This window comes from Haliaeetus leucocephalus, unplaced genomic scaffold (genome assembly GCF_000737465.1).
Source record: "Haliaeetus leucocephalus isolate CR32 unplaced genomic scaffold, Haliaeetus_leucocephalus-4.0 Scaffold656, whole genome shotgun sequence".
Lineage (NCBI taxonomy): Eukaryota > Metazoa > Chordata > Aves > Accipitriformes > Accipitridae > Haliaeetus > Haliaeetus leucocephalus.
The window spans coordinates 19496994-19568390 of record NW_010973092.1 but is presented as its reverse complement, the minus strand read 5'-3'; positions in this window follow the sequence as shown (position 1 = coordinate 19568390).

Genomic DNA, 71397 nt, shown 5'->3' with positions numbered 1-71397 from the left:
ATAGGGAGAAGGGAGGCCTGGAAATTTGTGATCAGAGTCTAAAAGAAGGCATCATGCCCCAAGCATCCCCCCAGGCCTGTCATGCAGTGCTAACCCCAGCTCTGCTCTCTGCTCTGACCCTTCCCACGTGGGGAGCAGATGATGGTTGCGATCCACAGCCAAGCCTTTCATTTGTCCCCTTCGCTCTTGATAGGACCCTCCAGACATCCCTGGAGGCCACAGAACACTGAGGATGCTCATGACACCTGTGACTGCCTCCAGATCTAACTGCTTTCAGCCCAAATCACTGCAGTCAGGAGCCGAGCTCTCAGTCCTTGAGTTCAGACTGTCAGATCTCATTCCCCACCAAAAAAAGGGTACCAAAAGGGCAGCCCTCCCCTCCTGGGCATTGCCTGACTTATTTACTTTGCACCTGAGCTCTGCTCTCAGGCCCAGCTGGGTTCCATGGCAGGTATTGGGGGTCTCGGGGCTGCCTGGGTGCAAGCATGCTAGGTGTGTGCTGGAAGGGCTGCCCCAACCACAGCTTGATCTCGGGGTGCACAAAGGGCATTCTGCTTTCCCTGTTACATTTAATCCCTCTTGGTCCAATAGATGCATTTGTTGATTTGTCTGGCTTCATCCTCCCATGCTCTCTGCCTCCTTTCTGTGCTCTGGGTACTCTGAAAGGTGCTGCATGAATTATTTCAATATAGTCATGATATTTGTGCAGCACTTGTGTTATGTGGATGGCAGAGGGCTGGATCTGGGACCTTTCCACAAAGCCTGCAAAGGTACCAAACTCACCTAGTTTGGGATCTTCTTAACATCAGCTCCAGCATGGAAGCAGGATGGTGCCTGCCACATCTCTGCCGTGGGTGCTGCTTGCTCCCAGCTGAACTCAAGAGGGGAAACACCTGTAACATGGTGGCAGATGCTGTCACCATGCTGGGCCTTTCCATGATGTCAGCCACCGTGTTAGTCATAGTCATGGAAACAAGGAGCTGGTGGTAAACAGCAGGAACCATACCCGAAAAGCACCCTGCCATGCAGGTCTCTGCAGCGGGATGGGACGCCTGGGGGGAGATGACTCGGGGTAACGTTGGACCTAGACAGAAAACAGCTCAGCAGCTTCCCTCAAAGTAAATTCCTGGCACAGCTGAGGGATAAGCAAAGAAAGATGGGGACCTCAATGGGTCACCTCACTGTGTGACAGGTCACCTGGGCATGAGGCCAGGGGAGCCACCAGTGAAACCCCAAGACCACCTCATCCCTCCGCACTGGGTCCAGCCCAGCTTGTTGACCAAAGAAGGGGCCCCGAGCCGGTTTTGGCCAAGATGTGCAGCAAGCGATGCCATGCACCATGAGAAAATGGTAAATGATCCCCCTGCAGCAGCTGTACCATGTGCTGCAGGTCTCACTCCCAGAGCCACTGTACAGGGATGTGCCTGGGTGCGTGTCCCTACAGCCACCAGCCAGTCCCAGGAGTCTGCTGTGCCACCAACCATGTGGCCAAAATAAAGCCTCAACAGTGGGGCAAGGTGCATGCAAAATCCAACCTCTTTGGGTCATCTGCAGCCTCTGGGACGTGAAGCCCCGTAAAACCTGCTTCAAGCATAAAGGGCCACTTTGTGCCATGGGTGGGTGGAGGGGGGCCAGCAATGCCCTCTCCTGTGTGCAGCCCGAGGCTGCGGGTCCCCATCAGGGTGTCACAGGCAGGGTCACGCAGGGATGTGTAGGATATCGCCAAGACCTAGCCAGGCTGCACTTGTAATGGGGAAAGCAATGCTTGGCAAGAACCAATTTTTGCCTTTGAGTATGTTTTGCCTTGATTTAGCAAGTGGAGATGGAGTGAGGGAAACCACCCGACACTGGGCAGAAAGGGCCAATGAGGGTGGTGTCACCATCACAGCAAACCACCTCCATCAGAGATTTCGCACCATGTCTTGTTTTCAACATTTCAGAAACCTCCTGGTTTCCTGATGCCTTCCACAGGGTTTTGGGGTGGAAAGGAAGGATATCTTCTCTGTCAGGCACCCAGACTGTGCTGCACCATGGCCAAGAGCTATTGATGTCCACACTATGTCCCCAGGCTTCGTGTCCATGAGCCCCCCAGTCTGGTGCAAGGAAAGGTTTCTTTCATAAAGCCTTTTTCCATGTCAATTTTTAGTATTTGTTCTTTCACTAAGACCCCAAATCTCCTGCTTGCCCCTCTTAACTTCTCTTACTGAGTTTCTTTGTGTCGTAATTTCAGAGGCAGTTTCAAGGTTAGAGCAAACTCCTCACGCTGCAGTGACTGCAGCTCTCTAGGGGAAGGTTAAAGGATGCAAATTGTTGACAGAGGGCTTTTCAATTTAGCATGCAAAGATCTGATGGTTGAAAGGTGAAGCCAGACAAATCCAGGGTAACAGGATGGGTGATCAGCAATTGGAACAATTTGCCAAGGCTTGTGATGGATTCTCCTTCACCAGTGATTTTAAAATTAAGATTGGATGCTTTTCTAAATGATGTGGTCACGTTCAAAAAGCATTAATTTGAGGAAATGCTTCAGAAGAGTTTGGACTGGTCCCACCTGTGAAGCCATGATTCCTGCATCCCTCAGGCTTTTCCATATCTCCTCTTTTTCAGCCTTGATCATATAATTGCATGGTCCGTGGGGCTGCCACAGGACAGAGACTTGTTAACCTCCTCAGATGCTTGCGGGGTGGCCCAGAGCGGCCCCACCAGCTCCTTCAGCCCCCGACCCTCCCTCCCACCACCTCCACTGGTGGCCGTAGTGGCTGCAGCAGCGCAGGCAGCAGAGCAGCCGCGGAGCTGCTCCCATCGTGGAGGTTCACCCAGCTCCCTCCTGCCTCACCGATGCCCTTCACCACCAAAGCCTCCGGGAAAGCTGGCTCTCCTGGGCAGGGTGAGAGCTTTGGGAAGCCACTGTGCTTATCAGCCGCTTCTCACCTCTGCTCAGAGGTGCCCCCAGCCATCCCTCCAGTTTCAAATGATGGATGGCATCTCTGCCTTGGTCCCTTTCATGGTCTGATCCCGCTTTTCGTTAAGTACAACTGCCAGCAGCACATACCCACTTTTCCCCCTGTGAATATTACTGTACGGGAGCGTGGTACAGAACATTTCAGCTTAGCGGCACCAGTGCACGTACCCAGCAGTCAGCTCCTCCCTGCTCACTGATACTCGATACTACAAGGAAACCAGGGAGTTTTTACCTTATTTTTATTGCTTAATGTTTTCAGCGCATGGTCTCCAGAATGACTGTCCCCTTCCCTGCTCTGTAACTCAGATGTGCCTCTTGGGTTCATTTAAACTGTTTGCCTTGCTCTTTCATTTCTTTTTTTTTTTTTACTGGAATTTAGTGCCCAGCTGACAGATCTTGAAAACACCACCCAGTCCTCCATCCTTCCAACAGTGCACATACTGCTGCCTCCAGCCTCACAGCATGCCGGGCAGCCCTGCCCAGGCCAGGGCCTCCTTCCCAGGGGGTAAATGTGTTCCGCCTGGTTTCTCACTTGTATTTTTGGCTTTTCTACCATAATGAGTGCCTGGTGATATCCCTGGGTTCTTAGCAGTGGTAAGCACTAGTTCTCCATGCTTGAAAATCAGTGGGGCAACCAGCATCTAGTTACCATTAAGTGTTGTTGTAATTTATTAGCAATGATTGCGGTTGTGCTCATCATACTTTTTTATTACTTGGGTACAATATGGGCATCAGCTTCCAGCTGTACACTGAGACTGCAAAGCAGTTCAGCCTCTCCTGCAAGCGTGCCCCAGTTGAGCACTGCCAAACTATCTCATGTGAAATGCAACAGCCAGGGAGTGAGAGTCTCTATACATTTTCATCATTCTCTTGCTTTTCATTTAATTTAGAGATGTGTCCCTCATAATGTTCAAACAAACCACTGTGTAGCCTTCTTGGGCATTCAGATCTAAGAATCCTTGTTTTGCTCCATGTGTATGGAAAGAAAGTAATAAATGTCTCTGGCTTAATGGTCTTAAAAGTCTTTCTTGCTGTGCAAAAAAATGCAGCATCCCCAAATCCATTTTCATTTATAACATTATGAGTAATTCTAGTTGCAGCAGTTTTTCCTTCCCATATATATTTATCAGAGGGAGAAATTCCCCATCCTAAAATAATGTTCTTGCTTGGTTCAAATAGTTTTCAAACTCTGACTCCTGCTTAACTGTTTCATTGCTTCCCATGTGCTGTTTTATCACACACCGTGCCAGGTGGAGTGCTCTTCTTGGAAAAGATGACACCTGGGAATGCAGAAAGCAGCCTCAGCAGATGACTGGGAAGCAGACAGAGGCAGTGCTCAGAAAACGAAATCAGAGCAGCTTCAGAATGAGCTGTGCCATTTTTGCGAGAGCAGGAAGGCCCAGGCGCTAGCACCCCTCTCCCCAAAAAGCAGAGATCTTCTGCCCATGCTCCTCAACTAATGACCGTGAAGTTGTAATTAGGGTATTGCCATCTGCACACAGACACCCTGAGCTCAGCTGGGCTGCTGGGGGATGTGGGTGGGTGTCCCAGCCCAGCTAAGGGGACTCTGTGGGATGGGCTGAAGGTATCTCTGAGATTTTATGGACCTCAGCGTCCAATTGCGCAATGGTTCGTAGCTTCTTCTCAGTATGGCGGTAATCACGCAGCGGTTCACAGCTCCTAAAAGACTAAGTCACGTGTGGAGGGACCACCTCCCAGCTAAGCTTGAAGGTAAGGGGCCTTGAGAGGAGGGGATCCCTGCCTGTTTTCTGATAAAATATTCCTGTGGCATCTGTTTCTGGTAATGCGGGAAGGAGAGGGAGAGAAATGGGTGCTGCCTGGGAGGAGGAGGCCACCACGGACGCGGCTAGAGACCTCAGAAATCTTGGTCCACTCCAACTGTTTGTTGGTGATTGGGGGCACTGTCTCCTGATGAGCAGGGTATTTTTCATCATGTCGGTGACAAATGGCTCTCGGTTGAGTAGAAAAATGGTTTATTGATTAGCTAGCAGAGGTGCACGCGGGGATTGTGCCGCTAACGAACTGTGCCTGTTCTGCCAGCTGCTCTCTGCGGGGGCTGCTGGGGAGACGTGGGGGGACTTGGCCAAACGTGGCCCCTTCCCCCTGTGGCCATGGGTCCTGCAAAACAGAGAATGGGGTGCAGCGGAGCTTAGGGGAGCCTCGTCCTCCTTCTTTCTCCGGCTCCCTTTTGGGGCTTGCTAAGCAGGGACATGTCACTGTCCCCAAGGCAGGGGGCCACCTGGCTTCGAGCGACTATTGGTGACAGTCACTGATATGTGGCAGGGCCACCTTTGCAGGTTATCTCTCGGCAGTCAGTCCCTCTGCTTTCCCACATCTCTCCTTTCCATGTCCCCCCAGTCTAAACCCAGCTCTAGCAAGGGACTCTAACGCTCAGTTTTAAGCAGGCAGCAGTCCTGCTGAATTTGGCTGGTCTATTCAAACCAGACGTGTTTGGATGCTGTAGGGTAGGAAGCCACACTAGTTATCTGAACTGCCTGGGAAGACTGCAGTTTTGAAGGATTTCTCCCTGCTCAGAGCTTCATTGCTGGAAAAAAACAGCCCAGTTATTTTGTTTCCCCCTTTTTTTTTTTTCATCTTTAGCCTCTGTGTGTCTACCCACAGCACACCTTGAGCAAGTTGAGCATAATTAATCACAGTTTGCTTCCCTGTGTTCACATGGGATTCCTAATCCGCAGTAAATCCTTTGGGGAACAGATGCAATTATGAAAGAAACGCTTATTAAAAAGAACTATATGTGCCATAAAAAAATGTCAGGACAATTGTCCTTTAGTTGTTTGTAATGTCGCCAGCTGTAATATACGATCCTAGTGCTACATCCCAGCTGTCTACGTCCCCTGGTACAGTGTGCTTCAGTGATAGCTTGTGCTGGATTTCATGTACAGCTGCACAAAGCCCCCAGATTTCAGCTGTTCTTCCTTCTCTCTCCATCCTGCGAGCACCTATTCTTAACTCATCAAGCAAAAGCCTGTCACAGCCACGAACCTCCTGTAGCAAACACTATATTTGATCTCTCCTGACTAAAATGGATGATGAGCTGCTTGGAATTAATACCTTCTGCATGTGTCAATGTGACCAGCCACTGGAAGAAGATATATTTGACAGTGATTTGTTGGTTTGACTGGCTTGGCAGAAGAAAGACCACAGCAACTGAGCTGCAAATGTGTACCGCACTTCTCCATCTTTTTCTGTTTTCTTGCCAGTAAGGAGTGAAGAAAGAGATTACAACCAAAATCCATGTGTTGGGGCCTTGTTCAAGACTCCTGAGGTGGCATTAACCATCTGAGGACAGTGAGTCTAAAGAAACGAGAATTCTGGGGTTGTGCCCGGATTTGGCCAATCACTTTTTCAGTCAGTGGCTTAGCTTTTCACCCATAGGACTGGCGAAGTGATGCCAGTCCACTTCTGTAGAGACTTTGAAGGAGAAGCCAAACAAATACAGACAAAGAGATCTCCAGGAGAGTTCTTTAATAGCACAGTTGGGTAGCCCGTGGCTGAGGCCAAATAATTCTTGTGTATGGGATGGTGTCAGAACGGGGAGCAACGTGTCTTGGAAGAAGAAACAGAAGAAAAGGGAGATGGTTTTGCTATGTGTATTAAAGATGTGCATGCTTGTTGCAAGCGCTAGAGAATAAGGGGATGTAAGACCTACTGAAAAACTATGAGTGATTAGTAAATATGGTCGCATATTGTGAGGCTGCTTATCTGTGTGTCTTAAGGTGAAGCAATTCTTTTTGTGGACAGATAGGAAAACCTTCCAAAGCCTAGGAAACAGAAGGACAGGAGATGTAGCAGGGGCTGTCTCAGTTCAGCTCTAGCTCACCACTGACCTTTGGGAGAGGAGGAAAGACTCCAAGGACTAAAAGCCAGGTCCTGTTCTTAACGGCAAGTTGGGTGGCATGAGCAGGCAGGGACAAAACCGGGCAGCTCAGGGTGCGAAATGCTGTGCAATCAGCAGGAACTGTAAAGGATAATAAGGATCGGTTGAAGATAAGTAAAGCGTTTTCAAACTGACCAAAGCCAGAACTTTATCCATGGTTAGTCAAGGAACGAGCAGAAGCCATATCAGGGCTGTTACAGTGCTCCAGGACATTGGCAGAGGCAAAGGTAAAATTGTTATTTACAGAGGGGTAAAAGGATGCATGGAGAATTGTTATTAGCATTGTAATCTAACTGGTTTAAATTCAGTTCCCAGAAAAATACCATTACTAAGTACTAAAAAAACCCAGAATCCGCTCCAAAAGAAAACACATGCATGTCAAGCCAATCTGATTTCCCTATGTGATGAGATTAAATATTTTGGATTGAGAAGAAGTCAGAGATGCCAGATGTCTTGGCTTTGCTAGGATTTTGCTGTGTTTCACATGATATTCCTTTTAACAATGTTGGTAAGCAGGTCTCCATAAAACTACTGTGGGAGATGTGCAAAACATGGTTGGAAACCAGACAAGAGAAGTCAATGATTTGCTGTCAAACGAAAGGATGGATTGAGTGACTTTCTGCAGGAATCCATCCTTGATCTAATAGAAGTCAGTATTTTCCCTAATGATCTAAATGATGGAATATTCTCTGTTCAACCTGCAGAGGTTCAAAATGGGAAATAGTGCTGCAATTGCAGAGAAGGAGATTTCTAATCTTGTAACAGTAAGGACAATTAAGCGCCGGGATGTTTTGCCTGGGGAGGCTATGGAGTTTCTATCATTAGAAGTGTTTGAGAAGAGTTTGGGGAAAAATCTCTCAGGAATACAGAGCTAACCCTACCCTGAGGCAGGGCCAATGCTTGAGGTCTATTCCAGCCCTGTTTTCTGTGATTCTGCATCATTCCAAAAGCAGTGTTGCATCTCCTATGACTTTTAGGGAAAAGTACAAAAAATACCACAAAAAGCTGAAAATATGTGATGAGTTTAGAAATAAAGCCTCATGCTTTTATTTACCAAAATCTTAATACATTAAGCCAGTTCTCCAAACAAGTGGCAGAAATTGAGTAGCCTGGCTTTTAAGCCTTGTTGTCTGCAGAGCTGCCGGAGCTCTTGCTGGCTTCCTCCACCCTGCATTTGGAAAGCCTGGGTGGTAAGGTCTTACAGCTCTGGAAAAGCATTGGATTTCTAAAGCTGAAATATGAACAAGGGTATTTGTATGAAATGGGAATGAAAAAAAAAATTTCCATCAAATCCTCTGGCAAAGACAGCTGGGCATTTGGAGCGATGGTGTTTGAAATGCAAAATGCACCTCATTGGAGAGTTGTTTCGTGCAATTCATCTTCAGAGTACACTCTTACTGCTTGTTTGCAATGTGCAGCTATAAACCATGCTTTCTGAAAGTACTCCGGCTGGCTCAGTGGTAAGGAAGAGGGGAAGGATGGTAATATCAGACATTTCAATCCCCACTGCAGCCTACATTGCTCAAAGCAAGATGACTTGCAAACATCTAACACAAATGAGGAAGATGAATCGTATGCAAGGTCAGGCGCAATGCCAGGAAACCGATAGAGGCAAAAGCAGTTAATTGCTTTAGATTCCAACAACCCCAAAACGTGCCCTGTGTACAGACATCAGTTCCTTGCACAGCGGTGGACCTCACTGTCCAAACCAGCAAATAAAATAGGCAATAGAGGTGCTCGTCATGATTTTTAATGTCAAAATTAGATTCACTGTTGCCTTATGGTCTCTGTAATTACTACACATCACTCATCATTTTTCCCAGCTCAAGGGATACTCTGTTATTGACCTCACTGGGAAGATATAAATACATTACTGAATAGAAATATCACCATTTACTATTGTGGAAAGGTCTACCTCATAGCTCAAAGGACTCTGAAATCTTTATCTCAGTGTACCTACAGCAGAGGAGAATGCCTGATACTGTTGATATGATGGCAAACTGCTGCTACTAAGGTCTTATCTTAGAGGAGAAAAACCTATTACAGGTTATTAAAGGAGAGCAACAATAGCAAACCACAAGCTTGAAGGAACTTGCTACAGTCAAACAGCTAAAAATACCATGCCAGGCTAGCCTCAGTAGTCCCAAGCTGGTGGGGCCACAGAATCTCTTGGGAGTGTGGCAGGACCGCAATGAGCCACAGAAGATAAAAGAATGTTATTTCCCCTGGACGTGATGAGCACCAAAAGCAGGGAGAGGCCAGCAAGATGCTCTCGTGAAGCCTGGCGTAGAGCACTGTGGTGGCGAGGTGCTCTTGTGAAGCTGTGCATGGAGCATCACGGTGGACGTTCAGCTCTGTAGTTCACCCCCGAGGCTGCCTGGAGAGGCGAGTCGCTCACCGACTTGTGTTTGTCACTCCAGAGCCTGCGATGGGGACACTCTGCGGGTGGCAGCCCTGTGAGACATCCCGTGAGTCTGGCATGAACTTCAGTGCTGCCTGAACTGGGCCTCCCTCCTGTCTGCTAGGACCAGGTGTCCATCCCCTGGGGACCATCTCCTTCTTGAGGAATGAGGTCATTGCAAAGGCGGTGTGTGCCAGGAGGTGCCAGCTCTTGCCCAGGAGGCTGCCTGTGCTCCCTGGGACCTGCCTGTTACTGCTGGGTGAGTGGCATTGCCTACTCCAAGCTGCCAGTGCCCTGGAGCTGGGAAGCATCTCTGAGACACAAAAAAAAGGGATTTTTCGGTAGAGACCTTTGGAGGGGATCAGCTGTCCTCATCTGTGGGAGCCATGCGCCCTTGCTTTCTGGGTCTTTGGGCAGCCACAGAGCAAATGTCTATGCAGGCAGGGCACGCACTCAGCAAGGGACACCTTCTTCCATGTAATCTGCATCACCCTTTAAATGAGAAATCATGACCCATGATGCTCAAGCTGAGAATCCACAGGGCTTTGGTTTAGCCCCCAAGACCGCTACCCCCATCGTCCCCCCGCATCCCTGCCCGGCGCAGCCCCGGCGAGGGTGGGGGGAAGACGTCCCTCGGAGGGGTCTCACTCTCCTGCCTGCGTAGCTCAGCTTTCTGCCCGAGTGCATCTCTGACGAGAGGGAGGGCTCCTCTGCGCCCCAGCAGTTCGTGCTGATCCGCAGGAGCCCTGCTCCGGCGCCGTACCTTCAGCGCGGTACTGCCGGGGGCTGGCAGGAGCCAGCTGCCCGCCCTGCGTGACGGCTCACGCTTTCAGGAGCTGGAGGGCTGTTAGCGAAGGTTCGCCGGGACAGGGCTGGCAGAGCTCCTTTATGATTTCCAGGCTTTTTAAGAGGCCCCATAAAAGAGCCCCATCCATTTTGAATGGGAAGTGGCTGTTTGCAGGCAGGCAGGGCGGTGATAAAGCAGGAATCAGATCCGCAGACCCTTCCAGAGACTCAGCAGCCATTAGGTTGCTGCTGTTTTTTCAGAGATTCATAGATTTCATCCAGGAAGGACCAGTAGCTCAACACATGTGGCTGAAGTAGGTCCTGGCTGACAAGGACACTGGGACTTGATGGAAAATAAAGAGACGGTGAATCCCACCCCCACCATCTCATTCGTTTTTAAAACGGTGTGTCACACAAATCTGTTGGCCGCTTTGGAAAATTCCTGCCTGTACTCTTAACCTCCCACGGAAGCCTCCATGCACGAAAAGCCGCACACCTCCAAGAGCTGCTTTAGGCACTGGAGGGAGATTGGACCCGGTGCCTGGCAAGCTGGAGCCCTTCCCAGGGTGACAGCCGCGGCGGGGATGCTCGCCGCGCAGGGAGCCATGTCACTAAACCTCTTGGTGCGGCATTGCTGATGGGGTCAACAAACTGTGCCCGCAGCGTCCTGCTGTCCCTCCGTGCTGCTCCCCGCACCGCCGGCACCCCGGGGCAGAGGTGCCTGGCGGTCCTGGAGAGCGCGGGGGACGGTGACCCGGAGCAGGGACCCTGCTTACCGTGGGGCAGGGAGTGAGGGGGCTGCTGGTACGGGGAGGAGGTGGAGGAGGAGCGCTGGGCTTCGAGGACATGGCAGGATGGGGGGAAGGAGAAGGGATGTGCATGCAGGCACTTGTTTCGCCTGGATTTGGTTTTGAGGGTTTTTTGGTGCCTAAAGAAACAACCATGACTGAGCCCTCTGCAAAGGCTGCGCTATGAGTGAGTGTCTCTGGTGTGGGGAGCTGTAAATCAGATGTGCCCTCGGCTTTGGGCAGGGACACGTGTGGCGGAGGAGACCCCCGGGGATGCGGCGGGGCTCAGCCCTGCCTTCTAGCACAGCCCTGGGCAGGGACCAGCCTCCAGCCTGCAGCATCAGTGGGGAGAGGAGCAGGACAGCCGGAGAGACCCACTTTGGGGCCGGGCCCCCCTTTTCCCATCCTTCATGGACCGCAATGAAGGGAAGCCAGCCGGAGCCCGGCCGAGCCTGCATCCCACAGGGAGAGCTGGCCCTGCAAATTACAGTTTCTCTGCCTGCAAGTGCTTATTATAGTTTATTGAGCTAGGGAGGTTTCTCTGCTTTCTATTTTGGGCCAAGCTCCCCTTGTATTTATTTACAATCAGCAGAGCAGCTTGTAGCCATTGGAGTTGAAGAAAATTGCTGTGAAAAGCAGGAAATTGGCTTCTCACCTTACAAGAGTGGGAGTGGGCTGCGTGCCCGGGGGCTGCGTCTCCCTCCCGAGGGACCCCAGCCCTGCACTCACTGCAGCACGGGCACGCTGCACCGCGGGGTGGCCTTCACCCCCAAACCCATGGCATCAGCGTCTTCTCTTGGTCTACGTCGCCGTGAGTTCAGGTCTCGCAGGCATGCCTGAGGTAACCTCCAACGCTGGCTCGAGGCTGTGCAGCGGCGTGTGCTCGGCACCGGCTGCAAAACCTGCCTTAGGTGGTCAGTGCTGCATCTCATATCAAGACGCAAGTCAGCAACCTTAGTGTCAGCTCGTATGTGTCTTCGAAAGGTACCTGAAGCCTTTCGGCGGTGCAGTTGTCCTCAGGGATATATCCTGGGAGGGTGAAGGAGTGGTGAAAGCCTCCGCAGAGGTCTCTGGGGTGCATAGCACCGTGCAGCCCCATGTTCTGTGGGGTTCTGGGCTCTCCTGTGCTGCAAACTGGCCTCGCCAGCAGCGCTTCACACCCACCCAGGCATCGCTGCTCCTAAAGTCATGATGGTTTCCAAGCTGAGATGAGAAAGCTGCTGGGTGCTGGGGTGACTGCCCCCAGAAAACCCTGCAGTCCCTCTGGTTTAGGCAACAGCTTACCTGTCCAGCTTCACTGTGCCAGCGATGCTGAGCACGCAGCCCTCCAGCAAACCCCGGCTCTGAAAGCAGAGGGGCTCAGTGCGGCTCTGGATGTCCTCAGCCGAATCAGGTCCCTTGGAAGAGCGTGCAAGTGCCTGCGCAGCATCTCTCTCTGGACCTGTTGTAAATGTCATGGCCGTGTCTATAAGTGGCCTAACATATTAAAGATCAGGCAGCAAGGGGAGGGAAGATGACCTTTTGCATTTTGCCCAGAGCAGGCAAGGGTAATGTAATTATAATTCCATGTAATTCATCTCCTGACACTGTGTAATAGTTGAACTTCACTTGGCCAAGCCAGCGATGGAGCGGATAAAGACGGGAGGAGGGGAGCACCTCAGCCCCCAGCTGGGACAGCCTCCCCCGGGCAGAGCCCCCCACCCTCGCACGGCTCATCTGCTGCCGCAAGGGTCCTCGCTCTGGCTGGGGTGCAGATGGAGCCTCTCCTCCTCGCAGGAGGCTGCCAGCGCTGTTAGCTCAAAGCTGCTGTGTTCGGAGGCCAGCAGCTAAAACGCTTCCCAGCCCGCGGGAGCATCTGGCGTGGCCGGGGCCGCTTGCTCCGCCAGCCTCAATCTGCTCCTGTATGTGGTTTAAGCTCTCCTCCTTCCCTTCTCGATATCATTTTCTGGGGTTGTGCTTTTTGAATCGCGCCAAGCACAAAACGCCTCTCTGGCGGCAGGGGGAGGCGAGGGGCTGTGCCCCCCCCCAGTCCCAGTGCTGAGGACGGAGCAAACCCACCCCCAACAAAAACCAGCCCCACTGGTTTTACCCTTAAATAAGGCTTTTTTTCTTGTCCAAGCATGCTATACCTAAAGCCCGCATAGTGCCAGACGACAGTTAATTAGTTCCTTGTTAATTTGGTCTGCTGTCCCTGGGCTGGACCGCTTCGCTGAGGTCTGCTCTGGCTTGTCTATAGGGAATGGAGTGAGGGACCAGAGCACTCGCAACCTCTCTGGGCTGGTAACGGGGGATGCTGTGCCCACTGCGCATGGTGCAGGCTTGGGCAGGTTGTGTCTGTAGGATGGTTTATTAGCAGAGCAGATATCATGTTTTCAGAAGGAAAGTTACACCTATTTAAAAGCTGCCGCCACCTGAAATTTATTTTTCATCACTAACTGATTAAATTCTGCTAGTCGAAGATTTTATCCTGGAGAAATCCTTCAGGAAGCTCTAATAGCAGAGTCAATCTTTATAACATTGGGAACAATAAAACAACAGAGCTCATTTTGCTGCAGGTTTTATCTGTGGGTGTGTGGGTCCATATGCCTGCCAGCCCCATTATCATCCCAGCACCCAATAGGAGTCGTTAAATATTTATTTGAAAGGTTTTCATTCCTGAATGGTGAAATAGAAACCGGCAATGATTAAATGGTTTTGTTAAGATAAACAATTTGGAGGAAAGAGCACTGCACTGCATGGCTCAGGGGACTGGGCAGTGGGATGCAGCGGCTGGGTCTGGATGCTGTGTGCTCCTGCACTGCTCTGGGGAGGACCCTGATGCAGCGTTGGATAAATTAACCACGGGGTTTTGTTATGGGATGAATTCAGTGTTTGGTGATGGTAAGCCCAGGGGAGCTGTGAGATCTCCATGAGCTGACATGGGGACCTGGCACCCAGCACTTGCAGCGTGACGGCCATGGTTTGCCATGGCGGTTTGTCACGGGAGGAAGAGATAGTGGTTAGGGGATTTTATCATCAAATCTGCTGCACTCTGGACTCTGAAAGCCCAGAAAAATGCCCCAGTCCAGCTACTGCAAAAGAAATGCCTTCATCAGCATTGGGCTGCATGGGCAGCACTGCTCTCCGTTAAAAGCTCCAGCAGTGGAAACAATCTCATCAATATCAGCCTCTAATTCATCTCCCCCGCCTTGCCCTGCGTGCCTCCTGTGGATCCATCAGAGTAGTCATCTTGAAGCCCTCAGTAAATGTATTTTTTCTTATTAAAAATTATCCTGACCTCAGCTAGATGAGAGAGATTTGCCGGCATTTCCCACTCTGCATGTTCTCTGTGTTTGCCTTCCTGCTGGCAGGGCAGGACATTCCCATCTTACAAGTTCTCCATTCCCCACATTAAAAAGTCTTTCATGGTTTCTCTACCTCTTAAAAAAAAAGATACTTATGGGCTCCCCTCCTTCTCCAGCTTTCCTGTAACAGCAGCTCTGACGGGCAGCAGACCCGCATGGATGAAATGGGTTGTGCCTCAGCATTGGAATTTGGCACCTTTGGTGCTGTTGAAGGAATTGGGTTTCCACCAGGAGGTTGGAAAGTGGGCACCGCATCCTTTCTGCTAGGAGGAGCTTCTGAGTTATATCCTAGTCCTTATTAACATGAAGAAAAGGAGGCTGGTGTTAGGGTGGGGGACACCAGCAACTTCAGCACTAGCGAGGCAGGAGCCAGCCCCACGCTGTTTGCATCCCCTGAGCCCTTTTAAATGCAGAAGGAAAAACTCCTATTTTCCACCTTGCTGCTGACAGTTGAACTGATTTGCCTTTACAAATCTATATCAACATCTAAGGCCTTTATCGGGATTTTTTTTTTTTTTGAGCAGGCTAAAGGCAAAAGCATAGCGGTTGAAACAACACGGCACCTCCCATCTATGGACTGAATATAATACTTACAGTATTATTTTATAACATTAAAAATGAAAGAGTCCTACTTATTTTTGAAGCATAGATTTTTCTGTGTGATGAATGGGCAGGAGTTTTTTTGGTCAATGCAATTTAATTATGCTACAAAGCATTGAAGAGTTGAGCTGCCATCCCTGGCCTCCCACCACCCTCAACTCGCTGGGGAGGACGGGGAAACACCGGCCAGTTTGGCATCATCCTACAAACTTCTCTCCCCTTGCTTGGATTCCTCCAATTTTCTTCCTTGTTGCATTTTAGATGACGGTTTGCCAAATGCCCTTGATCTGCCCCGAATCAAGAGCCTCCACCTCACATGGAGATGATCTGGTTCCCTGCGGGCGTTCGATCTTTGCCACGGCCACCGCAGCCACGGCAAGTGGGGTGGCTCAGTCCCATGAAGGTGGGACTCCCCAGCTCCCTCCCGAGCTGATCCAAACATTTGTCCGATGTATGAGCCTGGCCCCCTTGTCCCAGCAAGTCGGTCCCAGCTGGCCTGGACCATGAAGTCCCCAAAGCCCATTTAACCTCTGGCAGGACTGGCAGCGCTGGCACGAGCAATGCGCGCACTGAAATCAAAGGGTGCTTTGAATGCTGCAGAGCATTTACATTCAAAAGTCTTCGAAAGGTTTGGGATTTATCTCCATCCTGTGAGGGAGCCTTATTAGTGGCTTTTGGGTACACCGCTCCTGAATAATGAGGACAATCCTGTCTTGGGAAGATAAATCCCAATATAATGATGCCATTGTCTTTTCTTATTGTAACTCTCTGTCAGCCCCTCATTTAACTGCTGTTTTACCCAAAGATTTTGACAGCCTGTTTTAGCACAGGAAGGATAATACAATGCTTTTTAATTGCCACCCAATCTAAAATTAGCCCTTTCTTCTTTGGCTAATGAGCCACCGCACAGTCCTTTGGGGACAATGGTTTGAGCGTGGCCAGTTACGTCTCCTCATCCTCATGGCTGGGCTGGATCTTCCACTGCTTTTCCACATGCTGCTGGGTCCGGCACATCACCTGACCCCCCCAGCAGTGGATGGTCTCTGCTCGAATCCCTCCTTTCCTATGCCTGCCCACTTTGCACGGGAAGAGCAATCAACAGGGAAAATGTTTTTGCAGCTTTGCAAATTGTCCTACAATTATTGCATGAAAGAGGGTGGCTGAGAGAAACAACCTCGGTACAGATATACTGCTTGGAAATAAATTTGTGAGAATATATTTCTGCCGTGGCAGCTATGGGGAGCACCAGAGCTGGACTAAGCAGGCAGGCGGCTCATAGGTCATTATGAGTTCGAATCAGTTACCAGGGGGATGCAAAGGGAGACGGAGATGGATGTATTGTAAGAAGGTTTTCTGGAGAGGATTTGAGCAATTTCAACTAGCTGCCATGGCTGGGATCAGCTTGAAAGTTTCCTAATGAATTTCTTTGTCAGGAGGAAATTGGCCTGTTGAGTGGAGGAACGTGCAGAATAGAAAAGCAGGCTCTTTCTGTTGAACATCCACCAGTGAAAAATCCAAATAAAGCTAGAATTCCTTAATCTTTTGGTGTGGATCCCCTGGGAGCTGTAGCGTGCCATCTTTGTGTCCGTAATTCTCCTCGGGTGCTCGAGGCAGCGGCGGGTGCATCCCTGCTCTGCAGAGTAGCGGTGGAGCGCGCAGGCAGAGACCTGTCCCAGCTCAGTGCAGCTGCATGGAAGGAGTTGGGTCCAGAAACCACTGCCATGCCGGGATGTGCAGGAGCACAGCCTGCGCTTTCCCTCACATGGGGCATCCCCAAGACCATCATCCCTGGGCTAACAGGTCCGTGACACACACACACAGGCAGCAGTATCACTGAATCGAGAGCTCTTGGCTCCCAAGTGCTACACTGCAGCGCTCAGCTCGCTGCTGAAAAGCCACGCGTTCCCGAGGAAATTTTGGAGAGCAATTTCTGGGTATAAATTTTCCAGCGGTTTGCAATCAGCGGTAGGCAGAAGCCTCTGCCCTGCACACTGTCTCCGTGGGGCCGGTGGGGAGGAGCACTCACACATGCTGGACTGGTATCTGGAAAGGGTATGAGTGCTGGGGTGCACGCCTGTTTTCCTCTACTCTAATTTGCGGTGCTGATGTAATTTTGTTTTTTCCCCAGAGATTGGTCTCCCAGTGGTGGAAATTTGGAGCAGCCTTGCAGGGATTTGCATTGTTGCCAGGTTCCTGTCTTGGACTCATCAACAAGGTACATCCCCCAAAACCAAACGCTAGTAGCGCTGAGGTTCTCTCTGTTACATGTGTAAACTTCCCAGTCTGGCAGGAAGAAAAGGTCCTCAGCCATTACCTGGCTTCTTGGTGTTGGGGTCCAGAACCTGCTGAACCTTTGGCAAGGGTTGTATGGGCTTTGTGTGCTTTGGACCGAGACGGTAGTTGGTTAAAGGAAGATCCCTCAGGAGTCTAAGCTGCCTTTTGCATTTATTGCAGCTCTAGTGCTTTTGAATCACTTCAAAGGTCTAATTTTCCTGCTTGTGTCTTCACAATCCAAATTTAGGAGGGATGGGGTGATCAGCAAATAGCTGCGAGAGATGCCACTTGCCTAGTGATGGCTTTGCTGTGTAGATGCTCACAGGATAGGTGTTTGTGGCACCTCACTGGTATGAAGGACCCATAAATCAGCTTAAGCAGTGAGATAATCTCTGTAGCTTGGTGCAGAAGATAACTGAGCAAATGGTGAATCCGGACCCCTGCCCAGCCGGGGATGCTGTTAGGGGGTGTGAGATTCACTGCTGCTATGGGAAGGTTGAGGTAGATCCTGTTATTGTGTGTCTGGCTCTGTTTGCATCCATTTTGCCCCATCTGTACCGCAAGCGCTGACCCCGCTGTCCTCTGCCATGAGCGGGTGTGATGCCTTCAATATCAGCTAGTGTCTGGACATAAAGGACAACACTTCTGTCAAAATGGACTGCCCGTGTCCTCCTCACCCCGGAGTCTTTCAAAGTTAGAGCAGAGTAACTCGTGCTGAAGCCACTGGTGGCTGTGGCATTACCCAGAGCTGGACGCTGCAGTGCTCCCTCTCTCAATTAGCACACCCATTAAATCCAAGGTGGGCCGGTGCAGCCACCTATGAGCCCACAGAGCAGTGGGACGTACAGTGGGATGTGTGGCAACAGTGGGGGTTTGGCTGGTGGGGCTGCAGCCAGCAAAGAGGGTTTCCAAAGGAGCTGGATACCGCGGCTCTGCGGGCCCGTGGTGGTCCTGCCAGGGCTGGGTCCACCAGCAAGCACTGGGGGACACGTTGTGCCTGTTCCTACACAAGTTCCATGACAGGCCACCCCATCACTGGGGCGAGCAGGATGCAGTAGCTATGTGGTTCTCCCAATCCCTGGTAACCTGCAGGTGGGGATGCTGGTACCAGGGGTCCACTTTTCACGTTGCCCCTCCATTGAAGGAGCCATTACCTGTGACTCTCATGACCCCACGGTTGCATTGATTTGCCACCAGTTTCCACTGGATCGGGTGCATGGCGCTGCTGGATATCTCTGTTCATGGTAACGGGCTGGGGGGATGCTGCAGGAGGGTGAGGGGCTGCCACATACCCGCAGGCACGACCTCGTCTCCCTGTCCTGCTTGCTGGCTGCAGGTGCAGACTGAAGGACTAAAGCAAAGCGTAGTTTTGCACGGAGCTGCCCTGCTGCAAGCGTAGGCAGGGTGGGCTCGTGTTAAGGAGCCAGCAGCTTGGAGGAGTTTGTCCTTAGGATGCAGGGGCAGCCTGGAGGCTCCTCCTGACTCTTCCCCTGTAATGCGATGCTCTGTGAATATTGTAAGAATGAATAGAGTTATGCCCTGAAAAAAGAAAACTAATTTATTTATGAGGCTATTTGATTTCCTCTGAAATGCCTCATCTAGCAGCCCCCCTCCATTAGAAACTCTCTGAAGCTATGCAAGAAAAAGCCGTATCTTATTATTTAAATTAATAAAGCAGCTGCAAATTTTTGCTTCATTTTAAAATATGACTATAGAAAATATCCTTCCATGGACCATTTTTCCTGTGGTTTTCTTCCTGAATATTCCTAATTACAGCCATAATTAATTTTAACGAGTCACCCACCATCAATTCTACAGTAATTTGTAAGTGTCCTGCAGCTGACTTAAAAAAAAAATAAATTCAAAGTGATGCCCTCCTCTGGCTGCCTCTTTAATGAAACCTGGGATTACTTAAAGAATTGGCACTTGGCCCCAGCGAAGCAAAATTGCCTGGTCCTCAGTCAGAGCCGATGCTGTCCACCCGTTGATGGATGGCATCATTCAGAGCTTTTATAGGTACAGCAAAAGAGGCCAATCTGTCCAAACTGATAAATCTAAATCTTTTATAATATTTCATAGTTCTACCAGACATATGTATGAAGCCAACGTGATGCTTTATTTTTCCGGGGAAACAGCCCCTCCGAGGCCAATGGTCAACACCAAAGTCCTTGGACAAACTTTGACATCTAGGGAAGGAGGTTGGAAATGTCTGGGAAGGAGGTTGGGAATGTCTGGGAAGGAGGTTGGGAAGGTCTGGATGGATGAGGTGGATGGAGAAAGGAGGAACAGTAAGTGCTATGGAGTCTCATCTCCATCTTCCTTACTGCAATAACGTCAGATATCTCTACAAGAAGAGATTCCAGCTGCTTGTAGACACTCAAGAGTGTGGGAGCCCTCAGAGGGCACCTCAGACTAAACTTTACCATGTTATTCTCATAAGAGCGAGGAAATTAGATGAAATACCGAAGTCAACAGAATTTAAGAGCAGGGCTGGCAGGTGGGATGAAAGGGGAGGGAAGGAGGGACTGATCTGCAGAGCAGTCCTGCATCTTCGCGAGGATAGTTGCAGACGGAGAGCCCCCATTACGGCACCCACCGCCCCGGTGCCACTCTCTGCTGGGACTTGGGGTCACCGTTCGCTCGCCAGCAAGCACAGCATGGGCTGGGCAGCAGCATGCTGCCTTCAACCATTTGTTTTAATAAAGAGCATCGCTGATGTCCTCATTAAAGCCTCGCAGCCGAAAAGCAAGGGCTGGAGGCCAGCAAGCGGCTGCACAGTCATGGGGGCTTGCTGCTGACATTTCAGAGCTCATCAGGCCTGCCGCCGCTAGCCAGGGGTTTGACATGGAAAATAAAAAAACAGGTAGCGACAAGATCCTCTGTATTATGGCATGGCTGGTGGCCAGGTCTCTCCTTTAATTTCTGTACAAGTATATTGCTGGCTTTCCCCTCCTTTGATTTCCTTTGCCTTTGCAAGTATATCCAGAGCCGGTGCAGGTGGCCGTGGGGTTTGGGGTTGTGGAAGTAGAATTTGGGACGTGTTCATGTCTATTCCCACGAGTCCAAGCGTGGGCTATTGCTGCTGTATGCTGCTGCTGGGAAAATGAATTTTTCCTGCTGGGGTGTTGCTGTGATCCTCCTGCAGCACATCCCCTTGTTTAACTGCCCCAGCTAAGCTGGCGGTGACCCCAGGTCTGGCCGCAGAAGCAGGGCTGCGTCGGTAGAGCAGTGCTGTAGGAAAGTGGAGTTGGGAGGCGCATAGAAAATCCTGACCTCTTACGGCAGCTATGCCAACCATCCTTGTTACAGCCCCTGGAAAAGCACTTATCACTGGGTCTTAATCTGCAGTAGCTACAAGAGGGATAATATGTCTGTCGGGGGAGTGCTGGGAGGCTTATCAATGTTTATAAAGAGCAGCATGGAGAAGGACAGGGTTCAGAAACCCTGAGTCTGTCCCTGGTGTTCAAGGGACTGGCTTGAAAATTGTGAAAATACTGAAATATGATCTATTTTTTATCTCCTGGTCCTGCGCTGCTGACTGCACAGGTCACGTTTGCAGAGTGCTCTGCACAACCAAAGTGTTCCCGGCTGTTTCCGAATGAGGTGCTGAGGTTTCTCTCCACCCCGCAGCTGGTGTCCTGGGGAAACACCCATCTCTCCTCTGGGGCTTTGCATCTTATACAGGCACCTTGGGATGGCAACAGTCCCTGAAGGAGAAATACCCAGGTTAACATTAGGAAATCAGAAGTAAAAAGGGACCCAGAGCCATAATTTCATTTTAAATGCTTGATTTCCATTGCATTTGATGGGTGTCAGAGGTCCAAGCAGCCATCTCGGTGGCAGTGTGCCTGACTCCCCAGCACGAGGAAGCGCTCACATTAGCATCACGAGCAAGGAAAGCAGGGAAGGGAACATATTAAAAGCATTCAATTGACTGAAAAGCCCATGAGGACGTAAAAGACGCTCACTCTTTACATATGCAAGGTTTAGCGATGATAGCGTGAAACCGTGAAAAAAAGTTTCCTCTTTACTGCGACTTGAAATGGTGAAATACGGGCTGACCAGCAGCTACGGCAACCGTTTTATCCTCCAATTTACTGCTCCCACTTCCAGCCTGGCCCCGAGAGCCCAGCTCCCTTTGTACCGTTTTTCTATTAGTGGATTTTATTTGCAGCCAGGAGCTTTGTACTCACAGAGCAAAACCTGTCTTTGCTCCTAAACCATCCTGCCCGGGCACCACTCCAAGCCCCTGCACTGAGGCTGGGGAGAGCTGCTGTACCCAGCGGGGCAGTGCCAGATGGTGTGACCACTAGGGTTCTGCCAAATTATAGTGCCAGGAGCAGGGGTTGAGCCCAACCAGTTTATGTTGCACAGCCATACCAAGAACAGATCAAGGAGAGCAACCGGGTCCAGTGGTGCCTCAGTTTCCCCATCCTGTTCCCCCCCGGGGGGCATCGCAGGTTGGGGAGGGGTGCGAGAGGCTTGGAGACCCCATGCTCTTGCATGGGCACTCCGGAGGCACTCCGCCAGCCCAGGGGACTCCGGGGACACCTGGGGCTGCCCACCAGAGCAGGGAGCAGTCACGGCTTTCGGACAAGCTCAGTTTTCCAACAGACTCCGGTGAGATTTGCTGGAGGTGCCAAACCTACCTCTAAGCATCGTTTTCCAACCTCTGCCCAGCCGGGGTCTTCTGTGGCTTTCTCTGGCCTCATTCCCAGTCCTCCCAGTCCCCAAAGAACAAACTCAATTGAAGTTGCCTTGTGCTTGGCTGAAGGCATTTAATCTCTGTCTCAGCGTGATGGAAATATGAGCTACTCCTGTGCCAGTCAGGACACACTCTTCTTGCATGGACAAAGATGAGCAAGGAGCCATCCGAGCATGAAATAGTTGTCAGGCTTCCAGAGGGTCACAAGATATATGGATTATGAAGTAGAGACTCCCACAGATCTCAGATTCTCAAATATAAAGACTGCAGGAGAAGATTGCTTCAACGCGTTAGATCACAGGAGCACTGTCCTTAATTCAGAGCTGGGCTGAAGCACAAGCCCAAAGGCTGGCTGAGTCCACGGGACTCTTGCTCACAAGCTTTGGGTTTGCCCCAAATTCAGCCATCCCCGCAAAAAGCTTCTTGGTCGTCAGAATTATCTTGTGCCTGTTTCTGTCTCCAGCTCACAGGAACGGGCAGGTCTTAGGCACCGGTGTGCTATGTGGAGCAGAAGCCATCTAAAGGTTGAAGGACTGGAGATCGGGATTAAACAGGACACTTGAGGCAGGTTGAACAGAAACTAATAGGATTAGCAGCATTAGGTTTGACATGGGTGGGAGCTGTCTCATGCACGCTGATCAAGCGCCTTTGGAAGAAGAGGCAGTCACCGGGGGGAAGTCCCGCAGCATGATGGCAAACCCTGAGGGGCTGTCGGAGAGGGGAGCCCCTGCGTGCCTGAGATCCAAGGGGATGCTTTTGCTAGCGTGAGGACACTGCTCTGCCCTTGAGCCTCTTTCCTAAGCCCCAGAGATAACGAGAAGCAATGCCATCATGGGCGTCAGCCCTCAGAGGCTGAGGAGGGTTCGCTAGTATTTTGCCTGCGGTAGGTTTTCTCACTGCACTGGGCTCTGAGCTGCGATGTGTAACGGCCTCTCACAGGTGATCACTCCACCGTCCCCCTTTTCCAGGTTATAGCAGAGGCAGTTGAGGGTCACCTCCTTGTTCTTGGGTCTTGGTGCCCCATGTGCATCGCTGGCAGTTGGGAGCATGTCCCCGGCCAGGAAAGCTGTGGCTCGCTGGATCGCTTTCCACCAGGATGAGCTGAGCCACTAACACAGATAATGCCTGTGAGATGCCAGGGCTGCAAGAGCAGGTCATGGGCTTGATGACCCAGGAGGTCCCTTCCAGCCCCGGGTCCCTATGTCCCTGCCAGCCAAGTCCTGAGGTCACCCTCAGGCAGTCCCTGTTCCAGATTTAGGGGAAAGGGAGAAAAGGCTGGGTGTCAGCCAAGGAGCCAGCAGAGAGGTGAAGCATGCTTCCTTCTCTGTGTTTCTGCTCTGTCTGTGTCCCCTCTATTTCTCTAGCCCCCCCAGCTACCCCTAAAACTGGGGAGTCCCACTGATACATTCTAACAGGTCCTGAAAAAGACTGTTCATTAAATCCAGCCTTAATAGGGACCAGGGCTACACACCACCCTCCAGCTTGGTACACAACTGCTTATTCTTCACTTTTACTGCTGCCCACCAGTTATTCTTCCCCAAAGCCCAGGCTCAGCCCAATCTGAATTAATTGCAAGAGTCAGATGTCAGCTGCTTTTATGTAACGCTCCTCTGTAATTCCATCTACTTGTTTCTGCTCCCCCACTAATTTATTCACTACAGGTTTGTTTAAACCAGCCCAGCCTTTTTTTTTTTTAATTTCACAAGGTCTCTTTGTAAACTGTGTTCCTAATCCAAGGACTTGGCATTCCCCAGGTAGCCGGGGTGAGCGGGAGCAAGCCCCAGGGGACGAAAACAGCAGGGCGAGCGCCTTTGCGTGGGTTTCACTATGCCAAGCGCTGCTCGTGGCTTGCCTCCTTCCCTAATTACTTCTATTTCACTGTTTTCTTCTACTGCTTCAGCAAAGAGATAAGCTAGACTTTTGAAACAGACCCCCTTGCAGCATTAACATATATATTTTTTTATTTTTATTTTTTTCAAAGATGTGTTGCGAATTTTTGGAGAACGGTAAGATGAAAAATTATCCTATGTACTTATTGATCTCCAGGAGATCTAATACTTAGAAAAACAGTCCTGCCAGAGGAGTGGGAATTGCCCTTCATCTCCTCTCCCTGGCTCGGCACCACTGTGTGCCGAGAGGTGCCGGGACACACCGGCAGTGCAGGGCCATAGCCCCTGGATGCACGAGCTTGCTGGCAGAGCTGCAAAGCCTGCAGAGCACACTGACCCCGCTAATGAGCTGCTTGGCTCTGCACGCTGAGAAGGGCCTACCTCTCTCTTACAGCACTCCTTCAAATAGAAAATGGCTCTTCATTTAGCTCTTGTGTTGACAGGGCTTAAATTAAGAGGCAATTCAGGCAGCTCTCAGAGCAAGAGATGCACGCGAGTCCTTCTGAGCAGGCAGCAGGGCTTGTAGGGAATCCAGTATCCCAAATTCCTGCAGAACTTAGTGGATAATTACCTTGGGCTTCATCTTCACGTTATGGTTAACCCCATCTCGTACTCACGACAGTCCAACCCCACCTGCCAGCAAACATCCTGAGCAGAGTTAGACATGGGTTATCCATCACAACACTGTAAGAGTCTCAGAGTGGGTTTTGCAGTACCTGGGCCCTTCAAGAAGAGCTATGAAGGTATTAGGACAAAAAAAATCATCTTATTTGCTTATCGATTTCCAGTAAAGTCTAATAATTAGAAAAATAGTCCTGCCGGCTTGTGTGTGCCATGCTTACAAAGGAAGGAGGCAAAATCATTCAGAGGATGACAGTGCTTCGAGACTCATCCTGTAATTTCTCTGGCCAGACAGACAAGTCTCCCTGCAGGTGGTATTAGTCTGTGTCTCGAGGGAGAGAGCGGAGAGCATCAGCGTCGGGAGCCCCGGGCATCCCTGGGGCACATGCAGGGCCAGGAAAGGACTTCACAAAAGATAGGACTGCCATAGACAGGACCACGAGGCCAGCGCTGTGGTGTGGGTACCAGTCCCCTGGGCTAGCTGCGGTGACATTACAAGCCCATACATGATCTCGCCCCTGCCAGCATCACCCGCAGCTCCTGTTTGCACTGTCAGGGAGATGCTGCCATGAAAATAGCTGGTGCCATGTCTCTGAGCATGTAGGGCAAGGCTGGTCCTGCCACGAAAGGACCATCCCTGCGGCCGGTGCCGGCACAGTGGTGAAGGTGACGCAGCCGAGGATCAGATGTGCCTCCTGTGCGAATAAACAGAATATTTTGCTCTCCACTGATTCCTAATATAGTGCCTTCTACCATCTGTAAATAGCACACTTAAGCAGCAGTTTATCAAAAATAAGGCTCAGGAATTATCTGAATTCAGCCCATGTGATGAAAGGCGTGTGAGCTGGAGGGCCGCATCCTGCACAGGAGTCTGAGAGCTTGAAAATAACAGCAGCGTTGAAGTCAAAACACATTTGCTGCACTTTGCTGTTGTTCTGCCACCCAGACTCTGAGCAAAACACCCCTGACCCCTTGACATTACAGTGCTAGGCACAGTAATGGAGTAATGGCTGTAACCAAAGGCTTGCACACTTTGCACGTGATCGACAAAGTAATTGGGAGGCTTTTGCAAGCAAGCTGATATTTTACCTTTGGAAAATCAAACTTTGAAACATTCTCATCCCAAACAGCTCGTTCTTTGTTTTCTTTCTGCTTCCCAACCTTGCTTGCCCCTTCCTGCTGAACTGCACTACCTTTCCTCGTGGCTGCTCTGTTGCGCTTCCTTTGTTGACCTGTTTGCTCCTCTACATCTAAGAAAGCTAAAGAAGTGTTAATTGCTGGAGTGTATGGCACTTGCCAGAGATTTTGGGAATCTGCGGGAGCTTGGACCCCAGCACGGGCATGCAGAAAGTGCAGGGCTCCATGCAGCATGCGTTAGCCCAGGCAGGGCAGGCATCACCACTTCCAGCGCTGATGGGCACCATCCTTGGCCTTCAAAAACCATCCAACCTGTTTGGTAGGGAGGGCAAAGAGATAAAGCATGATGGCTAAATATCAGACAGATGGGTTCCCAGTCCCCGGCTGCTGACCATTCCCACGGTGGTTTCACGCTGCGGGACAAGGACCGCATCTCGTTCAGCACGTGTGCTGTGCTCAGCCCCGAGCAGCAGTCCCCGGCGTCTCAAGGCTTGCCTTGTGTCTTTGGTATTTATCAGAGGAGCAATAACTGGGGAAAGAACTGGGAGGAGGCTCTGCCCAGCAGCCAGGCGTGCTGCGGGGTAGGAGCAGAGTAATTTGTAGAGAGACAGGCTCTGCACACAGAAAACACCGGGGAAGGGAGGCTCCTCTCCTTTCGGCTCGAGTTAACTCTTGTGTGGGTCAGGAGCAATAACTTCATCTTGCCAAGTCTTGCCGATTAGCATTCTGCTCCAGTCTGGGTTTCATAAGCTGGTCTGACTTCGTAAGATAAAAAAGTAATAACACTGCCCTCTATTATTTATTAGCAGCCTTTATGTCTCCCGGCAAAAAAAGTCTTTCCTCCTCTCTGCCTTCCTTGCTGGGTTGCTCCGAACAAGGCGCGATGCTGTCGCTCCACAGGCCCCGTCACCCAGGCTTTCACAAGGCTCTAGAAAACTTGTCTCGTGGGTCAGGAGTTATATTCCAGACATGACAGGTGCTCGTTCGGCTCCTGTCCTGCCTTCCTGGATGCCCGGGGTGGCCTCATGCTCCAGCTGCAGGCAGCCTGGGACAATTCCCCGCACCCAGCGGGGGAAAGCACGGCAACTGGGGTACAGCTAGGTGGGGTCCCCATGAAAGCACTTGCCTTTTGCCCCGATTTCAGGGCTATTGAGCTCTTGGATTTAAAATTATTTTGCCTCCAAACTGTAAAATTGCTACTCCAAACAAAGCATGTGTTCGTTGTTCGACCTGGGCTGCATGGGTATCTCTGATGCAGCTGGCTGCTGGATTTGTGCTGAATCCTTTGGGGTCCTGTGGATGTTTTTTGAGTAGACAGGCATCCCTGGTGTGCTGGCCAAGTTTTTCTGGGGTGTTTGCCCCGCCTCGGAGCTGTGCACAGTGTCCCCTTCTCTGCGCTCAGCCCGGGTGCAGGGCACTCGAGCTGCCCGGCGTGGCGCCGGCGTCCCTGCGTTGCCCGTGGTTTGTGTTGACTGTATTGACTGAATTAATTACAGCTGAGGTTCAATATTGAAATTACTCAGAACTCTGGATAGCCAAGCTGAATCAATTAGTTTATTAGCGGGAGCCAAAGCCAGCCGAACAGCAAAGGGACATTGCACCCTCAGAGAGGAGGCAGAGCAGACACCCTTCATCAGAGATCGGCCTCACGATGCACATATAAAGAAATCTCTGTGGGTTTGCCTGACACCGTATCTTTGTTTTAGCCCTAATACCCCAAACATGGCAAGTACATAATTTAACCTCTGGTGTTTGCCGAGGCTGAGCTGGCTCCTCGGACAGCTCTGCAGGAGCACACAGCATCCTCACGTCTGGCGGTGCACTGGGGGTGCCGTGTAACCCAAACAGAAGGGAGGCCTTGCTGTCTGTGATGTCTGTGACTCACGTATATGATATTTCTAAGCCCCAAATATGGATCTGTATAATGGCAATAAAAAAATATCACTAACTAATATAAAGATGTGGGACTCAGGTTAACATATGGATATGCGCCATTGGCATGCTTCAACAAGGATCCTGGGATTTCCGTCAAGGAAACGCTCTCTCTAACATGCAGATGCTATATTCATTTTGCTTGCTGCAGCATACCCTGGCCATGACACTGGGAATGAAACAACTATTTCCAGTTCTCTTCAGCTCCAGGTATGTCTCTGCCAGGAGGTATCAGGTAGGAGTTTATCTCTGCTTCCAGTGTGCTTGGTGCACAGCCCATAGGTGTTTTAAAACTACAGGCTTTAAAATCCATCACCTTTTCATCATCTCTGCTCTAGCTTTACATATGCAAGTGTCTGGCTGGATATTCACTGGTTTTTTTGCCGGAGAAGCACCTGGAGGGCTGGCTTTGCTGGGGCGTAGCTGGCTCCTTGCAGGTGGCAGGGGGTGGCATTGCTATAGCAATTGTCACCTGGGAAACAGAGAGGTATAGAAATGCCAGAGCAGTGGTATTCTCTCCCATTTCTTGAGTAGGTTGGCTCAGTTTGGCATCCAGCCCTGGCATGGAAACCCCAAGTAGAGCCTAAAAGTAGACCCATCTCCATGCCCCATCCTTGCAGTTGGCCATGGGATGTGGATGGCACAAACCACCCTGTGGCAGATGGCCACCATGGCCCATCAGATGTCTCTTGTAGGCGTAGAAGAGGCTCAGGACCAAATGGGATGGGCTGTGCCCGAGGGAAAAAATCCCCAAATGGAAACGTCTGAGCCCCGCTGAGGTCAAGACTTCAGCTCCTTTCCAAGCAGAGCCTCCTGCTTTGGACCAAAAAACCTCTTTCCTCCTCCTGAAACCTCCGGGAGCAGAAATTTCCCAACCCTCACACGGCCTCCTAAGCTGCCAACATGTGTCTCACTTAAATAAGATCTTCACAGGGATGCTCTTTGGATCCTTGCAGTTTTATTTATTTAGTTGGTTTAGTTTAAGATTAATCAGAAATGGGGGAAGAGCCAGAGACACACAAAAGAGGCTCTAAATAATTCTGAGTGATTGAGAGCACCATGATTAATGGGATCTGCCGATGCCATTCGGGTGGAAGCAGCCTTCCGAAAAATAGATTTATGTTAAATGGAAAAATACAATAATGTCATTCACAACAGGAGAAAACATGCAGTGGAAGAACCTGCCTTGAACAGTCGTCACATATCATTCAGGCTTACAATGAACAAAACTTAACTTCTCTAAGCTCTGTGTGTCCTGATTCTAAATTCATTCATTATATTTGATTATCTTCAGTCCTCCCCAAGTGTAATATATTATTTCTTACAGAATTCACCATGCTTCATATCAGGCATGGTTTAATATTTCATACAGTTCATTAAATAACACATTCAGTTCAGCTCACGATGCCTTATTCATAATCCCATATACATCCCTGTGAAACCACAGAGAAACAAAAAAAATTGATGTATGGAGAAACGTAAGAGCAAAGTGAAATGGTTCTGTAAAAGGACCCTTTGCAACCCCAATATTTAAAGGAGCTTTGCAAAAGGAGAGGGAGAGAAGATGGTCCTGGGTCCCTGTCTGCTGCGTGGGCAGGAGAAGCAGCGATGGGAAGCGGGGCTGCAGGGCAGGACAGCTCAGAAGAGGACGTCTGTGTTTTCCTTTTCGTCTGGTCACGCTGAGCAGGCTTACTCTTCCTCCCTCCTTCTGCACTCCAGACATGAAACGGAGAGAGCTGCCTCTCGTCTCATGCTGACCTCGCAGATTTGATTAAACCAGTAAATACGTATTGCCCTCTCGCTGGAAGCAAGCTAAGAAGATGGTGAACTGATAGACAAGCTTGCTCTGGCGATGTGGACAACGAAGGCTTTTTACAGGCTCTGGGTGATTTTAGGTGCCTGATTTTATGTTCGAGGTATCTGACCAAACTGAACTGAGCGAGCCCTACCGCTGCAAGGCACTCTGTCTGCTTTCATCAATGCGCCGGGTTTGCATCCCACTTCCATGAACTTCAGCTGGAGAACAGCTCATCCACAGCTTCACGCTGGGAGCGTGTTATTGCACGGCACCCCCGAGCAATTCGGGGTGCACAGGCAGCCCCCACGGAGCAGGCGGGAGCGGGACCATCAGCTGGGCCGATGCAAGATTTTTCTTGGTAGTTTTGTCTCTAAAGCTCACGTGGACCAATCTGAAACAGCAAAGCAAAATTCAAAGACTTTCTCACAGGCTTCCACGCAGTGAGTAGCATCTTCTCCTAAAGGCCGGTTCCTTGATTTCAGGGCAGGACTTTGGCAGGAGGAGACCAAGGGGAAATAATTCACTCCAAGCACGAGAAACTTGTTTTGGCAGGAAGTTAGAAATATCCAGTAGTGGATGGGAATTCCTTCCCTGCTCCAGAACACAGCAAAATACTGCAAATATCTCCAAGGAGGGTGAATCTAGTCATTGCATCCGCAAGGATACTCTGTCTGATGGGCAAAGGCTAGCGTGCGGCAGAGTCAATTATTTCTTTATGTGATTAAAATTAATAATTTATACGGGGACAAAGTGACTTCCTTGTAATTTCTTGTGAGCTGCAATTCCTCCTTGGCAGCACGGGGATGCCGAAGGAGACCCGAGGAAGAAATAATGGGAATGGATGAAGATGCCCCTGTGAAGGGCAGAGCGAGCAGCCCTTGTCCTCCTGCTACAGGCGGCGTCTGCTGCCCCATGAATGTACGAGCTCTGTGCTGGGATCAGACAGTCACCCCAGCAATAAATATCCCTAGCTAAACCATGCATACCAAATGAAGATATACATTATACCCAACCCTCAAGAGCTGCAAATATCATCCACTGTTCCCTACCAGTATTGTTCTGTCCTTGTCAGGAGGACCCTGTGGAGTGCCTGAGCGTAGAAAGGAGGACGCGAGGGGATACATCATTCAAAGGTCAGGAAACAGCAGCGTGCCAGGCTAGGACTGTCCATGCCACTGATGGGTGTATATTTTGGGGCATGTCTCTACTCCTGTGTCTCATTTTTTTCCTCCAAGACCTGCTTTCCCTATTTATGCACAAGCTGTCAAGGTGAGGACAGTCTCCTTCATGGTGTCACACCCAGCAGAAGAGGAGCCTGACTCTGTGGGGGCCTCTGGTTCCCACTCCCCTGCAATCCTTCCCGATGGTAACATGCCAACCTGCCAGCAGCAGATAAACTGAATCCTGCAAAAATGCTGGTTTTGAGCTGTTTGCTTATATACACGTTCACGCTCAATTCTTTTTCTCCCTTTGAAAGGCAACCTGTCTTCACCGATAATGCAGAAATAGTTGGGAGTGGCTGCATTTAGACGTCAGGGCCTGTCTGCAAAAAGCATGCCAGCCCTCCAGGTAGAAGGACAGAGACAACATCACACAACGGAGCTGGCCAGTCGCAGATAACTGTTAGCAGAAGCAACAGTTTTATTAACATCTCACCGGCCCAAATCCGCTCCTCGCTCCCACCTGGTGCTCCATCTGCCGTGATGGCGGCCCTTTCGCTCCGTGTTAACGCACTCCCACAAGCAGCTGCTTTGCCGGCAGGAGCGGTGCAAGGCGCTGCGCGCACACGAGCCGGGCAGACACGGTGGCCCTGGTGGCCCCAGTGGTGTGGATGCAGGTGATGCTCGTCGCCTGTGCCACCCTGGCCGGTAACAAGTGCCCAGGGTGCATCTTACGTGCCCTTGCCCTCCTTAGTGCCACTTTGCACAAGTGTTTCCTTTGCACAAGTGTTTTCTTGCTCTCGTCATTCCGTCTTTCTGCATCTCTCCCTCTCTTTTCAGCCGTCCGTTGCCCTGATCCTGAATGCCAGAAGGTGTTTGGTGTTGGGTCTCACCCCCCCGCCCCTGCTAAAGATGAAAACTTCCCCCAGTGTCTGGCGTACCCAAGAGTTAAGGGTGGGAAAAGGAGTTTGGACTTGAGCATTCCAAATGGTGGCGGATGGGTTTAGCTCCAAACTATCTTGCTTTTTTTTTCTCTTTCCAGCTCAATAATCCTGCCTCCATCAGTGGGCTGGATTTTCTGCCTTTTTTTCCTTTTCCTCCTCCCACCAGATTTGCTAGCTCAGAAGAATTACAAGAACAGAAGGTGAAGCTAGATCTTCCTCCTTTATTTTTATTTTATTTTTTTTGGCATCCGTCCCTTGCTCTTTTGCCAAGCCGCTCCAATTCCTCTTCCCCAGTGCCCACGCTGCCTGCCCAGCCTGCCCAGTGTGGGGGACGTGTGGCGCCCATGGAGCATGGTGCCGTGCGTGGTGGCCATCAGCTCCTCCGCCACAAGAGGAGGGGGCGGCAGAAATACCAACCCAAAACCCAGAGGAAGCACCTGTGTGGGCTTGAATCACCCTCTGATGAGGAGCTGCTGAGTCAGGGGCTGAGCTGTGCCCACCTGCTGTCTCCCAGCTGGTGGGAAAGGCTTGTCATCATGGGTGGAAGACCATGGTGGAGCTCCATCCAGCCTTGGAGCTCTCCACCTGCATCCTCATTCCCTGCCCAAAACCCATTCAGCGTGTTTAACCATCCTTCCCACTTTTCTTCTAATCCTTCCCAGCTCTGTGACATCCCTTTTTCACCTGTGCAGCATTCAACGTGTAGGTGCACAGGGGATTTATACAGTGACGGCATCATTTTTTCTGTTTTGCTCTGTTCTCTGAGTAATCTCTAACATTCAAGATGCCTTTTTTTTTTCCGACGATCTCTGCTGAGCAATGAGCTGATGTTTTCAGAGAACTATCTATTATAACCCCAAGATCTTGTTCCTGAAAGTTAATAGTCAGCTCAGAGCTCATCATTTTATTTCTGAAGTTGGGAATGGTTTCTCCCACGTGCACCGCTATTTATCCACACTGAATTTCTCCTGTCATTTTCTTGGCCAGTCACTCATCACAAGGTCCTTCTGCAATTCCTCACAGTCAGCCCTTGTCCTTAATATCCTAAATAATTTGGGAGCATCAACAAAAGCTGTCATTTTGCGCTCCAATCCTTTCCTCTCCTGTTCCAGTAAGCCTCCACGCACGGTCTAGGAGAAATTTTGGGGAAACCCGTGGACCCACAGGAAAACTGTGACTCATGGAAGGGGATGGGAGGGAAGAGCCCCTGCAGCTGCCCATGGTCCCAGTGGACATCAAGCATCTGGGAGCAGTGGGGACAGGCTCTAGGCAATCCAAGCAACAGATATCTGCAGGGACAACTTGTTTTGATACATTGCCCCCAAGATTTATGGGAAATGGGATTGAAGGGCCTTTAATGACCATAAGGAGTGAAAACTTCCAGTGGGGGAATGGCCATGGTTTTCCTACAGGAGCAGATGCTCAGCAAAATGGATAATCTCCAGGGAATTGTTCCAGAAGGTGGATGGAATAAAGTGATTCACAGTATTAAAAAAAATAAAATAAAAAGAGAGATATCAGAGCTCCTGGAAGCTGTTCAGTTGGCACTGCAAGGTCTGCGAATAACAGACGCCCAAGGGAACTAATGTTTTAAGCCAAAGCAATTTGGGTAACAGGACAGGCTTGGGGGGGGAAAACCCACAGTGCCAGATTTTGGATTATGCTGCACATCAATGCTAAAAAGGAAGACACACATGTTGCGAATGTACAGCCGAGGAACACATTTTATAAGCATATTCCTAATGTGGCACGTGGTCTGCTTGTTCCTGTTATTGATAATAACTAACTATAGCTTCTCCTTTAGCTCTTTTTCCTGCTCTTCCTCATTCAACTGTGGGATTTCACAGGCCAGTGAAAACATGTGATCCAGGTTCTGTTAAAAAGCTTAAAAAATTTCCAGGTGAACATATTGGCTATTTTGAGGGTCTGCCTTGAACTCCCAAGGCTTGCATTGCAGAGCACTTGTGTCCAGGGTGGGATGAACCCATTCGGTTCCTATAGTGGCATCCAAAAGGGAGGGCTGGAGAAGCATCTTCCATCCAAGTAGCCTAGGCATCAGCTTTATTTGATCAATAAGGCTGTGTGGCAAGAATGGCAGGACTCAATCTGTCCAGAAGTACTTTTCTTAAAAATGTCAGATGATGCTTTGAGCCCCCACAGAGTTGAGAGTGTGTGTTTTCCTTCTGCAAACCAAAATCAAACCTCTCCATTCCCCTTTATGCCCACTAACAAGCCCAGAGGAATCACTGGGAACCTGGTGATAAATGACCTTTTCTCTGGGAGAGAAGGAAGAAATGTTCTTCCCCTTCCTCCCCCCCCAAATCCAGCCTCTGTGCTCTACGCGTTTCTGCCTATGTAATATGACAAGGGGCACATCACTGCTCCAACAGCCCACTTCAGCAGGACCAGCAGTGCAACCCTGGACAAAAAATTGGGAAGTTTTGTACATCTGGCCAACCCTTAGTGTCTGCTGGGAGTGAAGCAGTACAAAATGATTGACAGCCACCAGCATATCCTTTATAACTGTGTTGGTCTCATTCGAATGCAACATTTTTTTGCATGGCTAGTAATATCCTCAGTGACCTTTCCATACCTGACCCCAATTGTATCTGAAACTTCTAAAATTTATTTTATTAAAGTTTTTGGGGATGTTTATCAGGTTGGTAAAACAACTCCATCTGTGTCTGAAATTCATGTCCCAGCCCTGGGGGACCTGGGAGACCACTGCCTGAAATGCAGACGGTCTGTCACTGCTGGGAAAGCCCACGTTAATCCCATTGCTACCAGGCTGTGCTTCCCCCAAGAGCTGCTGTACACCCTTCTCCTGCGAGATCTGGTGCTGGAGCAGGCTGCTTATCTTCGCTGACGAGCTTTCCGCAGCCAGGCCTCGGTTCAAACCACTTTTTGGGGGTTCCCAGCGTCATCACTGCTGGTTGTGTCTTCGGGTTATTGATACAGACAGTTCTTGTAGCTTGTGTGGTGTTTCTCCTGGAGCTTTCACACACAAACATCTCCCTTCTTTCCACATTCACAGCAGTCCCCATCTGCTATGGACCTCTACAGCATCACAGACCCCGTGCTCTGTTTTTGTCAGCCTTACAGGGCAACAAAAAAATCAGGCATCTCTGCATCTACCCGTTTCCACTTGGAGCCCAGAGATGTGCTGGGTGATTTCCAGACTAAACTGAAGGGGTCTGATGGTTCTGGTCCCTAAGAGGTGATGCATGAGCCATCAGCTAGTGGCATGGTGAGACCACCCCAAGGAGCAGCCCCTTGGCTGGCCATGGGCAAGGTTCTGCAGGTAGAATGATGAGTTTCTGTGGGGAATGGCTTGGCGACGAGCTATGTGGTTTCCCATGTGATGGGGAGGAAAGGTGCCTGGGGGAGATGGAGCAGAGCAATGGGGACAGAGCAGCTCCAAGCTGAGTGTCCAAGGTGGATGGCAAAAACACCATCAGATTTCAGATTCTGCCCCAAATCTCCAATTCCTCCATTTTTCAGCACCCTATGGGGGAACCCACCCCATCCACTTAATCAGGTGCCACATTGGGCCACCTATCTCCACCGGCCACATCCAGATGGGGCCGAACACCGCCCTCGAGAAGCACAGCTCCTCCTAATGCCGTAGGAAGGCAACCTGGGCACCCAGCTCATCCCTCTCCCCGGTGTATCCCAGGAGGGAGGCAAGGAGCTGGGCTGGAGCCGGGTGTCAAGCCGGGGGCGGCACGGGGGGATGGAAGCGCAGCTCACCCCCGTCCCCTGACTCACGGCGGGTCCCCGCAATGCCGTGGGGCTCAGCGTGACAGCTCGGCTGCCTGTGGTCGTCTATAGCAACTGAGCCACCTTGGAAGGCTGTGCTGCCTGTGTGGGCTTGAAATTGTGTGGTTGTTTTTGTTCCCTCTCAGAAAAAAAAAGACAATCTGATTTGTATGTAGCTCTGAATAAATTCCTTGTTAACCTTTACAGCCATCTGGAGAGAGAGTCACTCCTCGCTGCAGAGCGCACCGTGGCTGTAGGAGGGAGCGATGCTTCTGCCGGCAGATTTTGCAGGAGCTGGAGGCACCATGCTGGGTGGGAGCTGAGAGCCCCGACTCAGGCTGGGCAGAGCCGGGAGGTGGAGAATGTTGGAGTTCGGAGTGTCCTGGGGTCGTCAGGAGCCAGCTGGTGTGTTGGTGTGTCCCTTTCACTCCCAGCCCTGGGCACAGGGGAATGGGAATAGCTTCTCGCTGCTTGTCTTAGGTAGGAACAGAGATGGAAAAACCCTTTCTGAGAAGTCCCGGACTGACAGCATGCTGGGAGTCTCCATTTACTGTTTGGGCCACACTGCCACACTCCCTGCGTGCCCCTAGCCCCGCTGAAGACCTGAGCTTTGGGGTTTGCATTTGAGGGTTGAGGGTTCAGGTCTGCTCCGGGTACTCAGAGAGTCTCTCATGTCACATGGGAAGAGCTGGATCAGACCTGAAGGTTCACCCGATCCATCCATGGTCCCCAGGACCATGATTCACCTTGCCAAAGCCATCGCCCTCCTTAGACTTCTCTGCCTTGGAGCAGTCCCCTGCTAAGTCTGCTTTGAACCCGCAGGGCATTCGTTCTCCTCCAAGTGCTTCTTGCAGAGTCTCATCTCTACTGGCACTGTGTCTGGCAGTCATCACCTGCCATCCTTGCTATTCTGTAGACTTTCTGGACTGACAAGACTGGGAAGTTTATCACCTCTCAGCTGCAATTGCAGCATCCAGCTTGGTAGTGACCTTCTGCACGAGCCTGGTGTGTCCCTTGCTAAGCATGTTTGGTGCCATCTCCTCCCACAGTCGGCTCAGCACCCACGTTTTCCCACCATGTAGGTGACAGCTCTTGAAATCCTTCATGCTGGTTCCTCCTGGCTGGGCTGGCATCCTGGTTGCAGCATTGTCCCAGGGACACAGGGTGAACTAGCAGCTCCTAACCATGATGCAACAGCAAAAGTCCCACAGGACCCACCAGTGTCTGGATGCTGACACTTTCCGGACACTTCTATAGCTCCTAAAGCTTTCTTGGTTTTTCACATTTGACTATGTCAGGCATGAGGAAAAGACTGCTCCTCCCTGGCATTTTGGGTTAGCGAGGGGCTGGGAGGGAAGCAGAGGACCCTACGGAGGAAAGCTGCCCGTGCCATCTCTATGGGGCATTCTCTGGTACAGGGATTTCCAGCACCTCCTCTGGGACATACGTGCATTGGGTTGGATTCATACCTGCCCAAAGACCTCAAAGCACTTCCCAAAGCAACACAGTCACAGTAACTCCCTTTAAAGAAGACCCCCAAGGTGCGGGTCAGTGGGCACACAGGTCTCTGATCCTTGGTGTGGTGGCCCTTACCCTCAGGTGGGCTCCTTTACCCCAGTGTAGCACCTCACACTTGGCTGCATCCCTGCCTGGTCCCCCGGCAGCACTGCTCGGCAAGGAGGGATGAGCAGAGGGGAGAGGGGATGCTGGGCATCCATCCGCCTGCTGAAGGCAGCCCCGTGGCAGCCCGGACAATAGGATGAATTACAGTTCCCGCAGATGAGAAAGAGAAGGGGGAGAGCTAGCCAAATAAACACAATGCAACTTTATTTTCTTTCTTTCTCTGCTCCTTTTAAAATTTATAAATATTTTGAAAACTTTCCAAAGGGAGGGAAAAAACAGCAAGTTGCACATCGGTGACTCAATGCAGTGTCACTCTGTTCATTAAGAAAGAAGGAAATCAAATCATTACTGGAATTAATAAAGAAGAATGTCTTGGTTGACTAGGAGAGGGGGAGGAGGGTGCACTTTAAACGGGTCAGATATAACAACAGCATGGCTGGTTTCCAGCCATGCTGGGCTCTGTCTGAAGGTCTTAATTATAAGCAGCTCAAAAAAAGCCAATGAGAAAAGGAATTTACAACACAAAAGAAATAAATTAGATCTCAGATGCCTCTATACATATTTAATCGTTGGGATGCTGATGAAGAGGAATCTTTAATATTAGCTGCCACGATCCAGCTTTGCTCATAGAGGGCTCTGGGGCAGGCACCTTGCCCGGACACCAGCAGATTTGGCCAGTGGAGAGGATGCTGCCATGGTGCACAGCTCTCGAGGCACGGCTGCCAGTCAGCAGCCAGAGAGGAGAAAAACCCGACCTTTGGGTCTGGGAATTCGGCTGGAACAACGGCAGGATCAGGCGCCTCTCTGGAGCGCTCTCCAAGCACGATGACTTGGCCTTCAGAGATGCTGAAGGTCAGCAAGATGCTCGCTAAGTCCAAGAGCATCTACAGCCATGCAGGCAGGGCACCCGAAAACCCTAGCTGAGCCCTCAGCTGCCGCGAAGCACAACGGATGATTGCAGCTCTCTTTCTTTTTTAAGCCAGTCTTACTAAGTCCTCTCTGAACTCATTTAATTCATTTTGCCATCTTAGCTCTGATAACCGCAACGATTATTCTCCTTTACCCCACAGCAAATTCTGACTCTCCTGAACCTTCTTCTCATTTATTGATCTCCTGCAACCTCCTGGGTAACCGTTTCCACTGTATCTTCTTAAGGCTTGGTTTAGATATTATCTTTCTCTGCTTCTGTTTGTGTTTGCATAGCGCATCTTCATTAATTAGGAAGACTTGTCGGACAGAGTGTAGTCTTCGGGGAGTTCCTCTGGTGATTTGTTTACAGATGTCAGGTTAGCAATAAATTGGGAGAAATAATTGACCTTTCCTGTAAGACTTTGCTAATCCTGTTTCTTCTTAACTGTTTCCAATTTTTAGTGTACTGCGGTGTTTTTCTTAATCAATTGTTCAGACTGTGAGAACATTAAGGGAGATGCGATCAGGAACACGTTGCGGTGATGCAATTTTAATGATTCATTCTCTGTTTCTCATTAATTCATTGCATTTCATGTTTCTTCAAGTGCTGACTTTGGAATTTTTCAAGACTTGAAATAGTGGGGGTTTTTTTAAACAATTACAGTAGCTTTCTTGGTATGAGTTGTGTTGCTATAGCAGGCTGTGGGCAGGATCCACTCGGCGGGCACAAGACGGGTGCGGAGCAAGGCGCTCGTCCCAGCCTCCAGGACCTGACGTTGTGCCAAAACAGTTTCCAGCTAACGTGCAAGGAGAACAGTCAGCAGAACATTTCTATTAAAAACTGTTACTTTTAAACAAGTTAATTTCCCCCATGAATCAAGCCATGGTAAAGACAAATCCCACATGGCAGGCTAAGTATAATTGTGATACTCTCGTTAGAAGTACTCAGGCTGATTTTTTTTTTTTTTAACTGAAGAACTCAAACTTCTGGAAGTTAAACGACTTGGAAGAGATCCAGGTTTTGTTTTAAAGGAAATTGTTCTGTTGTTACATTACATTACATAAATTATAAAAATGTTTCAGATTTTGAAAACTAAACCTGGGGAAATGGAACATTGCATTTCATGAAAAATGAAAATATTGGGGCTTTTCCATGTAAATTCTTTTAAGAGAGTGGTAAGATCCTTGTTCAACCAGCTGCACTAGCATCTAATGCTGCTACTAATATGCAACTGCAGGTCCTTACTCCTGATCCCTGATAATTAGCAAAACAATGATTAAATGTTCTGTAAGGAAATCCTTTCTCCAACTAATCCCCTAATTAGAAATTCAGAGATTGACTTAAATTTATCAGATACAGTCAATTCAATGCAAAACCGTCTCTCCTACCAACGACAATAACCCACAGCCAAGCGGTTTCTGCTGTGGCGGGGCCAGATGTGACGTGAGATCAGGTAATGCATACCGCTAATCTGCCTTTACACAGGCTCTTATGTCACTTTAAAAACACTGTTAGACCCATCAGTTTATAAATCACACGTTCATTAGTACAAGCTGTTATCTTGTTTCACACAAAGCTGTCAATTTAAGGCAACATTGCAAATTATGTGTTATCTCTGGGCTGTAATTGCCTTAGGGATGCTCTGCGTTATCATTTCACGGGGTGGGAGACACCAGCAGTGTCCTCTGCCAGGAGCACCGGGATGAGGAGGTGTGATGAATTTTCCAGTTCCACTGCTCAAATCACCACCAGTGATTTGGGGCATCCCGGGTGCAGCTTGTCCAGGAGCAGGAAGACACATGTGCATCTAAATTATTTAATATTTTTAACTCAAGTATGTCCCCTGTAAGAAATATTTAAATGAAAAGCCAAGCCAGTGGAGTAAGACGCAGCATCTGCCATTCATCAGGTGGAAGGAGAGTCTGGATGTTTAGTTTAGAATTAGAGTCATGTTTATAATTAAATTAAAAAAACTCTCCCCACATTTCAGGCAGTCTCTCCCCAAAGGCGCTCCTGTCCCCTTGGGTTTCCAAGCAAGCTTTGGGAAGACAAGTTGGTGGCTGAGCCTTTGTAGCCAGGAAGTAAATCTAGTTTTCTTGCTCTCATTCAGGAGTTTTGGGCTTATTGGGCACAATTTTTTGAGCACCGCTCCCCAGAGCACAGCAGCTTCGCCCGGCTGACATGTCCAGCGTGCAAAGCCCCTCACTTTGGACTCATTTCCCAAAGCTCTTCCTTAACTGGTCTGCACTGGGCGGCAGTACAGGTCTGTGTGTCTGTTTGCAAACTCAGTCCACAGAAAACCACTCTCAAGGGCGCTGAGCACTGGACTCTCCTGTGCCTGGGCAGAGGCTGCTCACTGTGCTGCATCCTGCAGGCAGCAATCCCTCCAGCTATGGCTTTAGTCAGGTACTTGGGGGAGGGAGATGCTAATCAACTAATCTTGCTTTGCTGGGCCTTTTATTTTATTTTATTTTATTTTATTTTATTTTATTTTCTCCCCTTTTTCTTTTCCTTTTTCCCTTTTCCCTCTTTCCTTTTCCCTTGTCTTTCCCTTTTCCCTTTTATTTTGAGACATGCCCCCATCCCAGGTGGCAGGGGCTTTCCATGCAGCATGCACGCAAAGCTGGGGCTCTGACAGCTCCTCCACGGTGGCTGTGCCCCGTCCCCAAGGACAAGGCAGCCTCCTGGGAGACAGCAATGCCGCCTTTCCAGTGGGCCTCGTGCACCAGCGATGGTTATCTTACTCTGTCCTGGGAAAACCTTCTGATCTGGGAATATTTCTTGCCTGTTCAGGTCTGCTGTCGCCGCAAACATTTGTGATCACACTCTCACCCTCTGTCCAAAATCACCGTGGGGAGAGATAGACAGAGAGACACATCACTGCCTACGTACTCAGAGGGACGGATGGCATCATTGTCACAGAGATTTATGTTTCTTAGGACAAAAAAAAAAGCTAACCATGTTTAAAATGAGGCCATTTCCAGCTGTCAGAATAACAGAGCGTGCCGGGAATGCCTCTGCCTTTCTTCAGTTGCTCATGGCTTTGTCATGCTGCTCCCTTTCAGCAGGAACAAAACTCCTCCTCACCAGCAGACAGCTTGGAAAGGATCTCCTGCTCCCTCCCCAGTTAAAAAGTGTGCTCTCACTCCCATCTGAGAGGGTGAGTTTAACTATAAACTAAAACAGACCCATCTGGTTGGGTGGCAGTCCCAAACTAATGGGTTTGGGTCATTTTTCCTCTTAATTTCAGGCTTAGAGAAATAAAAATGATTAAACTCTGGCACCAGTGAAGCCTACCACAAACTGTCCCTCGCTGAGCTGCTTTAGTGGCAGTACCATCTCTTCTGCTTTGGAAGTACAGAGCAAAAGAAAAGGGTAATGAAACCCCAGTCCCGTGTCTCCAGCCCTTTCCCCAGTGTTAATTCTCACCCTTCCAATGCGGTGTCATGGTGAGCGGTCAGGTTCCCACAGGCTTTGCATGGAGGAGCACAGTGGGAGCCATCCCCCTTTGGTTTTGGGTTCATTCAGGGTTATTTTTATATATTTCTATAGTTCATGTCTGTTTATGGGTGACACTCTTCCCTCTTCCATTGGTCTATGCAGTTAGTTGTGCCACAATTATTAAGGTTTGTTTGAGGTTCTCTCTGTACAATATGAGTGAGTTCTTCAATGGAGGGGAAAATCATGCAATTGCACAAAGCTAAGCAAAACTTAGGCTAAAAGAAGTCAGTCGTAACATAACTAAAATAAACCCAAAACAACAGGATAGACAACAGACATCTGACTGCTTTACAGCTCAGACAAGCTGCAAGAGTCATCTGACCCTAGAGAAAGTTGCAATTATAGCAAAAGTTTCTTAAATAATTTTTGCAAAAATTATTAAAGCTAAAATAAGTATATTTTAGGATAAAATACATTCAAAACAAGACAAGGCCTGAAAATTCCTGAAGCTGGTGTGGCTAATTACTGAAGATGCTTGGCAACACCAAACTGGCTGGGGCAGAGGGCTGCACTTCTCGGGGAAGTACAGTGAGATATTTGCCATCACCAGGCAAGAGCAAAAAGCTCCCAATAGGAACATGGCAGAGAAGCAAAGGGGTTCAGGCCCAAACAGTGCAAATAGAAATGAGAATATTTAATGGCAAAGCCTTTATTCACAGGGCTGCATGCCTCTTCCCCATGTATGCACCAATGCATCTGAGGTCTCAGGTATACCCAGCTGTTTTCACTGCTTGGCAACTCCTTCATGATCTTGCAGGCTCTACTCCTGTGGGATTATTCCCGCATGAGGACCTTAGTGCCTACTTGTCAGCCAAAAAAAAGAGCTTCCGGGACTGTTGAGGGGGAGGATTTTGAGGGAAGAAGGCCATTAAGCACTGCAGGTGGAGGGGTCGCTCCATCCCTCCCTGGCTCCCCGGCAGGATTGACTGTGCTGTTACATGGCAGAGGACCGCCATCCCTGCACAGATTTAACCATCTGACAAATGGAGGACCCGAGTTAAGGTATCTGAGTTTAGAGCTTGTTTTATGAGATTGACCATACAATAAATCTAATAGTGCTGAGCTCAGCAGCCTTCCCCAAGCAACTGCAACTAATGACTACCTCCAGAATTGATACAAGTGCAGCACGGTGTGATGTCTGCGAGGCTGTAAAAACAGAAATCTGCAGATGTAAAAACTGCAGTGAGCCAGTGGTGGGAGCCAGCTCTTTGCCAAGAACCGTTAGCACACCTGGGAAAAGTGCCTGAAACTTCTGGGCATGCATGGTCAAATACAGAGAGAGGTGGATGGGCCATCCTGGGCAACGTTCAACTGAGAAGTCAGACCTGCATCCCCCCAGCTCTTCCTGGCCATCTCCATTGGAGAGGACGTTGTGTGGAACCGGGGCCCTTCCCAGCAGCGGTGACACTGTGATGGTCTCCAGGCAGTGTTTAAAACCAGTGCCTTGGGCTGCAGCCTCCCTTTAGGATGAGCAGAGCCTGAGCACAGAGCCCTCAGAGCAGGGGGTCTTTCTTGTTGGGTTGACATGATGCAGCTACAACGGGTAGGAAAGGACAGAGGGAAGGACAGCCCTGCTGCATTGCCATTGCCTTGGGAAAGCAGCCAAGAAACACCAGCCCCAAGCCACAGCTCCTCCAAACCCCTTTGCAACCCTGCTGCAAAGGCTGTGCGCCCCATTCAAACAGCTCTGTGTCCCATGGGCGGACCTGAGGGGACCACGGCATCTGTGCTGGCTCTGCCTCTACCCGTCATGGGCGAAAGTCAAGGCTAGGCACACCGTAGCTTGTTTCTTCTGCTTCCTTAGAGCCCAGCAAAGTCTTGGGTTTGCTCAGTAGTGTTTGCGGCGGGTGGTGGGGGGGACACTTCTGTCTTCATGATACCTGTGCTCCACAGCTCCTGCTCCCCAGCCAGCCCCATCTGACAGATGATCTGAGCTTGACCTGATTGTGGATCTTCTGCTGATTGGAAAAAACTTTGTCTGCTGGTAGTGGCAGTGGTAGGAAATGTCCTAACCCCTCCCATCTCAAAACGTCAACAGGCCTTCGGTGGGATGTGTGTTGGGGCTTTTGGGGGGCAGCGAGTCCCACGAGTAGTGGCCAGTATGCACATGGCAATGAGCACCATCTGCATCCTGCAATACGCTTTCAGTTGTTTTCCTTGTCCCCTGTCACTATTAGCATTTGTAGGCTAACAGAATGAAAAAAAAATCAGCAAGATTTCTGCTCTACTCCTGTTTCCACTGCTGATCCTCTGTGTAGGTTTGGACACCTCTTTGTCACTTCTGTTCCCGCAAGCTTGCACCCCCCTCAGCAACTTGTAACATCTGCGATTTTGCAGACTAATGACATTACAGAAGCAATCAAGCACCATGCTCCAGGGCCCAAGTTAATCTCCTCTTCCCCCTCCAAGGAAAGCCTTGCACAGCTGCCATGTGCACCAATGGAGACCTGCACTTCTCAGGAGCCAGGATGGACCATTGCCCAAGACTGGACACTCACTTGGTAAATCAGTGCCCTCACCCAGCACGGCAGCAACCTCCTGAGCTGTAACACCACGGTGAGTGGGGCCTGGCCAAAGAAACAGAGAATCCCTAGGGCAGAAACAAATTACGAAAAACCAGCTACCCTCCATGCACAAGCAGAGGGTACAGCAGGGCTCCTCCCTGACTCAGGTACAGCTTCTTCATTAAGGAAAAGCAGCTGAAACTCACATAGTATCTACCAAGATACTACGATATCTATATTCAAGATCTAACAGGCTTCCCCTTCCTTTTCCAGTCTAAATTTGCCCATTTATTCAGCTTCTGAGTGCTGACAATCCCTTGTGCCAGTTACTCGCATTGGAGAACGAGCCTGTCCAGCACTGCTAGTCCTCGGCCAGAAGCTCTGACCCCACAGAAATAAGAGAATTTGTGCTTCTTTGATTTGTGCTGTGCCTGGCTGGGAGATGCTCTCGCCATCCCTCCGTGTCACAAGCAGAAATAGTAATTGGACGGTTGGCAGGCAATCATCATGCATTTCACATTTTTAATAAGCACTTGCAAGAGAAATGATCCGTTCATCTTCTCAAGCTTTCCATGAGGACACATAAAGCTGTAGAAAGCCTGCAGACCCCTTCAGCCAAATGCCCGAGCACTAACACTGCACAGAGCAGGCCTCCTTCGACAGTGGGTTGGAGGAATCAAACCAAAACGGCACAGGGATCAGTTCAGTGCAGCGTCCAGAAGCAAATACCAGGGTGAGCTCATCAGCTCCTGCCCACACGAGTGTTACTAAAGGGATAATTTGGGCACTTTTGTTTTAAAAAGCAAGATAATACTGGGTCTGTTTTTAAAAACAGTCAGCAATCATTGTATTAACAGAATTGGTGCTGATGATTTCCTAGCAGATGTGAAGATCCCCTAGTTATACTATTTTAGGGTCATGGCATATTGGGTCTTCAGTGTTGAGTGTGTGTAGCATGTTCATTTTCTGTGGGCATGATAGGACCACTCCAGGGATGTTTTGATTCAGCTATCAGAGAAGCACCATGATTTCAGAAGGTCCTTGGTTACATCCACCTCAAAGCCAAGACTCTTTCCAGCTCCTCGTTCTCACGTGCCTTGCTACCTTTGCAGGGCATTCCTGGCTGATCGATGACCACAATGCCAGCTCCACAGTATGATTTGAACTCTAAGCTATCGCAACACGCAGAAAAAGATATTTTTTTTTTTTCCAGAAGAGTCACATGTAACCTTTGAGAGGTGTCCTGACTTTTGGATTGCATCTGTCCCTCCATTCCCTGGTGTAACGGTGCATGAAAATTAGAAGTTGAAGACATAAGCAAAGTTTAAGTACAGAAGCAAAGCTGGACTCTGAATTGTGCAGTCATTCAGAGACAGCTTTTCGCCCTCTGCGGGGTACTACCTTCTCATCTTCCTTATCCTCATAGCAAAGATGAAAACCAGGGCACATTTTTATTATCCTATGTCATCTCATGCGTTGCACAGAGCTTTGATACAAGTGGGAAATGGGGGTTGTTTTTCTCATACAAGGCTGGATCTGAGATTGCTAGGAGCATCGCTGTGCAGGACTTGCTTTCCTCACCCATTCTCCCAGCTTTTGTTTTTCCTCTGAAGACTCACCCCAGCCCTTTGGTAAGCTTGTCCTGTTTGCCCATGAGAGGACCAGAGAAGTGGGGTGGAATCTGTGGTTCCAAACAGTGTGACCCAGAGAGGGAAATCCACCTGCCTCTGCCCCTGCCCCTTTCCTTCTCCTGCTGAGCTCCCCTCTGAGCAGCTGAAGATCTGCCACCAGTCCCTGGTATACCACAAGACCTCAAAATCAGCCTGGAAAACCACTGAAAAACAGTATTGCATCCATACATGCATAGGCACACCGCTGAGCGAAGAAGGGACATTGATACTCAAGCCTAGTTTTATTTGCTTATAAATGGAGATAGTTATGGCCACTGCTTGAGGTGCTGCACGGCTTTTCATTCAAAACCATGAAAAAGCACTTGAAGAAGAAAGGATGCGACTGAAAGTGGGGCATGTGGTCTAGGAAACAAAAAACAGTTACAAATACTATGGGGCTCCCCACCCATTTGGCCACGGTTCCCTGGCGAAGGGAAGGCATCTTTCTCCAGCAAAAACGCACAGAATGACAGATAAGCACCGGTGTTTTCAGAAATCCTTAGGCAGGAGCACTGGCACATAAAGCTGGTGGTCCAGGGGGCATCTCTGCAGCGGAGCGTTGCTCTGAGAGCAGCATGGGCTTCGGCTCTGCTTGCGCTGACAGAAATTAGCTTGCAAGGAAGCAGCTGCAGCAAAGATGTGGCCACATGGACTTTGCAGTGCTCTGGCAAGGACAGCGCATCTCCAGGGTACTTGGAAGAGTTTCCATCTGATGTGCTAATGCTCAGCAAAGCCTCTGCACTCTTCTTCCCTGCTGGTGGTATTCTGCTAGGGTAGTTCAGCAAGCACAGGGACCTAGCATGCCTTGTCATCGCATCTTTACTTGCTGTGTAGCTATGGCCAGGTACCTCACAACACAGTTAAATGGACACAAAATGTGAGTGGAAAGCAGCGGCAAGTAGCACTTCAAAGGTTAGGTGGCCAATTTTGTTTCCTTGTGGAGTCTCAGTATCTATTTACCCCTTTTCACTGGAATACAACAATCCTACATCTGCAGGAGTAATACATTGGCACAAAGGGACCTGAAACCAATTTTTTTTTTCATTGCACAAATCAAAAGCGACATAGAAAATGCAGAATGAGACAAAACACTGGGCAGTTCCTAAGATTTTGAGGCCGATATTTTTGGAGGAGCCTTGTGGAGCTGCAATGCCATGCACTGCTGGCATGTATCCCCCCCCGGGCACGCTTTAAAATCCTGGCCTTAAAACTCAGCTTGAACAAAGTGCTGCTGTTAGTACTTTTAGTAACAGCAATAAAGATTTTTTTTTATTGTTGTTTCATATAGGAATTTCACAGCGTGTCCCTATTGTTATTTTGAGGTCACTCCTCAGATCCAGCTGCTACAGCTGCAATAATTGAAGAGCGCAATGCCGAGCGTGTTCTGCACAGCATCGGGATGGGCTGTAGCCATCTATAAAAAGCTCTGCTGGAGTGGAGAAGGATGCTCAAATTCCCTCGATGTGGAAGCCTTGGGAGCGCCCGTGGCTGCTTCCAGAGGAGGACTGAGCTCTTGGGAAAGAGCTACAGGGCTTCATGCAGCGATTTCTCTAGCAGAGAGCCAGGAGCGTAGAGATGCGTGGCAATACCTGCGCTCCCAGTTGGCTCCCAGTCCCCGCCATGCCCCCCGCCTGCCCCGCGGTGGCACGGGGAGCTGACGGTGACTTCACAGCGTTCATCCCGCCCGGGAGTTCAGCAGCTCAGCTCCTTCGCCAAAAGGGTTGGGGCACTGCGCGAGCTGCTCTTTTAACATTCCTGAACATAAATCCTCCCTCTAATACACCGACAATTGATGCGCACGCTGTTTCTCTTGTAGCTCTGCAACGATGCCCATCTGCCAGGGTGGCACCGAGCCCACGAGGGTGTAACGCCAGTAACACGGCTGAGGTGCCAGCTAAACAAGCGCAGAGGGGAACAGCCTGCGCGACACGGAGAGCCAACAGATCCTCCTGTTTGCAAACAGTGCCAACTTTGGGCAACTCGCTTCACTGCAGAGCGTGCATCTGGAGCAGCTCGCGGGCACTACACCGCTGGCACGCGCCTCGGAGCTGCCGCTTTTCTGTCCACTTGCCTCCGCGCCGGCATTTCTGCACGTGGGCGGCGAGCTGGGAAGGGAAAAATATGTTGTTCGCTTTTCAGACCAAGGGCAAATGATAACTCATTGGAGCAGAGCTTCTCAGGCAGTTTTTGCCAAGAGCTGGCTCATCAGATGTTCCCGGTGCTTTTCCTCCCTCATTTCCAGCTGCTAAGCTGCCCGTTCTTAGTATTCACTTTCACCGTGAGTTTTTCATGCCGGGGGAAAGGCAAAGGTAGTCCCCGTGGTTGCAGAAGGTGGATTCATTGCTCGTCATACAAGCTCTGCACTAAAACATGGTCTTCACCGGGAAGCACGTATGGAAATTGCTACCTTTGAAATGTAAGCCTTGATGGGAAAGTTGCTCAGGTCCTCGTGCCAAGAGCAGCTGCCTGCCCACAGTGAGGGCAGTTTTGAGATCAGAAGGGGTGGCAGAGATGGCTGATGCTATTTTTGGGAAGACTTGAGTTCCCAAGTGTGCAGATACCCTCTGCCAGATCTTTTAAGTTCCAGATAATTGGAAGGGATCATCTTGCTGACGGTGCTTGTTCATGGCCTGGTGCTCTTCACTGGCAACTGGAGATGGTAGGAGTTGGAGCGAGGATTTGTTTGATATTAGGTATCTGTCCCAAATCATTATTTTCTGCATTTGCACTAATCTTTCTCGGAAAGAGGCAATGCTATGCAGACATAACGATGTTCAGATCATAGCTGGACTTAGGAAATACTTGTCATCATGAAATCTATTTTATACGGGTACCAGTTAGCTTGGTCGTGTAGCTGAAAGGCATGAAGGATGAGTAGGAAAGCAACTGTGACTAATGGAAGCTTTTCTCAAATGTATGTAGTCATAGGAGTTAATGAAAAGAGGAAAAAGAGCTGGCTCTTGAACTCTCCATCAGGAGAAGTGAAGTGTAACGCTATGCAGAAAAAGGAGCTATCATTTTCAGATTCCTTTCCAGCAATTACTTTGTATTTTCAAGTCTGTCCGAACTCCCAGATCAGCTTAGGAAACTGTACTTTCTGAATATTTCCTGGAAAGACCCAACACTGCTGCAAGAAATCCTGCTCTCACCATGTTCCTACTCTTCCTTGCAGAAGCAGCAAGCACAGGGGAGGATTAGCTGAACTCCTGTCCTGCTGGATGCTTATCCCAAATGAACTATTTTATCACCCTAAGCCTGGCTCTCGCACCTCTCCCTGCAGTATCTGGCTGCCACTCATGCAATAAGCGGCTCAGCTACCAGTTCGAGCCACCCTTACTTATTGCATTAAGGAGTGTAAGTCCGAGCAGCTTAACTTTATTGCACTAGGAAAGTTTGCAGGAAAGGCTCCTCTGTGAAAATAAACAGGGGAAAGCAAGCAGCACCACAGCACTGAAAAAACTCATGGTTTATGTGAAAAGTTAGAGCTGGATGAATTATTTCTGGCTCTTTGTAAGAGACGACTACATGTTGTACAGTGGATTTTGAGGTCTTGCAAACAAGAGCTCCCTTCGTGCTCTTCAGTCTGGGGAGTAACTTTGAAGAATTACTTTTTCTACATCTGTGGATTAATCAGCACTTAATCGAGACTCTGCCCTCGGCACGTCGCTTGGCACATGGACTGAGCACACAGCTTGCAGCCTGGGAGTCTCTCCACTGCTTCCCCTATCCTCTAGACCCAGACCATGTTGCTCGTGTCATACTGATCATTTAGTTAGCATCTGTTTCAGACATTTAAATGGAAAATGCCTCACATGATGCATTTATTTGATTAATGCAAAATATGTCCTCCAAATCCTGAATTCAAGCATCCCAACTGGAGCTTTGCAGCAACCCCCCGTGCCAAAAGAAGCCTTGGGAGTTCGTGCTTTCCCAGGCTAGAGGCAAAGCATGGTTTTCTCTGGCCTAGAGGGAGAGGAGCGCTCAACCTGCTCAGCACCTGGGGTGGACTGTGCACCTCACGAGCCCAAAACCCAGGGCTGCCGCCAGCCGAGCAACCACAGCGCGAGCGGAGCTCTTGGCACGTCCAAACCCTCCAGTCTGTGGAAAGGCAAGGATAAAAGGAGCTTTCTTGAATTTGGCTCTTCTATTCCAATTTGGCTCTTTTATTCCAGTTACATAAAGCTATTACCCAGCTTCAAGAGAGCTGGCCTATACCCTGCTGGCTTCAGCTTGCATCTATCCTGACAGATAAGAGCAAAGCTGCCTGCTTCCATCAGACAGCAAACAATCTGGGTACAGCAGGTGCTTAAAATATCTGCAGGAAGAAAAATCAATTAAAGAAATGAAGGGCTGCTGAGGGAGGCCAGGTGGTTAAGGACTAGAGGAGGGTGAGGATAGGAGCTGGAAGGGCTTTTATGGGTGGGGGGATGCTTGGGTAGGGGAGAAAGGAATAGGTGGGGGGATGGTGCTGTTGGCTCTGCATGAGGGAACCATTTCCCTGCTCCGATGTGTAAGCTGAGCCTCTGGGCTCTCTCTGTCCCTTTTATCTCCCCTTGATCCCCGTTTCAGGTCTGGAAGGCAGAATGTTTGTAACCTGACTGCCTGGGTCTCTGGTGTGGGAGTAGGGAGACCTACAAGGACTTTCCACCTGCTTTAATTAAGCTGTTTTTTAACAGGAAATCTCCTTGGGTAAAATCTAGCCCTTATAATAGTTAATAGCAAAACTTTATTGACTATAGAGGAGCTAGGATTGTCCCTAATTAGTCTTTGATAAGCCTGTTATTTTTTTTCCTGGTTCTCTGCACCCAAGGGCTCTGACTGTGCAGCAGGGCTCGCTGATCCTTGCTACGAGAAGATTTGCTCTATCTTTGCTGGGGCTGCACAGCCTGGTGTCCTGTCCCCATGCTGCAGCAAGCACACAGTGCAAGTCCTTGAGAGGCTGCATCTCTGCTGCCCTTCCCGAACTGCCACATGTGCCTTGGAAATCCTTGCAGACATGCCGGGGTGGCGCGTGCCGTCTGCCGCAAAGGTGCATCCAAGCCGGGTGAGATGTCTGTAACGAGTAACTGCTTGAACCCATCCCTTGTGTTTCTACCTTCTTTGCCAATATGGTTTTTAACCTGCACCCTTGTTTGGGGTTCCAGTTTTAAAATCAAGATTACTGCCAGCTGGGAGGCAAGCGGCAGCAGGAGCTGTGGGAAAGGAAAGTGATGGGTGAGGCAGTTTTGGGGACGGGCAGGGCTCCAGCAGTGCTCTGGTTTTATATCACCTTCCTTTGCTTCCTCTTTTATAGTGCTGGTGAAAGAGCCAGGCTGAATGAGGCTGGGGTTTTACTGCTGAGGTTTTTTTAAAGCTTCTTCCTTTTTCCTTTTTCATCAATAAGCCAACTTTGAAAGAGAGGCAGCGAGTTTCCCAGTTGGTGTCTTTGGGGGTTCTTGGTGACTGCAATAACCGTCAGACATTTATACGGTTCTGCATTTTGTACGACTGAACCTACATCCCAGCTTATTTACCAGAAACTGTGTTAGATTCTGGGTGTATATGTTACATTCTGGCTGTTCCTTGTTTTCTAGCTTTCAAATGTGTTGGAGAGGCCCGTTGAAATCAACAGCAGCATCGACAATGGTTTTGCTGTGGATTTCATCATCCTGGTATTTCGGTATAGCTCAGGGTGTATTTGTGGACGCAGCTGAGGAGCGGTGTTGGACATGCACCCTGGGGTGTGTAGCTGGCTGTTGGGGGGACCCAGGGCACCCAACGAGCACAGGGGACACCTCCACATCTGTGGGACCTTCAGGCAAATGAGTCAAACCCTAAAGGCACTGTGGGCTTGGTGCTTCCCATGTGCATCTCCTGTAAATTATGGTCTGGAAAGCAGCAATATACCTTTGTGGATCTCGATGTGAAAGTCTCAGTTGGCACTGGAGGAAAACAAAAAAAATCTGCAAAATGTTGCTAGCCCCTAAAATTAAGGGGGAAATCCCTGAGGCTCAGAGCTGGTGAGTGAGACCTAGCATTTATTTAGGTTTAAACCTTCTGATATTTGAGACCCTCATTTTTGGGGGGAGCTGGATGCTCATTATTGAATGCTTGGAGTCAGGTGCTGCCACCAAAAGCATTGGTCTCCCTTGACCACTGGCAGAGGTGGGTTTTCTGGGGCTGCACTTTTTGCCTGCTCTCTCCCATAGGCAGATATTTACACCAAGACCAAGTGGGGCAAGTTATGCCCCACGTGAGCCGTGTTGGTGTAAATGACTCCACAGAGATGCAAAGCAGTCAGTGGTCCATGGGTCCTCTCCATCCTCGTGCCACCGCCTGTCTGGGGCTCTGGGTGGCTGCAGAACTGGGGTATCGTTCCTGCGGTTCAGGTGGCGATGGCCCTGGGGAGGCATCCAGCACAGGGGGATGAGTTTGAAGAACTTGCTGTTGCATGGAGCTGCCAGTTGTTCAGAACAATGCTGATGACCTGCTACAGCCTGCGCAGAAGCACAACCAGCAGATTTGTAATGACCAGGGATAAACATTTTGGTGAAACGCCGGGGTGAGCCTTAAGGACATTTCAGCCCTTTCCCCTCGGGAGATATTAAGCAGACTGTTTGCTCAGGCAGCAGTTGATGCTGTGTTGGCCTGGCTAAACAAACAGCTGAATCCAGTCCAGACCTCCTTCACAAAACCCCTCCCCTTCCTCTCTTTTTTTTTTTTTTTTTTTTTTTTTTAAATCTCTGCACTTTCTCCATGCTCTGCAGCAATGCTCGTGCATCTCAGGGCAGGCAGCACACCCAGGCTGCAGCCAGGCATCAGACCGCATGGTGAGGGACATCTGAGGCAAGACCCTGCCTGCTGACTTCATGCAGAGCCAAAATTCAGCCCACCGAGCACCGCGTGAGATTTGTCACCTTTACTTTCCAGCAGTGCAGATCAGTCCAAGTAGTGCCAGTGGATTTGCTGCCCTGAGTCCTGGCCGGGTGTTTTGCTGGGGGCTTTGCCCCATGGAGGAGGACTTACTGCTCATCACAGCATCATCTGCGTTGGGTCATGCCCTCACTGGCACCTCGTGTGCCCAGGACAATCCCCAGAGCTCACCGGTCAGCCCCATTTGTTTAGGGAGCAATCCCTGCACAGTCTTCTCCCTGCCGGGCGGGCCCCCCAGCACACTCATCGGCTCTCCAAAGTTGATTAATGAATTCACACCAGCAAATATTTATCTCGCTTTCACACCTGCATGTTCTTGCCAAAATAACGTTATTTCTTACGGTCGGTCTGAGATGGGCTGCAGGGGCTGAGCCTGGCTGACCCAAACCCCTTGCTCCGGGGTGCTGCCTTCAGCTGCTCGGTGCAGGGGAGGCAGGTGCTCGAGAGAGCAATGAAACACAGCAGCATCCTCCTAACGAAAGGGTTAACCCACAACCTTGCTGACCAGGTGCTATGTTGCACTTCTCGCTGAGTGTCCTGCAGCTGTTTTGCTGTGGATTTCAGACTGATCTCAAAGTTGGGAGACCCCCGGGTTGGTCTGAGTCTCTGCTGTGGTGCAGGGCAGCACAGGGGATCCTCTGGGGTTGTCTGCTGGGACGGGACCCGCTGCAGTGCTGGGAGGGTGAAGGCTGCACGTGAACAGCAGGACTTCAGCGGGACATCCCTCATGAGCCACTGAAGTATCTTCTGGCTGTTCTCAGAACCTCTCTGGACTGGAAGAATAAGGATGCTCAAACCCTCCAATATCATCAGGTGTCTCTGAAACACATGAAGATGTGGTCTTCATTGAAAGACCTGTGGCAAACCAGCGGGGAGACTGAGACCAGGACATCCCCACGCCACCTCCTCTGCAGCCTGGCCAGCGCAGGTAGGTGCTGGACACTCTCTTGCTGCGCTCTGCTCAGTCTCCAGGCTTTCCTTGCAAGTCACCTTTAAACATTTCTATCTAAATATGCTCCCGACATCAACATGCTGTAGCTGGAATACAACATTTTTGCCATCAGCCATGGATCTGCAGGTCCCTGATGTCTCCTGTGCCTCTTGCCCACTGGAGGCAGCTGTTTTGGTGTCTGGCTCTTGGGGCTGGTGGTGGCTCTGAGCTGCGATAAGCTGCGGCATTTGGGGTGTAGGTGAAGCAGATCACAGCAATCGTGATGGATCTTGGTGGCCTGGAGAGCAGAGCAGCCGCCCATCCTGCCCTCGCTCCCTGTGCTGGTAGGGCAAGGGAGTGGGCAAAGGGGTTGGTCGCTTTGGGAGAGGCCATAATGAAGTGAGAAAAGTTTCCTTTCCAGTGTCGTGTTGAATTTTTAGGGTTTGATTAAGGGCTCTCCCTGAAGCAGGCAAGGACATCAGAGGCATCTTTAAATGGGGAAAAATAGATGTTGCCTGCTGTTATGCTTAAGAGAAAAAATGATGGATCCCAGAGACTCCTAATGCTCACTCTGGCCACTTTAAAGCCTCTGAGATGGCAATGTCATTAGCTACACAGCAGGACAAGCATTATCTCTGCCTTCCACCTTCCCCAGTGGAGTCATCCAAAACCACAGAAGCACCAGGAGATGATCCCAAGTGGGTATTCCTGTCGCTGATCCATGCAGCAGGAGACGGTGGGCACAGCTGGCTGGGACGTGGGCTTTCCTCGTCCCACCCTCATCGCCAGCCCAGGGCATGAAGGACACTAATGCTCTGTAGTCACAAGAGTTATTTCTGGTTTTTCCCAAATTCAAAAGCATTTCAGAGTTTTCCAACTCAAATCACAATCATATTAAGGATTGTTTTTCATCAGTACCTGCACAGACTGTTTTAGAGGCTTACAGCATCTAAACCAACTGGCTGCCTGGGAGAATGTACCCTGCAATTTTGGGATCTGGTGAGCAGGAGTACAGTAAATACTGAAAGCCATCAGACCGAGATTTCCAAAGGACTCTAAAGAGATTGATTTCCCCAAACCCCTGCGACTGCAAATGGAAATTTCATGCCAGCTTCCTTTCAACCAGCATTTCCCAGAGAGTCTAAATGTGGAGCTCAGATGTACTTGACAAAGTCGGGACTCGCAGTTCCCCCGTTAGCCGCTGTGCCGAGATCCCTCTCCTTCTTAGCAGTAGCTGAAGTACACTGGCTGCTAGCAACGACATGCTGTTCTGCTCAGACATGCCATGCTGTAGTTTTTTCTGTGATTCAGGATGTCTGATCATGTTGTTTTTCCTGTTGGCTCCCTCCATGCATCCTCCATCTCCCTCTTTTTTTTTTCTTTTTCTTTTTTTTTTTTTTTTGACTGAGGGTAAAATCTGGTGTCTCCAGCCAGAACTCTAGCACTCAGCAGTGCTGGGATCTGGGGTGGGAGGTGGCTCTGGCTCTGTTTGGCAGGCTTGCAGGAGGCTCAGGCTGGGAAGACGCGCTTGGCAGTTGGGATTACCCAGCGTGGTGGTGGAGCTCTCCTTCTTGAGAGCCTCCACCTCCAGGCACAGCACCAAGTTGGACACAACACCCCAACCAGCACAACGCCGAGGCTCAGCCTGCTCCCAGCCAGTGGGCGTCTGGCCCTGGAGCAAAGCCCTGCCCAGGAATATGTCACCGCAGTCCGTCCCTGCGGACAGCAGTGGCCACGCAACCCCCCTGTTCGCACCCCCGTGACACCCCATCACTTCACGCGCACTGGGGTGATGTGGCAGGGGGTCTTGCTGCTGGTTTTCAGAGCCTCTTGCAGGGCTGAACCTTGGGTTGTGGCACCAGGAGTTTGCCCTCTTGCTGCCGAGGATCCCTCTCCACTGACCTTGGGATGTTCCCAGGCTTTATGGGGTGGCTGGTACGTCCCAGGCGGTGGTTGGTCTGTCTGCCCAGCTGCCCCGAGTCCTCGCCCTGGCAGGTCTCTAGTGAGGGAACGGTCTATGATAAGAATTGGAAATTGGGCAGATGATGCATCAGGCATGGATTTAGGGAACCTATGTGCTTTTCCCTACTTATGCAGGTAGCAGATCTGTGCTCTGCTGCTGGTATCTCCCTCCCACTCTGGTTTGTCACATCCCTGCGTGTCCCTGCCCAGACAATTTGTGCTCTGTGTAACTACAGTGTTTTTCCAGGGCTGGATATTAACATTAGCGAGGAAGGACCTGATGCCAGGGAGCTCATCGGGCTTCCTAAGTGTGTGCAGCAGGTGAGGACCAGAAGGACAGACACCCTGGAGCCTTCGGGTGGCATCCCTGCCCACCCATCCTTGTATCACCAGTCCTGGTACCTACCTGGAGGCGAGCAGCCCGGTCACACCAGATGATCAGAGCACATGAAATGCCCCATGGCCATGGAAGGGGTGGGTGCCCCAATGTGCAGGGCAGTGGGGAGCACCAGTGACCCCTGCCTGCATGGCGCACCCCGACCAGTTCGGCTTTAAGCCGAAGAAGTATCATGTGGGAATTTGGATCTCTCCTTGCGATGATAGCAATCGTTCCTGTCTCATGGCGGTGAACTTCAAGAATAGTCATCGTCCTTTACTGCCTCGGATGCCGGAGCAGACAGGCACTGTTATCTTGGTGTTGGCAGTAGGGAAATGGGGGCAGAGAGAAGGTGCTGACTCAGCACGGGCTGGTGCAAGGCTACCAGCAGCTCTCCTGCTCCTGGCTGGGACATGGCCCCTGCAGCCGCTCATATTACAGGCTCGGGAACGTTTCCCCAGCTCAGCCCAGAAACACTAAAACAGGCTCTGCCTGTGCTTGCCCGAGGCCAAGCGTGCACTCGTGAGCAATCGCACGCCACGGAAAGCAAACTCTGTAGAATAAGGCCAGAGAGCACCATGCCCAAACCATGTCAGGCAACATTGAAACAGCACTGGCTCCAAAGAAAAATCAGGCAGGATGAAAAGAAACAACATAATGATGTCAATGCAAATTCAGGCTGAAATGATGTGAGTGAAATCCCCAAAGATGCAATGCCAAGAAAAATAAAACCCAACAGAATGTCAGAAACCCAAATTGCAACAAATAACATAAGGGGGATGGGGAGGAAAGAAGAAGAAAAGGACTAATTTTGTGGAACAGGCAGAAGAAAACGCAGGCGATTGGCAGAGGTGAGTGGCATCAAACCAGGTGGTGCAAATCCCAATGCCAGCCAGTCACCGGGAAAAAAACCCAGAGGAGATGATGAGCAATGCAAGGCAGAACCAGGGCAGAGTGACGCTGCGCAGAGCAGAGATGGGGCTGCGTGGAGGCACAACGGGCTGGGAGTGACTTGCAAGCCAAATAGTGATTCAAGGGCAGGAATAAACTCGTCTGAAGAGCAGAAGGTAAACCGCAAAACAGAGCGATGTCATGCCGAGCGCAAACAGCCAGGGCTCCTGGAAATGCAGCTGTTTGAGCTGGATCGACGTTTAGTGACAAAGAAAGCAGAGCTGGGGACCGGGACCTGGCTCCGTGCACGCTGGGGCATCGTGACTCCCAGGACAGGGCTTGCGAGGTGCCTTTGCCACGGGGCTGCCAAACACTGCACCCGCGCTCACTGCAGCCACCTGAGGGAGCTCAGCCACCCTGTCCTGCAGATGGGGAAACTGAGGCACGGGAAGAGCAGGCAGCATGACTTTCAGGTGCCTGCCTTGATGTTCTCCCAACCTCGCTGTCAGCCCCGGGCCAGGACAGGAGTGGGAGCATCGCCCAGATGCAGCCCTAACATCACCGTCCCGTCCCTGCTGCTTCTCCTCCTCTAAACCTCTGGTTGCCTCTTACTACAACTGAGAAGCAAATTATACAGCAAACCTTGATTTCTGTATCTGCCCTGATAAAAAGCACCAGTAAGCGCCTGGCCCAAGGTCAGGCAGTGCTGGGGAGGTGGGAAGGGCAGCGTGGATGCCAGAGCCGGCTCCAACCGCTCCTTCCCGCAGTGCTCGTGCCACGCAGGCATCCCTCCCCAGCACAAAGCCCTCGATGTTAAATTCATGCTGCATGCCTTACAATAAATGGAGCTGCAGAGACAATAGCAATCCTGGTACATTTAGTACATAAATAACTTTAAAATATCAGTATTGTGGAAGGAAAATCTCTGTCATCTCACTGCAGTACTTTTCCATCAATGCCACGCGCTGCCTGCCCCGTGTTTTGTGACTGGGCGGGCAGGGATGCACGGGCAGGAGCAAGGCAGGGCTTGCACGGGTAGGGCCAAGCTGTTTGTCTGGAACCGGGGCAGCCAGGGAGGACGTGGCTTCATCTTCCAACATCTTCACCCAACATTTTGTGTTTGGGTTGATGCTGGGTTAATTTTGTCCTATCATCCTGTAACAAGATGGGGAGAAACCCTCACCCCACTCGTGAGTGGGAATTTGGGCTTTAATGAGGCCCTGGCTCAAAGCAGCAAATATACCAGTTTTCCTTCTAATTTAATCAGGAAATCTTTGCTCTCGAAGGCTAAGTGACAGCATGAAAGCTGAGAAGTCACCTGGGAGGGATCTGAACTGATACGGACAAAGCCCAAGGGAAGCCTCTCCTCCTGCCCATTTTCTTCCTATGCTCTCACCAGCCTCTTCCTGGGGGCTCGGGGTCAAGGACCAAAACCGCCCTGTCGCCATCCCATTCCATCCCCTGCCTCTCAACCTCCTTGCAGTGCGGACAGGCTCCTAACAATGCTACCAAAGCCGTTAGTCATGCGGGGAACATCACCCTGCAGTGGGATCCATCCCTCCTTTGTAAATAACTCCTTCCTGCAACCTCAGCTGGAGGATTATTTGTATCTGGCATAAATTGTCCCCAGCAGAAGAGTGATGGGAGGCCACAATGCTCTGGACAACACCCTGGTGTGGGGGACGTTGCCTTCCATGGAGAGATATGATGGGGTGGCTCTGGGCTGGAAACACCCTGGGCCAGCCCTTGGGTCCGGCATCTCAGGCACCAGAGCTGAGCCTGCCTGGGATCGATGCTCTAAAAGAAAAGCCTCTCACGCTGCCAGGATTCCCAGATCCCCAAACCCAGACTAAAGGTGGGTTTGGGGGCTGGCAACTCTCAGCCCTGCCCAGGCTCAGGGGCACATAAGCGTGCCGAAGGATCCCTCCAGCACTGGCACTGCCGGGTCCCCTCTCCCCGTGCCGATCAGGGGCTGCTGCTGGGGTCTCTACTGGTGTTTGGAGTCGGCACTGCCTCTCAGTGCCAGGAGTTTCATCCCCATGGGTCCCTCGATGCCTAAATGGTTGTGCTTTAGGACACCATAGGAGAGGTAGCTGCTATACCAGCCAGAGAGCGGTCCGGTGGGGCAGCATTTACCAGCTAGAAGTTACTTCCCTTCCCTTTAAATGTTGTGCATTGAAGCTTTTAAACACCAGTGGCTTCTGCAAATTAAAAAAAATAAGCGCAAGAAAAGGAATAAATATTTAAACGGTAAGAAGCCCATTTAGCCTCTCACAAACATCTATATCCCGGAGCAGTTTCTCGGCGAGCAATTTGCGTTTCATTACAAGGAGAGTGGACATGTGCTACCAAAATCCATCCTTTGTTTATACCTCCAGTGACCGAGGCGCTAAGCAGCCTTCCTATCTTCTTACAGCAGCCTCCCAGCAAATCAACCTGCTCCATGGCCCATTAAAACCTTTAATCAGCCACCTTGGTGACTCGCAGCAGCCAAAACACAAACAAACAAATCCTGCCACAGCGTTAGGAGGACCCAGTGCTGGACTTTTGGGAGTGAATCCTGCTTTCAGCGGGGTTTGGTGCGATGGAGGTCCCAGCAGTGTCTCGGTGCCCCCGGGTGCTGCCTCGTCTCTGCGTGCGGGGATGAAGATGCTCCCCAAACGCTCGCCCGGCGAGGCGGGAGGGCACGTCCTCCGTGGAGCCGTGGTGGGATGAGGTATGGAAGGGGCTGCGGACAGGCTTCTCCCCTGGGAGCAAACCCTGTGGCGTGGGGCTTGGGCATGTCCCGCTGATGCCAAGTGGTAGGGATGGAGGTCGGGCAGGAGCAGGCAGTTTCATGGGGCTGCATCCCACAGGGTTTTGGATCTGCCATTCTCCTGGTTCCCAGCTCCCAAGTGGAGAGCGATGGAGAGGCTCAGGCTGGCAGGGATGGGACTCAGCCCAAATCCTGCCCAAGCCCTGGCTGCTATGGGGGAAGCAGGAGCTCGACCCTGTTTATCTTCTGCAATGAGGACAGGAGAGGTGGGAGCAGCAGTGTGGCTGGTCCCCAACCCAAGGGTGGCTGGACTTGTCCCCAGCCAACCACCCGCGCCCCAGCAGAGCAGCAGGTAAGCAGGGAAAAGCCAGCTCACACTGATGCTTTACACTGTGACGCTTCCCAGAGCCCGGATCCTCTGCCCCAAACGAGCGGTCTAATTAGAGCCTGCGGTACAAGGACTGCCCGCATGCAGCTACAGACCCTACGTGCAGCTACAGACCTGAGGAGGGGACGGCTGGGTTTAATCAGCCCTCCATGCTGAAGGATTAACAGCAGCAATCTTGTTTCCAGCCAACCTCCAGATGATACAACATAATAAGACATATAACAGCCTCTTGGAAAAAAAGAAAGTTATAGTTCCCACAGCAACCGTAACTCAGCCATATTACACATATATATATATTAAGGCATAAATTTAACAACATATATTTTAATGCAAAATACCAGCAATGCACACGGGGACAAATAACAGTGGTTGAGGGATCCATAACATTTGGCTCTTCCCACTTCCCGCTGCTTGAATCTCACCGGCAGCGGCACGGCGAGGAAGATGAAGCTGTCCTGGGTGTGGACCCTCTTCCTCCTGCTCCCCTGTTTTGGCACAGGGAGCAGCCCAGGGACACGCACACACACCTGTCTGCGTGCACAGACACCCCTCTCCGTGCACCTACAGGTGGTCACCTACGTGTGCGGACGTGGCGCAATGTATGGAAAAGCTATATAGTGTAACAGCGCATCTCGCGGGGCACCAACAAATGTGCTTGGATACAGCAAGGATTTCTCCTGTTGCTCATCAGGCTGAATGCAGAATGAGATCCTTTCAACAGATTTCTGGGGTTTTTTTCGACTATCTGGTGGAATTGCACAACGGGGATATAATTCTCTATTACATTTTATGAAATGGCTCAAACCCGTGTCATTTTAGCTCATTTTGCCAGCCGTCTTCTGGACGCCGGCAGCAAAGCATGCGCGGTGCTTTCCCCGCTAATGCCACACAGGTTGCTCCTGATGACTTGCAGGGGATAATTGCAGCTGCAGTAACAGAAAATATTGTGCCGGCAAGTGCCAATCTGGTTGCTACCTCTCCAGGTCCCCTTGCAAACGGAGGTCCCCTGCTCCGGTCCCCTGCAAATGGAGCGGTGCAGCCAGCGGGACGCATCCCGGCCACATCGTCACTGCTTTCCCTCTCAGCCACCCAAAACCTATCCTGGAGGAAACAATTCCAGCTGGGAAAAGAGAAGGGGATTAACGCATGTCATAAAAGTGCATGAGAGGCTCTGAGCATCAGGGTCCTGATGTGGTACAGCTGTGACTGGGGCTCCTGCTGCTGGGGCAGGTGGGTGCTAAGGAGATGGGTGCTAAGGAGGTGGGAGCAGCCTCATTGGGGACCTTCCCGCTTAGCTTGGGAGTTGCATTTAAGCTTTGCTCCTTGCTTGAGCTGTGGGGTGGTTTTGCCAAGTGTCTCACCAGCCTGGTTTTGTGGGCATGGTCCCCAGGTTTCCCCTTTCTTCTGTCCATTGCTGTGGCTGGTGCTATCAGAGGGCTGGCTCTGCTCACCTTCCACCGGTACGGTGGGTCTGCACCCTGTGGGGGGCTCTGCTGCTCTTCAGGGGGTCCCTGAAGCAGGGAGATGCTGGCTTCCTCCTCTTGTAGCATTTTATGCCTGTGTCTTAACTCTGCATGGCTTTATATCATCTTGATATTGCAATAACAGGAGCTGAACTACTGGCTGCAGTTATGTCTGATGTTGCCTGAGTGTCTGTGGTATAAGCACCTCCATTTGCACTTAAATTAGTTTGCTTAATTGCTTCATCGCCTATATGGCTGTATTATGGGGAGGGCTGGTCTGTGGTACGATGCTTTGTTGCATTGCCATGTCCCCTCTCCTGAGCTCCAGCAGGGAGGCAGAGCTAAGACCTCTGCAATTCTGAATCCTGCACTGCCTGATTTAAAAAAATAATATATATATATATGTGCACTGTTTACAAAGCAATCCCAGCTAATCTCTCTATCTAGCCAGGGCTTTAGGATGTCCTTTCAGCATGGATTTGTAGAGTTTGCTACAGTTATTTTCTAAGAATGCATTACTCAGGGTTTTGGATGAATAATGTAGGTCCTTGTTCAGCAAGTTACTTAAAAATGTCGAACCTTAAACCGCTGAAGTCAATGGATCTACTTGTGTACTTAAAGTTAGGCACAGGCTTAAGTGCTCCAGTAAATCAGGGCCTTATAGCCTAATCTGGCACTCCTAATAAGGTCTGCTGATATAAATAGCAAATGGTATTGACCCAAGGGTATGTTTGCCTTGGTCAATGCTGTATCCTGCAAGACAAACGCTGATGGTGGTGGCAACCAAACCAAAACGTCTGTGTGGCTCCGCTCCGGGTGTCCTCAGCAGATATGTGGCACAGCCCCCCTTCCAAGAAACGCCGGGTAAACTCAAAAGTGCCAATGCTCCTGGCCACGGGTCTCTGCTTTGCAACCCTGGAGGGCTTTTCATTCTAAACCCCCGCTCTAAGGAGGGGGAGGTAGTCCCCTCCCTCCCTGGCCATGATGGATACGTGCGCCGAGTGCCCTTCCAGGAGCAGCTGAGTTGACCTAAGGGTTTGCTGCTGCCGGGAAGGGGATGGGAAAGCTTGAGCACAAAAGCTCGAGCTAGTGATACTGGCTGGTGAGGGCCAGGAGCTGGCTGTCCCCTTGGAGGTCCCTCTGTGCTGTGCACTGCTGTTCCTCCACCACGGAAGAGGACGGGGCTCTCCAGGAAGGGTTTTGATGCTGGAGCTGGGCAGATGTGCTGCAGAGTCCCCTGGCAAAGCTTGCAGGAATAAAATCCCAGCTCTGCTCCTTGCAAAACCCCAAGGTGAGGGTGCTGCGGCAGCGGGGTCCCCCTGACAGCCGCTGGCCCCACTTTGGCTGGTGCTGGAGAAGTGGATCCCTGGGCTCACCCTAAGGCGTGCAGAGCCATCCCAACTGCAGGGGCAGCTTCAACCCTGGAGGCTGAGCTGAATAAATGGGAAGCGCAATAGATGTCTCTTGGATGTTCCTGGCTCAGTGCCCTCGGCAGAGCCAGGGCTGTGGCTCTGCCCAAGTCAGCGGGAGCGTGATGTGAAATACTTTGGTCTTGTCAAAAGTAGGTTTTTTTCTACTTTTTTTTCTTCTTTTTTTTTTGGCTCATGTGTGTGCAGCACGTGTGCTGCCAATGGGGTGGCACAGGCAGAGGGACCCCTTGGAGCATGAGGGACCCATCTCAGAGCACAGCCCACAGGCACAGAGCAGAGGCAGTGTTTCAGCAGAGATCTAATTAGTGGTTCTAATTAGCCCCGATTTCCTTGTCACCTGCAGGTCTCAGCTACTGCTCAGGCTGCATTGCGGAGCTCAGATATCAAGGGCTACATATGGGCAGGGGATCCCTCACAGCAAAAGCACCCTGGGATGGCACAGCTCTCCTCACATCTCCGTTTCCACATCCCCTGCTCATCCAGCCCAGCCACAGGGACACCGGCGGGTGCAGGGGAGCAGGCAGCGAGGGAGAGGAGCACTAATTAAACTCTTCTCTAACCTCCGCTGTGCTTTGGCTGGCAGGGAGCTACTCCAAGGGGAATAGAGTCATGGTAGAGTAGAAAAATGAGGGCATGGGGTAGAGGGGCAACAAGTCGTAAAATCACAGCTAGGCAAAAGAGGATGGAAAACACTTGCAAGCTGTGAGCTTTGCTCTCTACTTTTTTCTTCCCTGAGCAGCCCTGGGAAGTGATGCTCCCAGGTCACAGCCAGCCCATCCTTCCTGGCACAGCTTGTCCCATATAAGAAGCAAGAACCAAAGTCACGTCTTTATCTCAGACTTGTTGGGAAGTGGCTGGGAGAAGCAGCACAGTGGTTGGGATGCCCTTTGGACAATGTAGAGCAGGAGAAAGCAAAGCCAAGCTTAAAGCCTATAAACCCATGGTTATCCTGGTGAAGAGGGAGTTGCAGGCACGGTGCAAAGCAGAGGGAGAGTCCGTGCCCCCTTGGAGAGGTGGGTGGGCTCTGGCTGCACTGGGAGCCTGCAGGCAAAAGCCTTCATCCCCCTCACGCTCCTTTCCCCGCTCTCCAGAGAGGCTCGTGCTTCCCGTGATTGCTTGGACAAATTCTTGTGAGCGAGCCAGCAGCTCTCCTCTTGTCTCTTGTAATTACTGTCCCAGTGTTCTCCTTGAGAGAGACCATCTGCTACTCCTCCATCACCAGTCATCTTCCCATCTCCCCGGCGTAGCCCTTTCCCTGGAGAACGTGGCTAATCGTGCTAATGGTCCATCTCCCGAGGTCCCGCACTGCTTGTTACGCTCAATCAGATCAAAGGCGGCTGCTCCATCGGCTGAGGCACCAGCCATGTGCTCGGGGGGCTCTGCTGCACCCCGCAGCCTTGGAGAGGACACGCTGGCCAAGAAACGAAGAGCCAGGCTGGTGCTCCTTGCTGTGAGCAATGGGAGCTGGTGACCCCGTAAACCTTGTCCCCATCCCTCCACGCCTTGCACGGCTGCTGAGTGGACCAAGGCTGCAGCTGTAGGGGAACCCCAGGACCTTTTCAGAAGTCAGCTGGGGGGTGAGATGTCCCCGGGGAGGCAGGGGCTGGGTGAGGATGGGCAGCTTGTGGCAGACATATGGGGACCAGCCCAGCGTGGGGTGGCTGGGAGCACTGGGGTGACACTGGGTGCTGTTTGGGGGTGTAACAGGTGAAACAAGCAGTTTGGGGATCAGAAACAAGATACATTTCGGAGAGCTTTGGGGCTCCCAGGAGCAGCAGGGCCGGGCTTCGAGTCGATGCACCGGCAGCGGTGCAGGCGGGAAGCGGTACAGCGCTCGGCTGCACAACAGTGCCCCGTGCTATTAGTCTCTTGCTTTTAATCAACAGCAAATGAGTCTCTGGGGGCCTATTCTCTCACTGCAGGATACCAGAAACTTTCATTGAAGTCAATAGAAGTTACTTGTACCCTTAGGCAGAAGACTGTGGTCCTGGGAAGTTGCTAGGGAGCCGTGATTTATGCTGCGTGTCGCAGACTCGACCAAAGCTAGCGCCTGCCTCTTGGTATAATTCAAAACTAAATGTACATTTATATAAAAAATACAGTAAAACGATCGCATTTTATTAGGGGAGGGCGTGCGATAAATTTTTACGTCAAAGCTTCCAGCAGCCAAAGATGAAAAGCGTCTTCAGGAAAATCACTGCCATGGAGATAGGCTTTCATCCTGCCGTATCAGGTGGCTCGTTTGTATTTTTAAGGAATCTCATTAGAGCATTAAATGATCTGTAAAGGGTAAAACACCATTTTTTTCAGTGGCTCTGGTGCTGGCCAAGCTTTGAGCCACCACAGAGCAGGGGGTGGCGGACACGCAGTCCCAGGCACACGCCGAGACCATTGAGGCTTGCAGCCCCATTCCCAGCCTGTCCTCAGAGCCAGGTGAGAGCACTTGTTGTTTATTCATGCTGGCAAATGTCCTCCTAAAAGCCCCTATAAAACTGATTTTCTGTCTGTTAATCAAAATTATTGTCTACAAAAATACACGTGCACCTCCTCCAGAATTTATCCCAAAGCTTTAGCTGTATATTTACATCCCTGTGCCTGCAGATGAGCCAGGTGCTGCCTGCAAGTCTCCTCTGTCCGGCCTGCCCATGGCTTTGCATTGGCACGTGCATGGTCCCGTGCGCCGAGCACCGCGTGCTGACTCCTTGCAGGCAGCATCCCACCCTCCGGGCTGGGAAATCTGGCTCCTGGCTTTTGCCTCTGCACTCTCCCCGGTCCTGCTGTCCTCGCTTCATTCGCTTTCATCCAAGAGCTCGCACCCCTTTCCCCTCGTGGAGGCACCTGCTTGCCCATCTGCGAGGCTTTGAGAAGGGCTTCCCGGGCTCCGAGTGGCCCCTCTGCTCCAGCTTCTGCTTTCCCCTCCCAAATCCCACGGCATGACTTTTTAAGGCAGTTGTATGCTGCAAATGAACGATTTTTAAAGACAACCAAGCATATAACATCAGAAATTCTTCAGCTGTTCCAAGGCCAGAAATAAAATCTATACCTGAAGTCATGGAAGTATTTCAGTGCAGCATTTCAGGTTTAAAACTGCTTGAGAGCTGGTGGGGACAGTTTAAGCATTTACAAGCTATGAGGCTCACTGTATGAAGGAAGAAATAAAATGCTCGGGACAGCAAGAGATGAGCGATTTCGCAGACATTTGTCCCTTGTTTTAGCACTATTTCAAGGACATCTGGCACCACCTGGACTTGAGGAGCTCAGTGAGTGCAGCAGCTCTGCGGAGGAGCTGGGAGACCCTCTGTAACAAGACAACGCACTGAGGGGACACGTCGGCAGCAGGGATCAGCCCTGGTGCAAGGAAAACCTTTGCAATGAGCCCCAAAAGCTCCTGTTCACCCCATTCTGAAGTGTGCGGTTGTTGCATCTCCAGTAACCCTGGGCCACCCAGAAGAACCAGCCCAGCTGGGCTGGGAGAGCCATGGGGAGGGAGATGATCTGCAAACCTCTGTGATATCTCTGTTATTCTCCATGTACCGGCTCCCAGAAGCATGCAGTTAATTCCCATGACATCTTTCAATTCATTATTTTATAAGAAGATTGGTTTTCACAAATGAGCAGCTTTCAAAAATGTCTGAGTATACATAATCAGAGCCTCCTGAACTTAGTCAAGGTTGGACGTAAAATAAATAAAGGTGTGTGGTTGCTTTGCTTGCACGCATACTGTATTTTTAAAAAATGAGTAAGTCACAGAAAATTATCCCTGTCCCTGCACAAGGACTTGCAAAATTTGTGAAGTACTCAGTATTTTTTATGAAGTGTTTCTAACCCTCTTTTTTTTGTGAAGAAAAGCTTGGCAGAGGAGAAGCTTACCTGTTCATAAATTAGCAGGCAATTTAAAGAGGATGTACAGTATTTTTTTTCTCACTACGTTTAACCCAGCTCAGGCTTTTAAAATATTTGGGGGTGGTAGGCTGCAATGGTGCTCCAGGAGGGGAGATCTGGCTGCCAGGCACGAGGCCAGGACCGGCCAAGCAGCAAATACGGCTGTGCCCGACTTGCCTCCATTGCATCACTTGGGTCCCTGCCCTGCATTTATAACAGGGAAAGGAGAAGCGTCGCTGTGTCATTAGCTGCTGAAGTGCTGACTGATGGAGCCTGGGAGCATGTACCAAGGGCAGGATCATTTTATACGTGGCCTGGATCCTATATTTTTCCACTGGCTTTTGCTCCCAGGCTCCATGGCACTTGGCCGGGCCATGAGCAGCCCAGCTTTGGCAGCCTTTGCCCTCCAAATGTGCTCCTGGGTTTCACACCGCATGGCTGCCGGCACTGCCCGTTGCAGAGCTCCGTTAGCTGGCATTTTAGCCTCTCATTAAAAAGGGGGAGGAGGCTGGAAAAAGGAACCTCAATTAAGAGAGGTGAAAGCTAAAACATCAAGAAAAGCTTTTAATTGAAGAGCAGCCCTGCAGGGAAATGCAAAGGCGAGTCGCTTGTTTGGCAGTTTTACAGATGATGATAATGTCACACTTTTAGGAGAAAGGAGAGGGGAAAAAAGCTAGCTGGGGTGGTCAGGAGCTTTGAAGAAGTAGGACGCGTACAAGAGGAATGAGAGGGAAGGGAAGAAACACCGTTGCGTGTTGGCTGCTGGCTCCCCGTCGCAGCCTGCCTCGCAGGGATGGCCCCATCCCTGGGACCCAGCACCTCCATCCCTCCAGCCAGCACCCTGGTCCTGGGGTGCAGTGGTGCTCCTCGGAGCCGCCCAGCTCAGCCGGCACACAGAGAAGCCCTGTTTGCCCCGCTGAATGTGTGCAACTCCCCAGGCTAGGGAAAAGTTTCCCCTGTTTAACAAAAAATGTTAAGGAAAAATAGAGTTTCCTGTTAATCATATCACATGGTATTGGCGCAGCAGCCCCAGCCAGTTTGGCATGCCTGCCCAGATGCCGCCTTGGCAGCAGGGACCCAAGGGAGCAGGACTGCTGCTACAGCCCTGCAGCTCTTCTCTTCCCTATTTTCATTTGACTTTCTTTCTTCTCCTCTTTCCACTCTTTCCTCTCTTTTATAATTCTAGCTGCAATTTTTTGTTGCCCTCATCCTGTCCCTGGGGACTCGCCCCGAGTGGGGAGGCACAGCCAGCAGCGGCGTTTTGCACAGAAATGTCTTCCATGTCTCTAGTTTATGACCTGGAGGAACAATTAAAGGAAGGTTTGAATCCCCCCTCTACATCCTTAGAGAAACCAGTCCAAAGCTCCTTTCCTTTGCAAATGGGGTGGGAATAACTCAGATAATTCAGTACTTTGCCATTGCTGGATTTTGTGAGCTCAAATTTTTGCTTCCAAGGGTTCACCGCTAATAATTCCTGGTCAGCTCTCAGCGTTCACTCTCTGACATCCCGGATCCCTGATTACTGCTCCCAGGAGACATTGCCTTCCACCGGACAGGGTTGCAATGGCTTTTGCCCGCGAACTCCGAGCTCCCAGGAAGATCAACGTTTTATTTTCTTTTTTAGGATACGGTCACCAGGGTTGAATTTCTCTGATTACGAGCACACTGGCACTACCCCGTCCCTGTGCTCACTCTCTCATGCAGAGAGCACAAAGCCAGCACAGGCTTACTGATGGAAAGCACCTCGAGGAGCGCAAGGTATGGCTCAATCCCAGCTTAATCAGTCTCAAAAACATAAATACTCCTAGGGGAGGGAGTTACGGCCATGAAGGTCCTGTAGCTCTTGAGATTCACCTAGGTTTTATCTCGGCTCTGAATTAGTGGGAAGCATCAGCTGCCGTTCTCGTTAGAAAGATGCTTCTCTGAAGGGCACGTCACAGCGAAGAGGTGGTAAACTCGGAGCTGCTGAAATGGAGAGGGGTGCTCCTTTTGGCAGCACCTATGCCCGGGGCTGAGTTATCACTAATATCCTAGAGAACTGATTTGTAGGCAGGAGCATTAATAAAACTGGGATGCTTTACCAATCTGATCCCGTACTGAGAACCATGAGATCAGTGGAGGATTGTGAAGAATAACACTGAAATCACAGAAATCTCAGGGCAGGCTGGGAGCCAAATCCAATGCCGGATTTGTGGCAGGTCAAATTTTAAGTCATCTTTTCCCTAAAAGCCTTTTCTAGGTTTCATACTCATTAAATCAAGGGAGGAGACCTCCACATCTGACCAAAACTAATCAGTCCAGCTCAGTTCTCAAATTCTGGCTGGCACACGCTTACAACGAGATGCTGAGGAACAATCTGCAGCTGGGGAGTTATTAGCAAAAATTATTCAGTGAGTAGTTTGGAACAAGGAATAAACTTGAGAAACTTCAGCACTTGTTGGCTGATCACAGGGAAAAAGAAGAGAGAGAACTTGTTGCCTGAATTATTTGTGATGAGTTAATTACACCAGCAAAGGATGATGGAAGACAGGAGCAGCAGTCAAAATTTTCTGCCTTTTTCCACCTACGCAGTTTTCTTAGATCCATTCAAAATTAATGTGGTGTTCAATATTAGACCCTCTCAAGTGCCGGGTGACTCTGAGCCTAAACATTTTTTGATTTACTACTCTGTCCGGTAGTACTGTGCCTTATTTTTTTGGATCTCTCCAAGATGTAAATCAGGTGGGAAGTGAAAGGCTTTGATAATCCATGGTCCTGCTTCTGCAGGGGAAGGTGACAGCCCTCCCCAGATGACCCTAAACACTTCAAGATGGGACACAGCTTTCACCTCCTAAGATCAGCCTAGAAATAATGCAGTCATATGAAACTAGAAAGCAAAATGCAAAGCCCAGGTGATGGGAGAGGAAGATGAGGCACAAAGACCATGAGCTGAGAGCTCCTGGGTACATTTAGGGTTAGGAGACGTGAGGCCAGGAGGACCACCTCCCATCAGGGTTGAGATTGGTGAATTGAACCTCTCTGCAGTCCTGAGCAGATTTGTTCATGCTCAGCCCCTCGAGACTGACACTGGGCAGGGGCGTCTTCTTCCCAGGTACTTGCAGCATTTACACAGCTCTAATTTTCCATCCCACTAAAAACTGCAGATCTCACAGGAAAGCTGCTTTTCCGTGAGACTTCCCACTGCATTTTCTACATCCCAGGGGGCTACAGAGCACCCAGCAAGCTCCAGTAGGTGTAGGCTAAGCTAAATCCAGAAGCACACAGGGTATTCCCCATGGGGGCAGGGGAGCATTACCTGCTCTTGTACACAGAGCAGCTACCATTCGAGCACAGATGAAAACCCTGCTGGGATCAGCGCACCTTTAATTAATGGCAATTTTGCAGAAAATACTGTATGTCCAAAATGACCCTGTGAAGAATTGAGGCACATTCTCTCGCTCTGTTTTTTTTTAATCACACGCACTGGGATTTATTGAGACATCCAGGCTGTGTTTTCTGAGCTTTAGGAGGCTCTTTCTATTACAAATCCATGGATTTTTATGTATTTGGTAATGGATTTCTGATGAAATTTTGAAACTGGAAAGAAGCCACTAGCAGGGGCTCTTCAGGGCATCACTCTTGGCACCTAGAGAAAAAAAATGGAGAGGGAAAAACTTAATGAAAATATATATTTGTATAAACAATCAATGAAGATCGCGTTTGTGTGTTAAACAACCACCTTGAAATTGGTCTGTCTCAAAGGACTGAGCAATTGCAGACTACCTTAGCATGAATGATTTATGACATTCATGAACTTGGCAACTGCATCAGTTTTCCTAAACCTGGCAGCAAACACCACCTGCATATTAAGTGAAGATTTATGATTTATAAAACTCACCTCATTATGCAGAGGAACATGAATTGTCTTATGTGTGCAGTCTATAACTCCTGGGACAGATGAAAAGGCAGCTATGACACACAATTTATGTGTTCTTGCTGCTGAAGTTGGTGAGGGAAAAATAGGGAGAATAACTAGGTCTTTGAGTCGGGTATCTTCAAAGCTGTCCACATCCCTCTCCCTCCCCCCAGAATGATGCTGTGGCTAAAATTGCCTGCTCTCCTGGAGGGAAGGGGAGGGGGGAAAGCCTTGCAAAGATTAATGGTGGAGGTCATTTGAATCAATGTACTAAACGATGCCCTCCTGCCAAAACCCACAGGGATAGGAAGGATCTGAGATGCCTCCATGGAAATAACATGCTTGGTGTTGAGTTCATTGCTCATATTTCTCCCCACCCTGTCCTTTTCTGATCTTTCTCACCCAAGGACACAGGTTCCCAGCTTCAAGGAGTGAAGAGTTTTGGTCTCAAAGACCAAAACGTGGCACGCGGATAGGTGTGGACTCATGTCCCCCAGAAGGGACTGAAGCAGAAAGCACGTGAGCCAAGGGTATAGCTGGTTTCCCTCATTTTGGGTCAGGAGAGCATTCAAGAGGCTTGAAAACAGGCAGAGCTGATGGACTGAAAAACGAGTGACATGATCCAAAGAGAAAACACCCCAGGGCAGAATTTACCCCTGATCTACCATGTGAGTTTGAGTGAATCTTGGTTTGTACGTCTCATTTCCTCATTTGCTTAAAAAAACGTGCCCAGAGAGCAGATGCCAGTACAGTTTGATAGGTAGTGCTGTTGGGGAGCTGTCTGAGGGCCTTGGAGCTCGCTGGCTGCTGCTGAGAGCAGGAGAAATCCCAGTCCAGGGCTTCCTCTGCGTGCCCAGGGCATGGAGGACACGGACATCCTCTCCTTCACTGCCCCGGCTTGGGCAGAGCTCCCACAGACTGGACAGGGGTGTCTGTGCTGTTCCCAGGCTCCTGGATGTGTGGCCATAGAGCGGTCACTGCAGCAGTGCTGGGACCCCCGCAGGGAGGGCAGTGCAGGGACAGCGCTGCTGGGGGCCAAGGTGTGATGCCCGCTTGCCCCACCAACCTCAGGCTGCTCCTGGATCTGGCTGGTGGGTCACAGGCAGGACACAGGGGTGCAACGGGGGGATCAGGCTCCCTCTGTGCCTCCTGCTATGCAGTAGGGCAGCCACATATGGGTGTATCTGATCTGGCCAGGCAGCACCTTCCCTGCGTCCTCACTAGAACCATCTCCTTTTGAAGGAAGGGATGTGACCTGTGAGCAGCAGTTAGAGCACTCTCATCTGAC